Source organism: Pelophylax lessonae (genome assembly GCF_965119305.1).
Source record: "Pelophylax lessonae genome assembly, chromosome: 4".
NCBI classification, from domain to species: domain Eukaryota; kingdom Metazoa; phylum Chordata; class Amphibia; order Anura; family Ranidae; genus Pelophylax; species Pelophylax lessonae.
In genome coordinates, this window is record NC_138771.1 from 566372851 (window position 1) to 566444939 (window position 72089).

The 72089-nt window shown below is 43.9% G+C and overlaps 1 protein-coding gene across 1 annotated transcript; it reads right to left on the bottom strand.

Annotated features, from left to right (window-relative positions):
* Positions 1-2098: 2098 nt before the first annotated feature.
* On the bottom strand, positions 2099-58245 carry PHYHIP (phytanoyl-CoA 2-hydroxylase interacting protein). Its single transcript, XM_082255473.1, has 6 exons — positions 58187-58245; positions 56663-56765; positions 17491-17666; positions 12826-13000; positions 6088-6205; positions 2099-2816 (listed from the first exon to the last, which is right to left on the bottom strand). The coding sequence occupies exons 3-6, from the start codon at positions 17656-17658 to the stop codon at positions 2291-2293; spliced, it is 987 nt and encodes a 328-aa protein (XP_082111599.1). The 5' UTR covers positions 17659-17666; positions 56663-56765; positions 58187-58245; the 3' UTR covers positions 2099-2290.
* Positions 58246-72089: the final 13844 nt, after the last annotated feature.

Genomic DNA, 72089 nt, shown 5'->3' on the forward strand with positions numbered 1-72089 from the left:
GTCTAATTTACTAAAGGGACAGAGCTGGCAAAACAAAACAATAGGGAATTTAGATTTTTGCCATGTTATTTATTGAGTGAGCCTTGGGAGATAACCACTGTTCTCATACAAGTTGCAGCACTAGTGTTCCTGCCATGAAGCAAGATAAAAAAAAAAAAATTGTCTCAGCTAGCGCCCTCTGGTGGTGGCATGTCATCCACTCACCTGCTTTCTCTTGACTTGTTCAACAAGAATGAGATAAATGCCATCCAATCCTTTACAACTGGCTGACCAGCCTAGGAGGGAGGTTGAATTTTCCCAGCAAATCACTTGTTCTGACATAATTCTGACACAAGGGTCATCTGTTACCTCCATAAACATGCATATTTAGCTGAAATCATGTCTGTCACCCACTGGTTGGCTTCCTATGGCCATCTAATACTGTACATAAGGACATTTAAGAGACCTGTCTTGAGACCCATGACAAGAAGCATACTGCTGACCTCCCTTTGAAAATGCTATGTATTTGGTTGTTACGTTGACCATCTGGCTTTCTAAGTAGGGAATTCTAAGTGACTGACCTGGAACAAGTATACTTATGAGGTCTAAATGTTTGATAGTAGAGACTCTTTTTTCTTTCTTTTAGTAATTGTTTTTCCTTTACCAAGGCTAGCCACACACAATTAGATTTACCCCGTTCAGCCCAGGGAACTGAACAAGAGAAACTGATTAATTCTTCCATCTACGCTAATGAATGTGGATGGAAGAATCTGCACTGCTGGCTATTTTGTATACAGACAGCCACAACACCAGCAACTGCCTGAATACCCAAACAGTGCATGCATAGAATGCAGTGACTGTTCAGCCACCAATTTCCACTGAGCTCAGTTGACTTTTAAATTGACGTTATGCCGGATGATACCACCCACAGCTTGAATTTTTTGTAACAATCAACTGAAATTCGAGCAATGTTTGGCCAGTTTAACATTTGCCAAATGCAGAAGAGTGAAGTCTAGTGTACGGATTGTGCAAAGCCACTATGCATCTATGGGAGCGGCATCGCCACTAGCCACCCTATTGCTAAGGGAAGAAGACATGGCCAGCAGAAGAAGCTCCAGAGAAGATGGCATTGTTGGCTGTGTTGCTGGAGAAGGACAGTCAAGGTCAGTGTGCCATAATGTGCAAATAAAACCATGCATCCTTGAACATTATGGCAACAGCTCCCACTGCACCCCCAGACCTAGCTATTTTTGAGTTGTCATATGCTTGTTCCTGGTCTGTGAAGCTGCTGCATTCTCATAAGAGGGTACAGAGATGCACAAATGCTGCTTTACAAAAATGTAGGCTGTGTTTAGTATTATTTGGTACCCTTATTCCCTTTACTAAGTAATTTATTCAGTACAGTTAATTTAATGCAAGTTGTGCTCAGAAGAATTAAATACATTTCAAAAATGAAGGTAAAGATTGTTTTTTCTCGGATAGCTTTACATATGGTAGAAAGGATAAAGCCTAATACTGACAAAATTCTTGTGTTCAGGAGTTCCAGGGACCACACTCTGTACATCTCAGGGACAGAGGCTGGTACCGGATAGAAGTATGTGATAGCAGGTTGAAGGCCCAGATGCACTGTGAAGAGCATGCCGAATCTGGCTGTGAATGGATTTGAACTTATGCATAGGAAATTGGGTAGACTTTTTGGCTTCAGCTTACTTGCAATTCTTTCAAGATAGAATTAGCAGTTTATTGTTAAATTTTTGTCCTTGTAGGAGTTGCTTTAGTATGCCCAACCTATAACCTCTTTCAATCCCTTTTTATTACAATGCTCGAGACAGCCTGTGTTCCTTCACAACAGCCAATCAAATTCAAGCCTGTGCTAAAAATGATAGCGGGAGAATGAACATTTTGATCTCATTAATTGCTGTGGAGGAATACACAGTTCTTTGAAATACAATAATACAAGAACTATGGATTAGGTGACAAGTCTTGACTAGTGGTGGGCAATCATCTACCTATATATTTTACTCCTTTTGTGTCATTAGTGTTAATTTGCTATATCTGGCAAAACATTTTGGAACATGTCAAATCACAGATTTTTAAACCTGCTCTATTAATTTTTCCACCTTTAGAGCATAGGGAAGCCCATTTGTTCGCAAGGGAAGAACCACTAAGCTGCCTTTCAACCTTCTGTTTCTCTTGTCTGCCTGCATGTGGACTAGGTGTTCTGTGGGGATTGGTTTTGGAAATGCACTACTTACACTTTCAACACCATAAGCCACTCAACAAATAGTGCTGACAAACTACATGTGCCTCCCTAGCGCCCTCCAAATATGTTGCACACCTTGCAGCTAGGGTCCTTCTTGGCGTTTGCTGTTGAGAGGCTCATTAACTGATGCCCTTTGATCTCTGATAGTTGGCCTAAGCCCAGAGGCACTGGGTCAGTATAGAATATCTCAAGGATAAGATCCTGTGCATGCCAGTAACTGCCCTGTTCACCCTGAGTCAGGAAAGGGTTGTTCTTCGGGTCCAGCAGTGGTAAGCGGGCGCTACAGAAGATATCTCCTTGAGATCCTTGAGGTGCCAACACCAGAATGGCATAGTGATAGGCGCTGTACATGCAATAGAAGTCGGCAAAGTAAAGATTTGTCCCCTCATTAAAGAGGTGCCTGGCGGGTACGGTGACCCTCCATCTCCCATAGGGAGAGTCATTTGGTGGCAGGCCTGTGTTAAATTCTGTATTGCAGCTGAAGAACACACCATGAAGGGTACTGCTGATGGGTGATCCATGGCTCCCACTTTGGTCTTTTAAGGATGGAAGCATCAGGCCTCCCCACTTGTCCCTGTCAAATTTTAAAACAGAAATAATCAATACAAAAAGTGTTACTGCATACACTATGTAACATATACCTGTACATTCAATACATAAAGTGTTACTGCATACACTATGTAACATATACCTGTACATTATGAACAAAGGATCTGTAGTCATTGTAGTATCAACACTCAGGAACCTTGTAGTGTCAATCAGTATAGCCACATTAAATGAACAAACCAATTTGTCTATATGTACTTGGCCATATACAGTATATATACTATATGGGAAAATATTTGTAGACACCTTACAATCACACCTATATGAGCTTGTAGGATGCCCCATTCTAAAACAGTGAGCTTAAATATGGAGTTGCCTACCCCTTCCTTTTTAGCCATAACAGCCTCAACTCTTCTAGGAAGGATTCCCACAAGAGTTTGTAGTCTAACTGTGGGAATTTATGCCCAGTAAGCCATAAATACATTTAGTACACACAGGCTTTTTCAAGGCCTTCCTCAAATTCTTATCCAAAAGGTTGGAATCACAAAATTGTCTTAAGTGTCTTTCTATCCAAGAGCATTAGGCTCCGTTCACATATTGGCATCTCGGATCGCAGGCAAAATAAACGCGATTCTGCCCACGATCCTGAATCATTGCAAATTGCGGGATGCCCGTGCGATTCCTGTGACTTGCAATAGCACCCCAAACGTGGCGGGATTTTGTCGCGATTGTCGCCTGACGAATCATGGTAAAATCACGCAAACAGAATTGCGGGACGCCTGGCGCCCAGATGAAGTTCTCAGGTGTCCCGTGTTTCTGTTTGCACGATTTTACTGCGATTTGTCGAGCGACAATCGTGGCAAAATCTCGCTGCGTTTGGGGTGCAATTGCAAATCATGGGAATCACACGGGAGTCCTGCGATTAGCAAAGATTCGCTGTGATTCTGCCCGCCATCCGAGACGCCAGTATGTGAACGGAGCCTTAATGGTACCCTTCAACCAACACTGAGCACTCCTAACTCCAATTTACAGGGTGTCCAACCACACTTGTAGCCATTATAGTGTAAATGAGATGATACGGTATCCACAAACCTTTTGCCATATAGTGTAAATTGGGTGTAGGAGTTGAGCTATAAACCATCAGTGGTCGAATCGAAATTAGATTGTATTAGGTTTTTCCTGGATCTTTGTAGTGTAAGTAGTATTTTAAGGATTTCTATGTTGTCAAATATATAATTTTTTTGCTATATTTACTGCTATGTCATTTGGTGGAGAAGTCAGATCAAACAGATTGTAATTAGACACTCCCAGAAACGGGGAGAGACTGTTTAAAATACTATGTGCTGGAAGCATTCTGGAGAGCTGGACAACTGCTGTTAAATACAGTGCAGTGGATTGGGTCTCCAATGGCCCCCTGCACAGTGTTTCAGCTAACAGCGTGCAGCCAGTAGTGACATGATTTTCAATGGACCGGCTGTTACCTACAGAGGGGGGCAATGGTTCTGAAGTTAAAGAGGAACTTCACTCACCATCCACTCCCCCCACCCTTATACCTTTCCCCCATTTACCTTTCTTACTGAGTAGACCAAAAACACATACTCACATGCCCAGCGATCCAGGGGTGTTTTGTGCACATCCACCATGCCACTGCTGTGTCCCACTCCACCATCTTCATCTGTAAATTCATCAGGAGTATGGTTGTCTCTTCTGGGTTCTTGCAGCTGGCCTCCTAATGACACATATGCAACGCAAAGGATCATTGGGGTACCGGCCGCAGGTACCAATAAGAGACAGCAAGCTCCCAGATGATACACCCTGGTGCATGCGCAGTAGAACAATATTGACCTCATGGGATGTGTGATGTGGGAATTACATGCAGGCAATAGAAATGTCGTTCTGGCCTAGGCCAGAATCTAGGAAGTGGAAAGCGAATACCACATGGGCCAGAATCTAGGAAGCGGGGAGTGAATTCCCACACAAGCCAAATCTAGGAAGTGAGGAATGAATTCCCTGATAAAGTAATAATAAAAAAAAATAATAAAAATTGATATTGAGAGAGGAGGGGGTAGGTGGCATAGGATGGTGAAGTTCTGCTTTAAGCAAAGTATTAGGCAACTGTGGGATGGGAGTTTAGTGAGCATTGAGTTCAATGTTTCTCAACCTATATTCAGTCAAGGCACCCTTAAAAATGATGCACAATCTCGAGGCACCCCATTAAAAAAAAAAAAAAAAAAAACTATCAGTTTTACATAATGCAGCAACATTCACACACGTAGGACACTCAACATTCAAGGAGATTTATTCAAGGGGATACTGGTACAGACTAGTATTCCAATGTGTCTCTTGTCCTTTTTTTCTCCTTCACTCCGCTAATGTGACCACAGTGCTGACGTTGAGGGGCAGGGGAAGGCAAACAAGGATTCTGTGCAGGGGCCCAATGTTATCCTTATCAACCAATGATGTCATTGGTTGTTAGGACACCTGTGGCTACAAGGTTGTAATGGCGCACAATGAAAACTCTTGGCTTTATGTAACTAAAAGGTAGGCTTGATTCACCCGCTGGCTTGTATACAATTTTTGTGCATTTTTTAGGCATTTTGCTATGTCACCCCAGGGTGCCTGGGCACACTGAAAAAAAAAAGGCTGGTTTAGATAATAGTCTACCTGTACAATAAATTTTTCATTAACAAGGGTTCAAATACAGGTGAGATTTGTAGTTCATTAGTGGCATGAGGTGGCATGCTTACCCCTTGTAAGCAGTTTCTTATCTTCCAAAGATTGGTCTAATTTTTTTTACAAAGGTAGTAATGTTGGAAAAATAACTTCAATTTTTTTCACTTCATCCACTAACTCTAATGGCCTTGGTAAGGCTTACAGTGTTGTTGCTCAGGAAGCACTGCCATGTTTGTTCCTGCTTGCTTTTCCAGGTTACATTCCTGTCCCAGGCCCCCAGTTGCTGCTTACAATGTTCATTTTTAGATGCAATGACTGCAAAGACCAATCGACCCAATATTTATAAATGGGAATATATGCAACTATTTAATAAATTCACAAGAACAAACAAATGCACGTATACTCTCTACAGAGAGAACAGAGATCACATGAAGCAATCACACTAAAAAATTACATCATGGATGAGTTGTAACATAACCCAATAAAACCTTTTCTTTTACTAGAAAACTGAAATCTGATTAGGTTGCAATACATTATTGCCCATCAAAGCTGCAATTCCTTATTGAAGAATAGTTTTTGATTTAATAATACCAGAAAGAATGCTTGTAGAATAATTTATCTGGTACCTGACATGCTGGAAATATTCTGCCGTCTGATTCCGGTAGAAGACCTGAAATGACAACATTCGGCCTGCAATCCCCTCCGCCTTTTCCTTCAGCTGCTGCACCTGCTCCATGGCATAATCTGTTCAAGGATATGGAATACACAAATGTTTATGTTCTTACTTCTTTAGGTTTTCATGTTGAACATATGATTAAACTGAACTATGTGCTACACTGGTGTGAAGGATGTCTGTGTCGTTTTACCCTTGTCTAAAAAGATTTTGGCTCTATATTTGTAACATTATGATAATGATTTTTAAGAGAATATGGAAGTTGCATGTTTTATGTATTCCTCTGAAAATGCTTTTGGCAGATTGTTCAGCTGGGTCACTGACCTATAGCCAGGGGCTTAACTACAGCGGTTGCAATTGCAACCGGGTCCCATGCTCCAGGGGACCTGTCTGGCTCCCCTGTACACCTTGATAGGAGGGGCGGCGGGGGCAGCATGTAGAGAAATCACTGTCCTCCTTTTTCCTCCTGTAGCTGCAGGAGGAAAATGGAGGAGATTGGTTCCTCTGTATGCTGCCTTTGCTACTCCTCCTATCCAGTTCACTTGTGTTCTGCTGTCTCTGGGCCCCTGTGTGCTCCCCTGGTCCCCCTCCCCACTGTGCTCCCTTCCCTCTCCTGCTGGCTGCTGCAGGGAATGTGTCACAATAGAGAACCAGGAAGGGAGTCAGTAAATATGTAATTTACTAGCTCCTTCCTTTTCTGAATGGACAGAGTCAAAGTCAGTGACATTGTAAAAAAATAAAATAAAATTATAAAAAATAATACAATTAAAATACCAAAAAATAAAAACTACTGACACCAATGGGTGAACTTCCATGATCCCAAAGGTCACACTTGCGACTGGGCCCTGGTATTCCACCACCGTGGGGTGGCCCCAAGATGGCAGGAAGTTGTGCCACTGCAGAACTTGTGAAAGGGTCCGCTGCGGGCCCATAACAAAGATCCGCGCAACGAGAGTAAAGGGCCCCAGGATCAGTGGGAAGAGCCCCAGGCTTGAAGGGAAGAGCCCCGGCCAAGTGTCCGGGGGGGCCCTTCATGGTTTCTGGCACCGGGGCCCTGAAGGTTCTAGTTACGCCTCTGCCTAGAGCATATATCCAATTTTGTTGTTCTGGCTTTCTAATCTGTATGTCTGTTCCATGCCAGTAAGTCACAGTAGCCAGAGACAGTCGGGAAACTAGTACTCTTAGGGGCAGCACAGCAAGGGTAGCCTCTGTACTGTGTGGGACTCATTTGTTCTCCTATTATAGGCTGCAGGTGGCCAGTAGAAATCCTTTAAGATTTGCGAGGCCATCGTGAGAGAGATGAAAAAATTGTAGTTTTTGTATCATTTGGCATGCCACAGTGTGGGAGTATATCAGCGGTTGAGCCCCACTTGTTAGGAAGAGGTACCTCATGAGGAGTGAAAGAAAAGATTTCCCCTTACAGGGTATCTCTTCAGCCAGCTTCTTGGAACGATCACCCACCATCAGCCTGATAAACCACAAGGACTTTCGCTAACTCAGGAAAACCCAGTAATTTGGATACCTCCTCCAAGAGAAGGCATTCTGTAGTCTGTAAGCTCCCATTATATTTCTGTAGCACCCTCGTAGCGTAGGATGCTAGGTACATTTCATTTTTGGTTGTTTGGTTTGTAATCAAAGGAGTAGTGATTGACTGTTTTAGTCTGCTCGGGGTTTCACATGCTGGGAGTTTAATTGCATTCCCCTGACTCTAGAAGTTTCTAGAGTTTAGGGAGGGGAATACAAATATCCAGTCTGAATATTGATCTGGGCGTAGCCAATTCTTAGGGAGCCGTGCTCAGATGGTGGCTAGTTGGTTCACCACAAGGAATCTAGTCTGGAGAAGGATTGTCTCCCTCACTGGGTGGTATTTGGAGGAAGCTGGAAGGAGACAGCTGTCCTGGGGACTTGTGACAGGTCCCAGAAGGCTGCAGCACCATTCACAAAGCGCGGCACAGCTTCAGCTTACACTGTGGGCAGCCGGCTGTGAGACCGCAAGGAGTCACACCTGGCTGCCCACAGTTAACATGTCAGTGACAGTATACCAAAGACCAGTGAAGACAGCGCAGGATCGCTGGACAGGTGAGTGTCTGTTTATTGTCACAAAAAAGTGCAAAGCTCTCCTTCAATAAAGGGAATTCAAATTATTGTGCATAAATAAATATCTGAAAACAGTGTAGAAATCATCTAAATATAAGAAAATTCATGTGAGTCCATCTTTTCTTTTAATTATATATACAGTCCAAGAATAAACGATTCAATGTCCGTGAAAGAAAGTGCAGTCCCATACACCAGAAACTCAGCAGCTACAGTTTTTGTTGCTGATGACTTCATTTTTACAGAATTGACTGAAGCTCCTCTTTAAGTACCAATGTGTTAACTTCTCCTACTTTTTTTAGGTATGCTGGTTAAGCCCCCACCCACACAGTGTAAACAAGGCCTAAGCAATAGTTAATATTATTTTAGAACTACTGTTAAGAATCAGCTATAGAGTTTAGGATATATTACTGTATACCGTTTACTGTTGTCTATTGCAGAGGTCTTCAAAATATGGCCTTCCAGTTGTTCAAGAACTACAATTCACATCATGCCTAGTTATATCTGTGAATGTCAGGGTTTTACAATGCCTCATGGGATGTGTAGTTCTGCAACAGCTGGAGGGCCTTAGTTTGAGGATCCCTGGACCCTGGTATATGGTTTTGTAATGCTGGAGGGGAAAAGGAGCCTTCAATGTAACCGCATGTAGGTCTCTTCTGTGGGAGTACACACATATAATGCAATTGTGTGAACTTTCTGCGTATCTGAACCATAACATTGTTTCTATTATTGAATGTTCCTCAACCACTTCACACATTAACAAAAATATTTTTTTGCAGAATTTAGACCTAAAAGGGACCAGAAGACGCACAGGACTCCTGTGCAATTCGCTCCTGACCTGTCCCGGAGCTGTGTGAACCGGCTTCATTGAGAGCCGGTTACAGGCTCCTGACATGCGAATTTCGATGCGGGGAAACCTGCATTCAATTCGCATAAGTGTGAACCCAGCCTCAATCTTGAAGCCCCTTGTGTATTTCTTCCAAATCTGTGCAGGAATTAGTATTGAGTTCTGGCATGTTTAAATCCTAGTCCAATCCCATCTGAGCGAACCCCCCAAGAAACTGTACTGTACTCCGCTCCAACCAGCGAGGAGTGAACGTCCGAAGCCAGCGGTCTGCACCTGCCTAGACTCTTCAGCCTCCTACTGCTCCCTCAGGATACCAAAGTTTCATACATCTGTGGCAGAGGACAAGCATTTACAAAACAGAGATTCAGTGACCCTGCATCCTCGGTAAGAGGGTCAGTTCCTCCTACTGATCTCGGAATCTGTCAAATCCAAGGACCTCTCCTTTAAAACTTCCAGATTATATGCTTACACCTTTGGGACCAATCGGAGGACACCAGTGTCTTTTATCCCTTTCTCTAAACGGAAACCAGGAGTATTTGTGGTTACACATAGAAGCTTGGGGTTTGCTACATACCCCAGGACCCTATTCATCCCTAAGAGGCATTATTCGTATACTTGAGACCAATAGGCCCAAGGATCCAGTAACAAGCCTGGGGGGCACAGGACCTGAACCTCTCTTCCCCCCACTTCCCCATGGGCACAGATGTTCCTGAAGTCTAGAAAATGGTGATGTTTTTTCCTTGACAAAGGCAATATATGCAGAAACGCGTCGGAACCCTAGTTCTACAACCAGGAATCACCATTTAATAAGTAAAATGGTTCATAAATTGTCTATTGTGTAATACCCATTACCTATGCAACCAATGTTATTCTTTTGTTGTTTTTTTACTTTTATATGTAATCCTTTCTTAATAAAATGAATATATAATTAACCTTGCCTATAAAATCCCACTTTCTCCTTTTTGGCCTGAGGAACCAAACTTCTTTTTCGAAGAAACTGTACTGGGCCCATCATATGTGGCTGGGGCATTGCCTGTCCTGTAGCAGCGCATATGCAGTAAAATGGGCATGCATACCTGAGGCTGCGGACAGGGAATGCCTTGGCCGCCTATGATTAGCCCGGTATAGTGACAGATTGCTTGCAACTAGGATCCAAAAACACACACAAGCTAATCACTAGCAGGAATCCTCCATGGAATAACTCATGACTTTTACCTTTGTGCAGTTCTGCAGGAGATTACTGTAATACATCAAGGTCGCTGCTGCTGCTGCTCTCTCTATGTGTGCAGGGTGATCAGTCTTCTATCCGTCAGGTCCCTCCCAAAGCTCTGCTTTCTGCAAAGGCTATGTGCAGCACCATGGCAATGTCACTGCTACTTTTCCAAAGTCTGGGTTTGCAAAGGCATTTGCTACACACAGAGTGGTTTTGTAAGTTTGTGGCTATTTGAGTTTATATTTAAGTAAACATGTTTGTGCCTGGAGTTCAGCTTTAAGAAAACTGCATACGGCAACCCATGATGCCAAGCATGCTGAAAAGTGTATTTTGGGTTTATATACAATTTAAAGCTGAAGTTTGGCTAAAAAAAAAAAAAAAAAGAAATACCAACATTTTATTGTGCAGGCAGGTGGATCCTGGATCCTGTCAAAAGTTCTTTCACTGATTTCACTGCCTGTAATACAATTTGTGAAAGAGGGAGAGTCTGATCAGTCACAGGATTCTTTCCCCCATTTACAGATTGTGTTACATGCAGTGTGATCAGTGAAAGAACTTTTTTCAATGGAGGAAGCAGGAGGGGGTGTGTCTCCGTCGGACCATCAGTACTGCTGTAGGGAATTTTTATTTTAACTAAATTTCAGCTTTAATGCATATCAGGGGAATTGGTGTAAAAGGGACTGTTGTTAGACAAATACAAGGGATGCTATTGCTGGCCTATGTATGAAAACGCCAGTTGCCGTTCACTTTTGTTAAAACACTGGCTTCACTGAACCGTTTAACCCAAAGCAAAAACACAATTTGTTCTAGGTCATTGACTGAGTTTACACATGTACCCATAAAAAAAAAAAAATTCCAAGCTCAACTTACCGACCTGCCTGCGACCAACCAGATTTACCTGTCCAACAGAAAATGGGGTGCCTTGCCGAGGCTCTGTGGCTTACCCATGTATTTGCAAATGTGTGTGTGTGTAGCACACTCCAAGAGTGAGAGAGAGAGTATAGTTTTGGATCTTTTCTGCTTACCAGAAAGATTGCTGGGTAAATCTATATTGTTCTTTGACTACCAGAGTGAAGGATCTGCTAGTGAGGTCTGCTCATGGTGTTCAGGTGCAGCTTAGTTTGTCTGAAATGTTTCACACTGGTCCAATAGGGTGGCATATTGGACAGTGGGAGGAAACCTGACAAATGAGTGCACAGGCATTTAGTATAGACCTGGAGATTGGCAGAGAAAATTGCCTCAGTGCATGCTGGGATACTGTATAAATGCCAAGGGCACATGTACTCAGGGTCTTTCAGCTGGGGAGCGGAGTCCCGGGGGGGGGGGGGGGCTGCCTCCTGCTCTATAGAAGTTGCCATGTGGCCTCAGGTGGTCGACCCTGAGGGCCTAAAGAGTAGAGAGGACTGAACCCAGAGGTCCTGCACAGCTGACTGGAAGGGAGAGACTGGAAAGGATCAAATTTTGCGTACAGTGAGTACAGATCTGTGTCAAGGGGCCTATCCTGATAGGGGCCAGAAGACTTAACCTTTTCCATACACGTGGCAGTATGGTTAAAGCAGTGTGACTGCTTCTACAAGTAACCTGGTGAGGCCAAGTGAGGGTTGTCCTTATAAACTGTAAATAGTTCAGTTGGAGTACCTCACTATTCCCTTCTCCCATCCAAGTTACACAATAAATATAAAAAATAAACACCCCTGCACTGTTTATTGAGTAAAGAGCCATTGGGAGTAAGGATGGATGTGAGAACTACCCCTAAGTGACTCTCTTCAGTTAATCAGAGGAGGCCCAGGAAGTCATCACACAGCAAGCCCTACAGGGGGCAGTGCTATGTATGCAACTAAACCCCTGTTTTGAACGCATACTGTTGGACAGGTCAATTTGATTGGTCACAGGCTGGTCAGTAAGTTCAGCTTGGAAATTTCTTTTGTATTTTTCTTTGTATGTGTTCCCTTTCCAGTGCTCCTTGCTGCAGTGACCAGTAACAGGTGGGGGCAGTAACCACTTGTTTGTACCATGTAACAAATAAAGTACTTTTATTCGAGAGCATCTGAGCTGCCAGCCTTTTTTGATTCAAGATAATTTATCTGTGGGACCTGAACGCCCTGGCTAGAGCACCGGACTACAGTTCATGGATCTCTATACCAGCAGTAGAGCTAGGGTAACATCTTGTATTTTCCATTGACTGAGTTTAGTATGCCACTAAGATAAATAGCATTTTGCAGCAATAGCACTACTATATTTTTTTAGGACTTTTTTTAACGTCCAATTTTAATCCTTTGAAAAAGGAAGCCGTAGCAAGACCTTTGACATACCATATAAACAAAATTTGCAAATGACAAGTAAACTAGAATAATCTGACATTTGGGAATGTGATACTGGAAAGTTAAAATTGAAGTTCTCTTTTAATTTGCTGGAATTTTTTAAAGGAACGTAAGTCTGATGTATACCCATATACACTGTGCATATCGCTATACATATCTTATACGTACCATATACATACTATATATAGGTATCAGCAATGTGTTTATGTATCTTACCCCCAGTACAGAAGTGCAGTGTCTCGCTCCACCCAGATACAGTGTACTCTCCATCACTGCGTTTTACGGCGGTCTGCACAGCCAACGTGTACTCAGTTCGGGGACTCAGGAACCAGTGACCACGCACTGTCATAGGCAAGACCACTGCTTTTGCCACCAGTTTGGTTGGCACATCCTTTGTCGATAAACAGAAGACCACAAAGTAGACAATTACCTGTTACATTTATGTAGTTATAATACAGGTGTTTTAGCTTTGTGAATTGACTCTATTGCAGTTAAAGCCTAACTCCAGCATTTTTTGAGACTTTGAGACATTAAGACTTTTCTGTAAGATTTTAAACGCTCAGTAATAGAATGGTGCACTTTTTATTTAAAATGTTCAGAGACAATAGGACCACAACTTGTAACAAATGCTTTTTGTCCAGTAGGTTAAATTGCAGTGACCACAACCTTCTAGATGAATAGCTCAGAATGCGCTTTGCCTACAGGGGTTTCTTGAGCTTATTAATTGACCTCTCATTTCTTGGGCTAACGTCACATGACAAAGTAAGGGTGGCATTCTGGAAAACACTGTAAGGTTGGCATTCTTTCTATTGGCCACCAAAATAAGGGACATTTTTCACACTGACCCCCAATAAATTGGTTTTATCAGGGGTTTCCCAACACCTAATATTTATTGAAATGGTTTCTCCAGGTTGAAAAAGATTGGCACTCATTTGCAGGCAAAAAATATTTTGCATCAAGTATCTATTACAGGGATGGATCTATCCTTTTCTGGAGTTGCTGTGCTAGTTGGCGGGTGGTGGCTGCCTCGCGTGTGGCCTAAGCCAGCAGCCGAGTTGACCACTAACACTAGCCTCCTGGGCAATATAGGACTTTGCCCAATGACTCTCCCCGATCAGTGAGTAGCGGGAGGAGACTAGCCCCCAATCCACACTCCTGACTGTGTGCCTAGCCCCCTCACTCCCCGGGGTTCCAGACACTGGGAACCTTCTCCAGGCCAACAGCCAGGGGACATTAGCAGAACACACTCTCTTATTCTCTCCACATACAACGATACAGACCAATTCATACACTCCAATGCCAAGATATTGTTGAAATAGCTTTATTGAACATTGTACAACAGGTGCAGTCTGGTTAGGACAGGGCTCTTTATAGCATGGCTGAGCAATAGAGCCTGAAACAAGCTATCTAAATGATTACAGCCGCAATAGGAAAATGCTTGGGCCCAGGTCCTAAGACCTTTCTCTAGCATATCATTTGGGGGACCCAGCAAAGTCCTTTCCTGTCCCAGGAGTAGTCCAGGCTTAGGAGGCCTCTTGTGGCCTAGCTGCTTCTTCCTCTCCCCCCCCACCACACACACGCACACACCCCAAGGGGGGGGGGGGGAGGACACGTTGTGCTGTCTTCCTTCCTGCTTCCAGGCCCAACTAAACTCCCAGTCCTAGAACCACCTAATGGGACTCCTTCCCACTCCTCCCACCAAGGGGGACGCCACCTGCTGACATGCTTCATTTGCAAGACCAGAGCAAACCAATGCAAGTGGCTAGTAGATGTAATCATTTTAATTTGGATTGGTGGTTATAAGAAGAAATCATCCAAGCTGTAGTCAGACACTCACACCATAGTTCAGAAAATCAAATGAAGGTATATCCCATTACCATGGAAGGAGAAAAATCTCAAGATGGTGCAAGTAACATTTGCTAATCTGCTATAAATGTATTTTAGTTGGAGCATTTTTTATTTGTTTTATTAAGAGCTCAAATGTTACTTGCACCAACTTGAGCTTACATCTTCCCACGTGGTATTGGGATATACATATCTGGATTTTCTGAGCCATGGTGTGAGAGATTGCAGCTTAGATGCAAGTTCTGGTTTGTGGCTATTACATCTACTGGCCACCGGTGTTGGTTTGTTCAGGTCTCATGTATGAAGTGTGGTGACTCCAGGAAAAGAACTTATCCATACTTGTAATGGGTACGGGTGCACCAGATTCTTCGGCCTGGGAGTGTAAAGGCTAAGTGCATTTTGACCTCTTACTTTTTGTGGAGTCAGACGATCTGATGAGTGTTCTGTACATCTACAAAGTGGGTAGTTATGGCAATAGAGCTTGTAGGAAGAAAGGGCAAATGCTGCCCCAGGTGATTATGATCAAAATGGATTGGGTGCTAGCCCCAGCTCGCCTCCGCAGCAATGATGAAAAAGGAATTTTGGCTGCCCACCACCACCAATCTAAGAATGTTTATTTGATGCAATAAAAAACTGTCACCAGGACATGAAAAACAGGTACAGAGGTTGACGCATTTCAAACAAAAATCATGCTTTTTCAAAACCTCAGGCAATAGAGCCTGCTGGACAAAAAGCATTTGTTACAAGTTTAGGCCCTATTGTCTCTGAACATTTTATATAAAAAGCGCTACATTCTAAGGTGGACCATAGATAGAGCGATTTCTTTCCTGCAACCATGCCTCCACTGGAAGAATATCACTAGTGGCTACAACAACTGCTAGCAGTAATCACAGGAAAGATCCGACAGGCTGGTTCTACCCAAGTTAATTGATCGAGCAATCAACTTGGGTGCATTTTTCCTGCCCATACATGGTTCGAATCTCATCCAGTTCTTGCTGAAACGACCGAGATTCTAAACTGTCTGTGGTTGGCTTAATACAGTGTAAAATTAAGCCTGTACATCGTATTCCTAATTTAAGCAGCTATACAAATATTTCTGGAAGTACCACAATTTTCTGCTTTAGGGTTTTAAATGCTGTACATCCCCATAAAAGGGATTTCTTTTCTCTTCCTGCTTGTTGATCCCTTCTCTTCATCCTTTGTATTTCACCCTTCAAATAGACAGGAAGTAGAAAGGTTCACTTCCTCTTCTGTCTTACTTCAAACAGTCAGAGAGTCGAGAAATATCTTAAATGAGGACACAGACCGCCATTAAAAATTGATAAGTTCTAACTCTACTACACTCTATCATGGGGGGTGTCCAACCTGTGGCCCACAAGCCACATGCGGCCCACGATGGCTATGAAGGTAACCTAACACAAAATCATAAACTTACTTAAAAAAATGTTTGGTTTTTTTTTCGTAAAAATGCATTTAAACTTTGCGGACACATGTGGTAAAAAGAAAAATTTGACAATGTCTCTGTAATGGATATTTATACGTTTTATCTTTAGAAAAAAAAATATCCTACTCTTCACAATCGTACCTTATTCATGTTATCAGTTTTCGTCTGCACCTATATTTGTAAACAACTATTTTCAAGGATGCAGCACAAAGGGAAAAATTAGAACCAAAATATCTAATGAGCACCCTGAAAATTCGTTGAGAATTGCTATTACATCCATCCAACCAACCAGATATTGATGTTAGTTTATTAACCACTTTAGCCCCAGAGGATTTGGCTGCTCAATGACCAGGCGATTCGGCACTGCGTGACTTTAAAGGACAATTGCGCAGTCATGCGACTTTGTACACAAACAAAATTTACATCCTTTTTTTCCCACAAACAGAGCTTTCTTTTGGTGGTATTTGATCACCTGTGCGATTTTTATTTTTTGCGCTATAAACAAAAAAATGTGACAATTTTGAAAAAAAAAAATATTTTTCACATTTTGCTATATAACATTCCCAAAAATTAAAAAATTAAATTTTTTACACATTTTAGGCCAATTTGTTTTCTGCTACATATTTTTTGTAAAAAAAAAAAATCGCAATAAGCGTATTTTGATTGGTTTGCGCAAAAGTTATTGCGTTTACTAACTATGGGAAAGATTTATGTAATTTTTATTGTTTTTTTTTTTTTTTTACTAGTAATGGCGGCAATCTGCGATTTTTTTTGCGGGTCTGTGACATTGCGGCAGACAGATCGGACCCCTAACTGACATTTTAGACACTTTTGGGGGTACCAGTGACATTACTACAGTAATCAGTGCTAAAAACATGCACTGTTACTGTAAAAATGACACTGGCAGGGAAGAAGTTAACTGTACTGGTTATCAAGGGGTTAAATGCGTCCCTAGGGGCGTGATTCTAACTGTCAGGGGGCGTGGCTTGTGAAGTAATCGCAGAGACATGCAATCCTATATAGCAGGATCACATAGCCTCTGTGATCACTTCAGGGAGAATGACAGACGGCTGTGTTTACATCAGCCATCTGTCCTTCTCTCTCTGCTGCGTGAGATCGCGAGTGGCCGGCTGCCATTGGAGCCGCTGGTCAAACGCGCTGGCTCTCCAGCTAACGAGCTGGGGCGCTCGTCCCCTACAGTCTCCTGAGCGAGCGACGTAGGGCTAAGTTGCTTTGCCCAGCAGCGGCTGAGTGCCGCAGTAAATGTACGGTGGGCGGGGCTGAAGTGGTTAAAAACCGTGTCAAATATCACACTAGTTCTTTATTACAAAATAAATGACATTTTTTTTTTTTACTCAGAGCCATTATATATATATTAATGATCGTTAACTTTTGATCTGCCTGACTTTCTGCTCATCAGCTATCCTTATTGTTAGTCTATTTTATGTGTGGCCCAAGACAAATCCTCTTTTTCAAATGTGGCTCAGGAAAGTCAAAAGGTTGGACACCCCTGCCCTATAAATACTAAAAAGCAAGATTTTGCTGGAGTTGGGCTTTAATGTATCTGTATAGAAAGAAGGTTTGTTACTCACCCGATGTTTGAACTTGTTCTCCTTCTGCCCACCTGTCTTATTCAGGTCTATGAAATAGTGGGTTACTCTCCTGGCATCGTATGGTGGCATCTCCCAGGACACCCGGAATGAGTCACAGGTTATGTCACTAATCTGAATACCATGTGGAGCAGTAAGAGGAGGCTCCATGACTTGCGCTGGAAGATGGAGAGGTAGAGAGGATGACAATTATATGAAAAATTGGTGGCAAATATAGAATGTGTATACGGAGCGCACATTTCAATAACCTGTTCTTACAAAGGTTATGAAATCTCTTTTCGGATAAGCATATGTAATAAATAAAAATTTCTTTATAATGAGTAGCACAAAGTCAGTAAAAGTTGAAATAAGACTTGACGTGTGAGTGCCTGCTCTGTAAGCATACATCCTTCCTTATGCTTGCAGCAAACCAGAACTAGATGGATCATAGGAATGTGGGCATTACTTTGCCAAATTTTTATTTCTTTTTTTGGTGGTATTTGTGCACCGTTATCGTGGCAAAATTCTGTTATCTTCGTGTATACAGTTAGGCTCATCGCAACCATGGTCTTTAGTCTTTAGTAGTCTTTAGGCTTCCTCTACAATTCTATTTCTTTGTAAGTTTGTGGAGATGTATGACTTCGTAAAGTTCCAATGTCAATTTGTAATGTTGTTTGTACCTTCATCTTTTAAAACTTTTCAATAAAAATGATTGGAAAAAAAATATGTGCACAGTTTAGTTAGCCAGCAGCGGGCCCAGGCTGGGGAAAGGCTTTTGGTCCTAGCCGGCTCACCTAAGCTAAGGTCAGGAGCTGGCCAAAGCAGGAACAAGAATGTGGGAATCAGTGGATCCAAGTTTTGCAGTCTCTTTGTGGTGCTGCTGAAGGAACTGGAAATTGCGGAGGACATCTAAGCCATGGATAATTCCATAATGAACTCTCATCTCACCTTGTGGAGCTATGCCTGGGCCTCTACATCATCTTAGTTAGGATTAGGGACAGTATGCTGTTCATAATGAACTGTATTCCACATCATGTTCCGTAAAGTTACATTAACTGTTACAAGCCTGGTCTGAAGTTTTTCAAAGAGGTGCATATTGGTTCTGCCATATTCTAAAGAACTTGGGTCTGTAAATGCACTATGGGTTATGAAAAGGTTAACTCTGCAAGACAAGAAGAGGAGTGTAGTTGCTATGGGTAACCAACTGAAGGAACAAGCAACCAGTCGTTAGGCGTGGTACCTAGTAAGGTGACACTTCCTCAGGAACTATGGAGTCAATATCCTAGATCCCTCCCTCATGGTCGATATCCTATGGCAACCGGATCCGAACCTGCGTTACGGAGATCTATGGCCTGGTCATGATGTACGAGAAGGGAAGAATTAGTAAGAGAATGCATGAGCTCCAAGCTTGGTGCTGGGAGGGACCCTGTTCTGTTACTGGGAGTGATGTCCCTCCTAATACAAACATATACGTTACAATGTGTAGTGACATTGGACAAGTCGGTTTTCATAGGAACTCTGCACTTTATTACTGCACACAGTGAAAGCTCATCTCTAAGTAGGGGAACTGCCCTTATGTTTGAATCTTCACACGATCGCAGTCTTCATCTGGTCCTGGGCATTGGTGAGCGCACTCCACGCGAGAGGTACCTCCACGTGCACGTGCGCAGATGACCCTGCCACAAGTGTATGCTTTTCACCTGTGTAATTAAATGCAGATATAGAAATACCTTTCAATGTAATTGTATATTCAGTTTTTTTCTTTACATACAGTTAGTGTAAGTAACTGAATTTGACATGATATCAGTCTCTGTCATTCCTTGCACAGCAGCACTAAGGACTGGTAAAGTAAGGGGGCACTGGGCGTCAATCAGAATCTGTTAATACACATTTGCTGACAGGCTTTTTTTCCTTTACTTCCACTCGGTGATCCAGCCAGTATGTCTGTTACTTTAAAACTTCCTTTAACAGACTAAGCGATCCAGCAAAAGTGGCAGCTAGAGACAAACCATTTACCACTGACAGGGGTGCTTTGCTGTAACTGCTTAAAAAGTGAAGTTTGGCTTTAAGGCAGAACTAAATGTAAAAAAATAAAATAAAATATGTACAGACCAGTTTTTATTGCAGAAAAGACATGCAATGTGTCTGCCAGTGTGCCGGGATGACTGCACTCCCACACATGCAAGGATAATTCAAATGGGCAAACACCAGCACCTGAAAGAACCCAGGAAGGACCGAGGGTGCAGGTGAGGGTCCTTGCAGGTGTCCAACTGTTGGAACTAAGGTAAGTATACATGCCTTTAGTTCTGCTTTAATTTGTTAGTCAAGTTTAAACAAATCTGCTAATCCAGCTAACACTACCTTCTACACAGATTGCCAATGCTGCTGTTCAATAGAGATGGGCCAAACGACCCCCTGTTTGGTTTGAGGCAGAACTTTAGAACATTGCAAAAGTTTGGAACTGAATACTGAACCCTATTTAAGTCTATGGGACCTGAACTGGAAAAATCAAAAGTGCCCATTTTAAAGGCTTATATGCAAGTAATTGGGCACTGGGCAATTGTAAAAAAAACATAATTTTTAAATGAGCAGTAATTTACCGATGCTTAAAGTGAAACCATCAAAATGAGAAATAACAATACAAATGAAAAATTCCTTTAAATATAGTGCCTGGGGGGGGGGTCCCATTGGTCTGCCTGTAATGTGGTGTAATATGGCACATTTGTACTGTGGATAGGGCCTGCTGCAGTAATAATGACATTTTAAAAAGCCCCAAAAAAAAACGGAAAATTGATATCAAATACTTACCGTAATTTTCCTTTCCTGATGGACTCCATGGCAGCATACGTTTGGGTAGGCCCCGCCTCCTCTCCTACCTCATAGGACCCCACTCCCATAAATCTTTGCTCCCTTTCAGCATCAGTGTTCTGTAACTAGCCTACTCAGGAATTGGGAGGGGACTCCTGCTGCCATGGAGTCCATCAGGAAAGGAAAATTACGGTAAGTATTTGATATCAATTTTCCGTTTTCCTGACAGACTCCATGGCAGCATACGTTTGGGAAATAACTCGCTATACACTCCCGGGTGGGAAGATGCTGAACAAAGAAAACTTTAATTGGCACTGTCAACTGACAAGACTTGAACGCCAAAATTAACGGAAGACAAAGCAGCAGGTTCAAAACAATAATGGGAAAGAAAAGTATTAACAGATGACCAAGATGCTGCCTTGCAGATCACGTCAGGTGCGACGTGCTTGGAAGCTGCCCAAGACGTAGCGACACTTCTTGTAGAGTGAGCTGTAATCGCCTCAGGAGGAGCCAAGCCCTTTGCTCTATACGCCCATTGGATAGCCTGAACGATCCACGCAGCCACTGCTCTGGAAGATGCCCGCATTCCTTTCTTTTTGCCATGTAGCAGAACGAAAAGGAAGTCCGATTGGCGGAAGGAGGATGTGGCCTCCAAATATTGACTTAGAGTGTTGCCCACGTCTAGAGGATGGACTGAAGAATTCTCATCAGTTCTGAAGGTGGGAAGAACTATCTCAGCATTTTCGTGGAAGACAGAGGTCACTTTTGGATTTGACCCTAGCATGGGGATAAGGACCACCCTGTCTTGAAAAAAGGTCAAAAAAGGTTCTTTGTGACCCAGATTGTGTATCTCGGAGACCCTCTTAGCAGAGGAAATAGCCACCAAAAATGCTGTTTTCAACGTAAGTTCCTTGACAGACATGGAAGCAACATCCTTTGAAGAAAAAAAAGTCCAAAACTAAAGGAAGATCCCATTTTGGGAATCTTGGCCTTCTCTGAGGCCTAAGCCTGACTGCTCCCTTAAAAAATTGCTGGATCAGATGATGGCTTGCCCACTGAATTCCGGTAAAGGCTGAAATGGCGGATACTTGCACCCGGAGAGAACTAACCGAGAGGGGCAGATCCAGACCAGACTGCAAAAAAACTTAAAATCTGCTGAACAGTAGGCGTACCTACTGGACCTGACCCCTGGGCCTGATGACTCATGAACCTGGCCCATATCCTTTCATATACCCTGTTGGTGCTGGGCCTTCTTGAACTCATGAGAGTCGGAATCACCTCCTCTGGACATCCGAGAGCTTCCAACCTCCCCCTCTCAAAAACCAAGCCCTGAGGTGCAGCCGTGCAGGGCAAGGGTGTAGAGTAGGACCCTGAGACAGAAGGTCCGACCTGAGAGGTAGAGGGATTGGATCCCTGAAGCTCAGAAGGGACAGCAGGGGAAACCATGGCCTGTTGGGCCAGAAGGGAATTATTGCCACGATCTCTACTTCCTCCATCTTCAGTCTCCGCAGGAATTGGAGTACTATTGGCACTGGTGGAAAGGCATAAGCAGACTGGAAGTCCCACCTGTCCGTGAGGGCATCCACTCCGAAAGCTTGAGGATCTCTGAATCTCGTGTAGTACTTCCGAAGTTTCCTGTTGCGTGGACTCGCAAACAGATCCACTTCGGGTGAAATCCCCAGAGATAACACCCAGTTGAACACCTCTTGGTGGAGGGACCACTCGTTGTTGTCTAGTTGGAAACGAGATAGGAAGTCTGCCTCCACATTCAACACTCCCGGGACAAAGACCGCTGAGAGATTGGCCAGATGATGCTGAGCCCATGTCATGATCGGTTCTGTTTCTTGGAGGAGAGACATACTGCGTGTCCCTCCCTGCCTCTTGACATAAGCCACTGCCGTGGTGTTGTCCATCCTTAACAGCACTGAAGCCCCCTGTGTTAGATGGTGAAAAGCCTGGAGTGCTTTGAGGGCGGCTCGAAGTTCTAAAACGTTGGACACTACTCCGTGACCTGGGAAGTTCCATCTGCCTTGTGCCACTTCGGTCAGACAGTGGGCTCCCCAACCGGTATTGCTGGCATCGGAGGTTATCGTTACCCAGGAAATCGGAGCGATTGAGTGGCAGTTGGTCAGATTTGTACGGCGTAACCACCAGGGAAGGCATCCCTTCATGAATGGAGTCAAGTGAATAACCTGTGACAAATTCTCCGTCGTCCACTGTTGGAGAAACCCCTTCTGGAAGGGTCTCAGCTTCCACATAGCCCACTTCACCATAGGCGAGGCGGCTACAAGCGTCCCTACTACCTTTAAACACTGGCGAGCAGTGAGACGAGAGGCAGCGAGAGCGTGAGACACCCTGCTCTGAATTACAGGAATTTTCTCTTCTGGCAGGGAAATGGTGCACTTCACCGTGTTGAACAGTGCCCCGAGAAACACCAGTGACTGCGTAGGCACCAGATGGCTCTTCTCTAGATTCAGAATCCAACCGAATTCCTGAAGAGTCGATGTCACTTGCTCCAGATGTAAGAGTAACTGATGTCTGTCCTGGGACAGAAGGAGAAGATCGTCCAGATAATGATGCAATCTAAAGCCTCTGGTCCTGATGAGAGCCACAACTGCCAGCAAGGTCTTGGAGAACGTGCGAGGCGAAGTTGAGAGCCCGAAGGGAAGACACGTAAATTGCATGTGGGCATGACCTACAGCAAACCGGAGAAACTGATGGTACTCTTTTGCCACAGGAACGTGGAAGTATGCGTCTTTTAGATCGATCGATGCCAACCAATCTCCTGGAAGGATCGAATGTTGAATGGTGACTAGGGACTCCATCTTGAACCTCTCTTGACGGATAGACCTGTTGAGATATGTGAGGTCTATTACCGGACGCCAGGTGCCGTTCTTCTTCTGAACGAGAAACAGAGGTGAATAGATTCCCAACCCTCGTTCTGCCTCGGGAACTGGCACAACAGCTCGCTGAACCAGTAAGGAGTCCACGTAGGCGAGAAGAATTTTCTTTTTTTCTGCCGAAAGAGGAAGTGAGGTTGCGACAAACCTGGGTTTGGGAACGTTGTCGAACGCCCACGAATGTCCCTGGGACACGATGTTTAACACCCAGGGATCCTGGATCGAGGCCGCCCAGACATCCCGAAATTGGAGCAACCTGGCCCCTACCGGGAAGGCCTGGACGGGCCCAACCTCAAAAGGATTTGGTGGCCTCCCGGTCACCAGACGAAGAGCCTTTAGGGCCTTTCTGGAAGGTGGATTGCCTTGACTTCCAACCTCTTCCGTAAGACTTGCCTGGTCTGTAGCTGCGTGCTTCCCTGGCACGATTGGTAGTTTGTCTTCTCGGGAAAGAGCGCTTCTGAGCGCCTGGGCGTTTATCCTGAGGGAGGAACCCAGATTTTCCACCCGTGGCCCGAGTTATGGCTGCATCCAATTTGTTCCCAAAGAGGGAAGAACCCTCAAAGGGAATTCGGCACCACGCCTGTTTGGAAGCAGCATCAGCAACCCAAGGCCTAAGCCAAAGGGCGCGTTTAGCCGTAACCGAAGCCAGCATAACTCGAGCCAAAAGGCGAATGGTGTCTAGAGACGCCTCCCCCAGAAAACCCGCAGCCATCTTCAGCTCCTGGATTGGGGAGCCCTGGAGCACTTCTTCCGAAACTCCTCCAAGAGTGCCCTCGAGGGCATTAATCCAGACTTCCATGGCCTTTGAAATTGTAGCCAAAGCCAAGGCTGGCTTACAGGCCATGCCGGCCGAAAGATATGCTCTTTTAAGGTCAGCGTCGATCCTCCTATCCAACGGATCCCTAAAAGAGGCTGTATCCTCCATTGGAAGGGTGACATGTTTGACCAAACGCATCACGGCTGCATCCACACTTGGGGAAGATTCCAGGTACTTCACCTTTTCCTGTTTAAATGGATACAGCTTTGCCATTTTTGTGGTCAGAGAATTTTTCCTTTCCACTTTGCTCCACTCCTCTGTAATTATATCTCCCAGCTCCCCTAGAAATGGAAAGTCCAAGCGCTCTTTGCATAGCTGCTTGAAATATTTTCGTTGTTTTGGGGAGGAGACAGCTGGATCTTCCCATTCAAGGGCTTCTCTCACCGCCTTCACCAGAGGGGAGACATGGCTGAACTCAAATCCTGAACCGGAGTCATCTGAATCAGATTCGGACTCTGACGGAAGGATAGAAGGATGGCTGGGCTGAGAGGACTCAAAAGGATCCTGAACCAGAAGATCTCTTTCCGGAGAGCGGGATGGCCCTGCGGAAGTACTTGGCTTTTGTAACTCAGCCAGAGAGTCTTTGAGGACTCTGCGTACCACTTCCTCAATATGATGGTCCGACTTCTCCCTTTCACCCGTAGCTTGGGCATAACAGGGTTTACACAGAGAGGAACCATCTGTTACTATGGTACCACATCCCCAGCATTTCTTCCCGTGTGGGCGATCAGAACGGCCATGATGTGTTGAACCAGAAGTTTCGCCATCACGTCCCCTACTATGGGGGGAATTGCGCCTGGACCTGGATGAGGAGTGCCGGTGATGCGACTTTGAACGTCTATCATCTCTGCGTTCTTTAGGCTGCTGATCAGACCTAGAAGAGCTAGAGATAGAAACATGCAGAGGTATATAAGAGAAACACCGAGAGATTCCTCCCCCCCCTTAAATGCCCAGCACATACCTGGTATGAGCGGGCTGGCCACTAGGGGGCGGAGAAGCGTCCATGTCACAACAATAGAGGGCAAACACACTCTTCCTACAGCGAGATACAAAAGACACACTGTACCAAAAAAAAAATACTAAAGGAAAGAGAGAACTGCCGAAAGATCCTTTAAAAATGTGAATCTTACCTGAATCAGCACTAGTCAGAGTCTGGGGGAGGCTGTATCAACGCTGCCGACCTTCCCACCAGCTCTGACAAACACAGGCTTTTAAATATGGCGCCTTGCGGCCGCCAGACGTTACCGCGCATGCGCGAGTGACGTCACGCGTCATCCCCGCGCATGCGCACCGAATCCTGTGCCCGACGACTACCGCGCATGCGCAGAAGCGCCGCGCAACCCAGAAGCGGCTGCCGCAATTGCGGCCACGGCAAGACCGGGAGCCGCCGGGCACCGATAACAGGGGCAAAACGCTGTGAAGTGACACTCGGCTACAGAACCCACACTCAACCAAGCCACAGTAAGTACCTAAGACACTGACAAAAGTAAAAACGAAGTAAAAAGAGGTCCCATAACAGGGCTTACCACCCTGCCCAGAGCAGAGAAGAGTCCCAGAGGCACACCACCGGTCCATATCTTCGGGCAAATTAAGGCCACCCGCGGCAGCAGGGCTCTCTCGGCCAGACCCCCAGGCTCCTGCAAGGGGGTTTCTTCCATTGCCCCCTCCATACCCTGCTAATAGCCAGGGCTTAGCGGAGACTCTACGACCCCTTCTGCTCCAAAGTATAGGACTGGAATAGTAGGAACATAACACCGTATGTATGAGGAGGACGAAAAAAGAACACTGATGCTGAAAGGGAGCAAAGATTTATGGGAGTGGGGTCCTATGAGGTAGGAGAGGAGGCGGGGCCTACCCAAACGTATGCTGCCATGGAGTCTGTCAGGAAATGTAATTTTTCATTCAAGCTTTCTTTATTTTAAAAACAAAAGCATAGGAAGCCAGTCTGTATGATGAGGCCACAATTTAGTGCATTCGAAACAAGATTGGAAATTTTGTGGCTAAATTCTGCTGTCTCTTTTGCAGATTTTGGATAGAAGTAACAGGTCCTGAAAAAATTGGTCTTTGGGTGTCAGTGGTCCCTTTACACCATAAACCCTATAGAGGTACTCTTGATGAAAGCAAAAATTGGCTTTGCTGTCAAAAATTGAAATAATATCCACCTAACAGGTGAGAAAAAAATGGTCCTTGGGTGTTAATTGTGCCCATGAAACCTACACCAAAAATTTCTTCCAGATCAAATCAACACATACAAAGCTAGGCAGCCTAGACAGTCTTTAAGAGATTTGAGATCCAGAAAGCACTTAATCAGCGACATTGGCATCAGGAGCTTGATAGCTGCTGCTAATCTAGGTCTGATTCATTTTGATAATTGTCAGCCGGTCTACAGAGTCTGTGGACAGACACGCTCTCTTATCTGTCACAAAACTTCCGGCAGCACTAAATGCCCATTCGGAAAGCGCGCTGGATGCAGGGCAGCCTAGCAGCTCTATTGCATACTGAGCAAGGTCTGGCCAATGGTCTATTCTCATGACCCAGTAACCCAGTGGATCGTCAACTGGAAAGCTCTCCATATCTGTTTACACCCCTAGATTATCTCCCACCATATGATGAAGATGAAGATGCTGATGATGGGATGTGAAAGCTAACAGCCGTGGGAGCAGAGGACTAAACAATCTTTGAAAGGCATCCCTGAGGTGGCCCCCTTCTTAGACCGCTCCTCTCTTGACAATCAAAAGCCTCAAAACTAAGTTTTCCACCAGACTGTAACCTAACAGATTTGGTAAAGGCATTACATAAACTCCTCTTTAAGGTGTCCTCCAGAAATGTATAGTTCAATGTTTTTATTGAAGGTTTGAAACTCAGGGTACAATAACATCATGGAGGTAACATAAGGATATCAAGTAACATCATTAGCCAAACATTACAGGCTGTGCCCAACATTAAGGAAGAGCTGACTGATTGTGGGAGCGGTGCCACTGTAGCCAAGGTTGCCACAAGGAAAGAGACTTTTGGTAAGTCCCTCTGCTGGAGACAAACATAAATTCATACAAGCTATGTTCCAAGTCCAGAACATCCCGTAGTGGAGGTCCTCAAGAAATGTAATTTTCTGCTTCCTCTGTGGGGACGGGAGGAGTTCTGAGACTTTCCCCATGGTGACGGTGGTCAAGGAGGGTTGCCAATCAATAGTGATCCTCCTCCTTGATGCCATGTATTCTAGGGTCCTTTCACAGGCATTGAAGAATGAGGGAGTCCATGCACTGCAAGTTTATGGAGGCATGAGAAGCAGACTCCTCTGGGTCAGTGAGGATTACAGTGTCTGGATGGAAAACCATCTGTTAAGGGTTGACTTATGTCTTGTTCTGCTTCAATGCCTCCAAAGCTGCCAGAATCCACCTCCTCCTCCCTCTCCTTTTGCGTGTTCTGTGGCTTAGGAAGAATGGTGTCTGCGTAAAGCGGGCCTTAAGAGGAAAGGAAGTCCTCCTCTTCCTCCCACTGCTCTGCCTCGGGTGCCCTGTCCATAAGGCCACGCAGAGTCTGCTCCAGCAGGAACACAACAGGGTTTGGGGCCTCCTCAAATGGTGACAGTACAGTGCATGAATTCTTTATCAGCAGCCATTGGTGTAGGGAAAATAAAGCAGAGCCGGCCTGAGCCTGTCGATGTGCCATACTGACACAGGTACTCGTTGATGGCCCCCTGCTGCATGTGCAGCAACTGCAGCTTTGCCACAGTCGAGTTCCGCCTAGTGGGCATGTCAAAAATCAGGCAGTTTACGGGCAGGTGGAATGCCCACTGAGTTTCAGCCAACTGAGCACTGGCTGTGTATTACCATCTGAAATGGCTACAGACTCTTCTGGCCTGCTACAGCAGATCTTCCAACCCTGGGCACCTATTTAAAAATACTGTACCACCAAATTGAGGACATGTGCCAACTTTCCCTGTCTAAGGACGGAGAGGAGGTTTGTGCCATTATCGCACACCACCATTCCTGGCTCCAGCTGGCATAGTGTGAACCACCTCTGGGCCTGCCACTGCAGAACTGTCAGAATCTCTGCTCCGATGTGGCTCCTGTCCCCTAGACAGACCAGCTGAAGCACTGCATGGCACCTTTCAGCCTGACTCATTGAATAGCCCCCTGAACACTTGGGGAGTACTTGTGGTTCATGGGACAGTTCAGCACAGGAGAACCTGGAGGAGGAGGGGGGGGTGGAGCTGTCAAATATTGCATCATAACCACTAGCTGTATGGAGACATGGTGGCACAACAAGCTGCAGCACAGAGGTCTGTCCTGCATCCTTCTGAGTTGCAAGCAGGGTTACCCAGTGTGCTGTGAACAAAATATATCATCCCTGACCATGCTTGCTGGACCACGTGGCAGCAGTAACGTGGACCTTGCGGCTGACTGCCTTGCCCAGCGATGCCACAACATTACCTTTCACGTGATGGTAGAGAGCTGGAATAGCCTTACATGAAAAGAAATAGCGATTAGGAACCTGCCATTGTGGTACTGCACATTCTGTAAATTCACAGAAGGGGGCAGAATCCACCAGATGGAAAGGCAGGAGTTGTAAAGCCAGCAGCTTTGACAAGCTTGCATTTAAACGCTGGGCATGTGACTGTATTTTTATTTTTTCACTGCAGCAGAAGGGGCAGAGACAATTGCCTGCTGTAGTCTACAGCTTGTGGTGTGCTACTGGCAGAGGTGCTGCAAAGATCTGGGACACCCTGCGCTATACCATCATCCCTTTCAGTAGAGGCTGCTGGTAGGTCATAAGGTATAGTGGGGGGTAGACCGGAAAGGTGAGAAGGAGAGGAGCAGAATTGCGTCCCTTTTGTGTGGCTTTCAGGTGGTCTTGCCAAAGGGCTGAGTGATGGGAGGTTAAATGCCTTGTCAAGCATGTGGTACCCAAATGGCTGGTGTTTTTGTCACGCTTGATGTGCTTGAGGCAAAGTTTGCAAATTGCACCAGTGTGATCAGCTGCACATGTGCTAAAAAGGACCCAAACAGCTGAGCTGTGGGAAGTGGACCAGGAGATAACAGCTCCACAATCTGGTGGAATAGGGTGGCTGCTCTCTACTCTTCCATGATGTCTACCTCTTTGGGTTGTGCCTCACCCTCACTTTCCTCCTCTGCTCTATCTGGCACCCAAGTCACGTCAGTGACCTCTTCATCATCATCATCATCCCCTCCATCCTCATCACTGGAGACAACTTGGCAATACACTGTGGCTGGGAGAACATGACTGCCAATTTCCTGTTTACCAGTGTTCTCCCCTCCCTGTTGGCTCATGTTCCTACATTCCTCAACCTCAGATCCAAGATCTGAATCAAGTAATTGCTGTACATTGTCAAGGAGCAAGTGGCTGACGCTATGTTCAAATAACTCAGCTAACTTCTCCATGCCTGATGCTGGGGCTATGGCAGGAGTAGCTGTGGACAAGGGGGCAGAATAAGCCACTCTGGCAGCTGCAGTGAACTGCACACTAGTCTCTGCTTGGGTGACAGGGTTTGGATGGCGCGGGCAACATCACTAAACCAAAGAAATGATGCCCTGCCTGAGGACAGACCATGTCCTCCTTTGCCTGTGGACCCATACGCTGCTGGCTCCCTCACAATGCCATGGGAACGTCTGCCCCACCTTGCCTCCCAGACATGATGGGGGGGGGGCGCTTATTAACAAAATATAATAAAGATGCGGAAATGTGTATGTGGATGCACTTTAATCAATGGAAAGTGGTGTTTGGGGCACTTTAACATGAGTACTCTCTACACAGACACACTCCACTGACACACTACAATATACTGCAGTAAAACTGCACTGACGCACTGATGCAATATACTGTGCTAAACGTGCACTAGCGCACGGAAATATACTGCATTGAGCGTGCAGTAATACACTCAAAAATACTGCATCAAACATGCAGTAACGCACTGATATATAGTGCATAAAACGTGCAGTAACGCACTGATATATACTGTGTTAAACATACAGTAAAATACTGATATTTACTGCGATAAATGTGCATTAATGCACTGATATATACTGTGTTGAACATGCAGTAACGCCAGGGGCGGACTGGGCCGGGGACCAGGGTGGCGATTTCCCCCCCCTGGCTGATCCGATCCACCCCAGATAAGGCAGCCGCAGCATCAGCTCAGTTTCTTCAGTAAGTTTGACTTACATGGTGGCTGGCCGGCGCCCGAGACCCATTTGTTCCTCCGTTTGGCCTGCTATAGTCTGTGCTAGACTGGTTGCTAGAATTGCCAGCCGCCTGGCATCTAGCAACCAGTGACTTCACGGTCCCGAGGAGGAAAGCGAGGCCGAGGAGAGGACCCAGCATGCAGAGCGGAGGAGGATCTTCCTCGTCCTCCTCTGTGCCTTCAACTCGCTTCACCCACCTCCTCCCTCCATCTTCTACTGTGCAGTTGCTGCGGAAGAGGCGGGGAACTGGCAAACTGTCTGCCTGCATCACTGCCTGCAGGAATCCAGGACTGAAGACAGCAGATCCAACATCCAAAGCACCTCTCCAGAGTCAACCTGCTGCCTGAGGTGAGGTAGTTGGGAGCAGAATAGTGAGTGACAACAAATGTGTCATGTGGAGCATTGCATTATTTCCCTGTACTTAGTTACCCCCTGGCACTATATACTTGTCCCATACCTGTATATTGATGTCTAGCTGCTCCTGGCACTATATACCTGTCCCATACATCAATATACAGGATGTATACAGTTCAGTTAAATGTATTGGGTCCCTGAGGTCCCATAGGGCTCCCCCTTGTGTGATAGGAGCATAAGCTGGCAGCAGAGGAGGAGGTCATATGATTAGATCTCAGCCAGGGTTCATGCTGGGACTTGCAGTCCTTTTCTTTTGGGGATGTAACCCCCATAAAGTGAAGGACTACAGGTCCTAGCATGAGCCCCTCAGAGCACAGCATGTGTCACACATGCCCAACTAGTGAAGGTCTACAGGTCCCATTCTCCCAGCTTAACCACTTCCGGACTGCTCACTGCATATATACGTGATTTTGTGCACGGGTACTCGGGGGCTCAGGTGTGCCGCGCGGGCGAAGCTCCTGCTGTGATTAGACACAGCGGGAGCCAATCAGCGGGTCCAGTGGCCGTGATGGGCACCGGCCACCTGCCATCACGCAGGAGAATAACAGAATCGCGATCTGCCTTTGTAAACAAGGCAGATGGCTGTTCTGTCACAGAGGAAGATGGAAATCTGAAACACAGACCTCTCTTTTCCTCTAGTTAGTACATCCACTCCCCCACCGTTAGAAAGGACTCCCTAGGAGCACACTTAACCCCTTGATCACCCATAGTGTTAACCCCTTCCCTGCCATTGTCATTTATTTATACAGTAACAGTGCAGTTGTTTTAGCACTGATCCCCGTATGGGTGTCATTGGTCCCCAAAAAGTGCCACTTAGTGTCAGATTTGTCTGCCGCAATGTTGCAGTCCCGCTAAAAATCACTGATCAATGCCATTACTAATAAAAAACACATTTTGTTTCCTGTAACCCATGGTTGCAGGAAAGAAATGTGCACCATGCATAGCCAGCCTAATGGGTTCCCAGAAAGTCACTGAAAGCATAATGCAAACAGGAGCGCTAGGTCAAGTTTGTAAAAATTTTCACATTGCTTTAATGATTCACAAAAAAGTCTAATGCATTTCAGAGGCCAAAAAAAACCCTTCATCAGGGCTATAAGAAAGTTTAATAACAATGGACAATACAATATTACAACTCCACATGAGTAATTCAAAAAAACAAAGAGTCACATACTGTATAAGTAAACCTGAAATGACTTAAAAATGTACATTCATAAATCTAAATGCAACACAATCATAATAATGATTATTTAGTCATTATTGAACTGATTCGGATAATGAGGATCATAGTTTTTGAGACTTGGAGATTCTATTTGCATAATTTTACTTCCAACGAATTGCAATTTTGCCGCCCGACAAATCGTGGCAAAATTGCAATGATTGTGATTCTGCCCGCGACCCGGGACGCCAATATGTGAACGGAGCCTAAGGCCCTGTTCACACCTGAGCGTTTTTTGGCTTGGAAAATGCTCATCTCTGAAGTTCCAAAACGCCCGACAAGCAAAATCCCATTCATTTCAAAGGCCCCTGTTTACATATGAGCGTTTTGTCACCTGAAACAAAACGCCTGAAGCTCAAAAAAGTACATGAGCTTCTTCTTTGGCAGATTACAGACGTTTTTGTTCAGATGTCAATGCCTGCCTCCAAAGGCCTGCAAAAACCGCCTAAAAAACACCCAGTAGAAACGGCTGAAAACAATATGCTCAGGTGTGAATGGAGCCTCATCCTCAACCAATGCAGAGGATATGCCACCGACCCCTGCTCTAAAACAATATTGCAATTCTGCCAACACCAAATCTGCTCAATATTGACAACATAATTATTTTTATTATTGTGGTGTATTTAGTTTCATGTATAAAATTTGTCATATTTTGTAGCGATTTTATGATAACTTGACTCTAAGGCTTCTTTCACACGGCCGCTCCAGGTTTCTTCTCCGCTCTGGTGCTTTTTTTTTTTTTTCACGGAGCGGATGACATTTGTGTCATCTGCTCCGTGTGTCCTCATATCATCCCATCCGTTTGCGGATGATATGAGGACCTAATGTAAGTCTATGGCATTGCGGATGTCAGCGGATGACACCGCTGGAAGTACTGGAAGTACAACATGGCACCTTAGGGCAAAGAACTCTCTGAGGATCTGAAAAAAAGAATTCCAAAAAAGTTGGGACACTGTACAAATTGTGACTATAAACAGAATGCAATGATGTGGAAGTTTCAAATTTTAATATTTGATTCAGAATACAACATAGATGACGTATCAAATGTTTAAACTGAGAAAATCTATAATTTTAAGGGAAAAATATGTTGATTTTAAATTTCATGGCATCAACACATCTCAAAAAAGTTGAGACAAGGTCATGTTTACCACTGTGTGACATCCCCTCTTCTTTTTATAACAGTCTGCAAACGTCTGGGGACTGAGGAGACAAGTTGCCCAAGTTTAGGAATAGGAATGTTGTCCCATTCTTGTCTAATACAGGTTTTTAGTTGCTCAACTGTCTTCGGTCTTCTTTGTCGCATCTTCCTCTTTATGATGCGCCAAATGTTTTCTATGGGTGAAAGATCTGGACTGCAGGCTAGCCATTTAAGTACCCGGATCCTTCTTCTACGCAGCCATGATGTTGTAATTGATGCAGTATGTGGTCTGGCATTGTCATGTTGGAAAATGCAAGGTCTTCCCTGAAAGAGACGACGTCTGGATGGGCTCATATGTTGTTCTAGAACTTGTATATACTTTTCAGCATTGATGGTGCCTTTCCAGATGTGTAAGCTGCCCATGCCACACGCACTCATGCAACCCCATACCATCAGAGATGCAGGCTTCTGAATTGAGCGCTGATAACAACTTCGGTTGTCCTTGTCCTCTTTAGTCCGGATGACATGGCGTCCCAGTTTTCCACAAAGAACTTCAAATTTTGAATCGTCTGACCACAGAACAGTTTTCCACTTTGCCACAGTCCATTTTAAATGAGCCTTGGCCCAGAAAAAACACCTGCGCTTCTGGATCATGTTTAGATATGGCTTATTTTTTTTGGCCTATAGAGTTTTAGCAGGCAACGGCGAATGGCACGGTGGATTGTGTTCACCGACAATGTTTTCTGGAAGTATTCCTGAGCCCATGTTGTGATTTCCATTACAGTAGCATTCCTGTATGTGATGCAGTACCGTCTAAGGGCCCGAAGATCACGGGCATCCAGTATGGTTTTCCGGCCTTGACCCTTACGCACAGAGATTGTTCCAGATTCTCTGAATCTTTGGATGATATTATGCACTGTACATGATGATAACTCCAAACTCTTTGCAATTTTTCTCTGAGAAACTCCTTTCTGATAATGCTCCACTATTTTTCGCCGCAACATTGGGGGAATTGGTGATCCTCTGCACATCTTGACTTCTGAGAGACACTGCCACTCTGAGAGGCTCTTTTTATACCCAATCATGTTGCCAATTGACCTAATAAGTTGCAAATTAGTCCTCCAGCTGTTCCTTATATGTACATTTAACTTTTCCGGCCTCTTATTGCTACCTGTCCCAACTTTTTTGGTATGTGTAGCTCTCATGAAATCCAAAATGAGCCAATATTTGGCATGACATTTCAAAATGTCTCACTTTCAACATTTGATATGTTATCTATATTATATAGTGAATAAAATATAAGATTATGAGATTTGTAAATTAGTCCATTCCTTTTTTACTCACAATTTGTACAGTGTCCCAACTTTTTTGGATTTGGGTTTGTATATATATTATTATACAGGGTTTTTTATGGCACCAACAGTTTACACAGCACTTATCAATATATAGTGAGACAGTACAGTTACAATAAAATCAATACAAGAGGGTTAGGAGGGCCCTACTTCTGAGAGCTTACAGTCTATTTTTGTTATGTATACTATTTGGTGGTCTTTCTTCTTCGTTTGTGAAGAGGTAAAAAAATGTACTAACAATAAACATAAACATAAAATAACTAAGAAAAATGTACTAACAATAACATTTTATTTTTTTGTAGCAACCAATCAACTTCCAACTCTCACTTCTGCAGTCCAGAGTTGTAAATGAAACAATAATTCTAACTGGTTGCTATGGGCATAGGGAAATTGGTAATGTGCATCATACATAAGCCTTTCAGATAACTACAGCTGAATGCATTTTGCAACATAAATAAAACTAGAACACAATAAAATTAGATTCCATTTGAGTTTCTAGTGCAGGTTGGGAAATGAAGACAATCATTGCACACCTCCACTTTAATTCTCTCCAATTTATATGAGTCACAGTGTCATTTCTTTACAAAAAAAGAAAAACTTTGGAAACCTGCAAACAAGAATCCTGCTTCATCCCCTGTAATAATTTCTTGCAAGGAAAAGAAGAACAGAGCTATGGTGCAGAGCAATGCCTTATATCATGCTTCTCAATTTTCTAAGATTGGAAAGGTGTGATGTTTAAAGCACAGGTGTACCTTTCTATCACATTTCAATATATAAAAAAGCCATTGCTCCAGCTAAACTGAGCTCATCCCCAGCTGCTTACTAACCTTAGTTACTGTGCTATGGCCTACTTCATTGTTTAAAGCCTATTGAAATATCTTAATTGCTGGTCACACAAGAGTACCCATTAACGTGTATCAAGCCATATATAGAGGACCTCCAGAGTCAGTATATAAACCCATCCAAATAAATGAGGACTGCAAGGTTTAGTAGGTATAGCTGTCCCTTTAAGGACAAAAGTTGTAGGTGGTCTGGGTCCTAGTCTCCCTGCACATGGGGGTACCTTGTGCAGTGTGTAAGAGCTCTCCATGCTCCAGCCTCCCTTTCCCCCCAGCAGTCGCAGCACCGCCTCACACAGCTCACCAACCCTTTCCTCATGGCTCAGCCTCCTGTCAAGCTCAATGTAAGGAAACCCGGATGGAGCGGTGTAGGGGCTGCAGGTGTGGTTGGATCGGGCGCTGAGAGAAGAGGGGGGCAGGATGGGGCCGCACACCTCATACCGGCCAGGCGGAACTCTGTGTGCCAATGCCGACACATAACACTGGATAACAGCTGGGTCCCACACCAGTGTAGGGTGGGGGCCAGGCTAGTAGGGAAACCAGCAGCAGTGGCTGCGCCTCCTAAGCAGCAGAGCACCCTAGACGGCTGCCTAGTTCACCTAGCGGGAGCGCCAGCCCTGCTTGTACTGCTGTTAAGCGGTATGGTGGAGATGCGGTCCGCTGTGATGGTTCTGTAAAAAAGCTCACCAACAGGAGCCAGAGTAGTGCTCATTTAGTGTAATATTTATTAGGTAAATAAAAGTACAAGTACATATACAACAAAATGGCCAAAAAAACTCACAGAGAAAACCGCCCCTCCTACCAGGAAGACGCAGTGGCAATTACATCAACGCATAGGCCCCTCCAATGCGTTTCATGCTCAAACACATTATCAAGGGATCCACCTATCACTGACGTCTTGTTAGTGCCTTGTTTAAATAACCACAGACCCGACATGCTCCTGTATCTGCAGGATCCGGGCCCTTCCTTGATCTATGCCTTTGAGGTGATTCAGGAGTTTGGGGACTATTTCAGGTTCTGTATTAATTGGTCCAAGTCTTCCTTATTCCCCTTAGATGACGGGGTTGTGGCCCCGGAGGGGTGCCCCATTCCTCTAACTAGTTCCTTTAAATATTTGGGGATTGTGTTCCAACTTCCAATCTCTACGTTTTTGGAGAATAATCTTATCCCAATAGTTCAGGCTTTTAAAGACAGGGTGGTACGGTGGCAAGCGCTTCCCCTCTCTTTGATGGGCAGGGTGAACATATTTAAAATGATCTTTTTGCCTAAATTTTTATACGCTCTGTCCAACTCTCCTGTTTATATCCCCAGGGGGGTATTCCGGAGTATTGATGCCATCCTTACCACTCTTTTGTGGGGTAATAAACCCTCTAGAGTGGCTTTGTCTGTTCTCAAGTGCCCTACTTCGGGTGGGGGACTGGCTGTACCGGATTTGAGGTCCTACTATTTTGCATCTCAGTTGGTTTTCCTACACTGGAGGTTTTTCCCACAGGTGCCCAATGTGACGGTTGAGTTGGAGGCGGCGCTTGCCTCCCCCTTCGAAACGTTGCTCAATGTCCTTTACCGGAGGGGGGCTCCTGGACAGGACCTGGGTTCCGTGATGGCCCTGCTAGGGAGGATCTTTCATATCTGCGCCCGACGGGTTGGGGACGACCCTCTAACAAATTCACCAAATAATCCGTTATGGTTTAATCCATCGCTTGGGGAGTTCGCTAGGTTGCAGGACGGGGGCCGCTGGGCCCATTATGGCCTTAAATACCTACACCAGCTATTCTATCAGGGCCGGTTAGTGTCTTTTGAGCAACTTAGGGAGCGTTTTGGGATCCCCGGATGTGGCGCTTCCGGTATTTGCAGCTTCGCCACGCGGTGCGGGTGCAGTTCGGGTGGGGGGGAGGGTCTGTTGGCTAACCCCTCTCTTGAAACTATGCTTTTGGACCCGGATCCGCTTAAGAGAATTTCTAGGTATTATGGAGCGCTATGTCCTGGGGGTCCTGGTCCGGTGGCTAGGGCCAGGTGGTTAACATTTATACCTGACTTGCCTGACGAACACTGGGAGGAGGTACTGGAGACATATCTTGGCACAGTTGTGTCATCGACTGATAGGATGATTCAGCTGCGGTATCTGCATCAGACAGTTCGTTTATTTACTATGCATAAAAGGGATTCGGACCTCTGCCATAAATGCTCGGGGGGAAGGGGATCGTTTCTTCATATGGTCTGGGACTGCCCCACGGTGAAGCCCTTGTGGTCTCAGGTCACTAAATTCATAGAGGAGAACTTCGGGCTCCCTAATATCTGTTCCCCTCTGGTGTGTCTCTTGGGGGTTCTGGACGTGGACGGACTGAATGCAGCTACTAAACTTTTTTTGCGTATTCTTTTCTTCTGTGTGAGAAAGTAAATTGGTAGAAGATGGATATATACTGAGGTATTAACGCTCCCGATGTGGCTGAGGGTGGTGAATGCTGACATTGTAGTGTACAGGGTGACATATGAGGCTAGGGGGTCTCCCAAGAAGTTTAGGAAAATATGGTATCGCTGGATTGACTCTACTGCTACGTTGGGAACTGCTGATGATGAAACTGGAGGGAATGCACCTGCCTGGTTGGTGGGCTGGGGTTCTGGGTACTGCAACTTTGAGGGCCTGCAGCGCTCTCCACGTGTCCTGCTAATGATTAATGGATACTACATGGTCACAAAAAGGGAATGGGAACTGGGCTATGTTTTGCCCGGGTGGCCTCCTCTCCTTTGCTTTCCTTTGGGGTGAAGGTGGGGAGGCCAGGTTGTTCTTTTGGTTGTGTTGTAGGCTTCAAGGTTAAATTAAAAATGGAGTCCTTCTGTTCACATGGTTTTATTTTTGTAATGTACAATGACTGAGTGGTGGAAATTTTGATCCTTACCATACCTGGAGAGATGCTTTGGATGTTTTTTTTTTCTATGCCTCTTGGTATGTGCTAAATGATACATTTATTGTGATGTGATGTGTAATTCTATGTGTTTATGTTGGATTTCAATAAAAAACTTAAAAAAAATAAAATAAAAATAACCACAGACCCGGAAATCGCAGAATTTCATACCAAAAGTAGAACCACCATTTTGTGAGAGATCACACATGGCGAGACTGCCATGTGCTTGTGGACAGGAAGTGCATCAGTCCGTATGTCTAAGAGATCTCATATCACTAGTAATCCAGAATACTAGTTGAATATATTAACTTCCGCCATTTTATTGGAGACTAAGAAGAAACATGAGCATCTTCTATACAGAGCAGCCATAAATAGTGCTTCCTGCTGATGAATGTAGCAGGCCGCCAAAAAACTATTTTAAACAATATGTGGGACAGTGTTTATTAATTCACAAAAAACGAACCCTTTATTTGTTAAAAAACAACGATATATATATATATACTGTATATGGATAGGAAAACCGCCCAGTACTCTCAGGCCACCTATAAAAATATAAAAACATTGAAAATCTGACCCTAAAAGGGATGAATAATGCACTACTGGTGGATATTGAGCTGGTAATGCCTGGATAAAAAGAAAAAAGAAAAGAATAATAAATAATGTAAAAAATAGCATAAGGCGCATGAATAAAAAAAAAAAATCAGCTAATCTAAAAAAATCCCTGTATGTGGTTATGTAAAGTCTCATTTTTTTGTCCTATGAAAATAACAAATATGTCATACTTACCTGCCCTGTTGCAGTGGATTTGAACAGAGCAGCCTGGATCCTCCTCTTCTCGGGTCCCTCTTCTGCTCTCCCTCCTGGCCCCTCCCTCCTGTTCAGGGCCCCCACAGCAAGCAGCTTGCTATGGGGGCACCCGAGCTGAGTAAAAGTTTCCTGTGTCCATTCAGACATGGAGCCCGAACCGGCCCTACCCTCTCTCTCCTGATTGGCTAGCTGACTTTGATTGACAGCCAATGGCACTGCTGCTGTGTCTCAGCCAATCAGGAGTGAGAATCTCAGACGGCTGAGATACTCGTGGACATAGCTGGACAGAGAGAGACATCAGGTAAGTGTTAGGAGGGCCGAAGGTGGCTGCTGCACACAGACATTTTTTTTATCTTAATGCATAGAATGCATTAAGATAACAAAACCTTCTGACTTTAGAACTCCTTTCAGGTAAAAAAAAAAGCAACTATAAATAGCATTTGTAGGCATAGTTTCCCTGAAAGTTTACATAGGGACATTATAATGCAAAATACAACATAAGTATATTAACAAAAAGTTTTAAACCCCCTATCTCTCCATAGGGGGTAATTAACTATTGTCTAGGAAACAGTTAATATCCAGATCCACAATGAAACCCTTGGGGACAAGGCAATAAATTTCCAATACCGATTGGGTCTCCTTCCTCGACACTTCCCTGTTGCTCCCTCTCCAATGTGGATTAACTACATCAATCCCTAACAATTTTAACTGGCTGGCATCTCTCCTATAGAACCTTATAAAATGTGCTGATAAATGATGTTCTTTAACCACTAAAACCCCTAAGATTTTACCAGGCCCTATTTTGCGATTCGGCACTGCGTGACTTTAACGGACAATTGCGCGGGCGTGCGACGCTGTACCCAAATTAAATTGATGTCCTTTTTTTTCCACAAATAGAGCTTTCTTTTGGTGGTATTTGATCACCTGTGCGATTTTTACTTTTTGCGCTATAAACAAAAAAATAGCGACAATTTTGAAAAAAATAACAATATTTTTCAAATTTTTTTATATGAAATTCCCCCCAAAAAATGTAAAAATAAATTTTTTTTAACATTTTAACATTTTAGACCAATTTGTTTTCTGCTACATATGTTTGGTAAAAAAAATTGCAATAAGCGTATTTTGATTGGTTTGCGCAAAAGTTATTGCGTTTACTAACTAAGGGAAAGATTTCTATCATTTTTGGTGTTTTTTTTTTTAAGCGAGTAATGGCGGCGATCTGCGATTTTTTTGGGGGGACTGCGACATTGCGGCGGACAGATCGGACCCTTGACTGACATTTTTTACACTTTTGGGGTTACCAGTGACATTACTACAGTAATCAGTGCTATACAAATGCACTGTTACTGTAAAAATGACACTGGCAGGGAAGGGGTTAACTTTATTGGTGATGCAGGGGTTAAGTGTGTCCCTAGGGGCGTGCTTCTAACTGTAAAGGGGTGTGGCTAGTGATGTAAGCACAAAGACATACGATCATACATAGCAGGATCGTATGATCTCTGTTCTTACATCAGGGAGAATGACAGGCTGCTTTGTTTACATCAGCCGCCTACCTTTCTCCCGCTCCACGGGGAGATCGCGAGTGGCCGGCGGACATCGGGTCCGCCGGCCACACGCGCGGACTTCTTAGGGAACGAGCGGGGGCAGGAGCGCTCCTCCGGCGGTGCGCGCTCGCCCCCTAGAGGCTCACAGGCTAGCGACGTAGTCCTACGTCACTAGTCCTACGTCACTTTGCCTGTACGGGGCTGACCGCCGCAGTAAATAAAGTCGTGCGGCGGTCGGCAAGTGGTTTAAATCTCTTTTGATGTTGTATACATGCTCCTTGAGCCAGTCACGGAGTCGTCCAATGGTCCTCCCGATATATTGCTTCCGGCAAGGGCAAGGTTATAGGTTTTCTCTGTGGTATTAGAGCAAAATTGAGTACATTTACGGATAGAGGTTTTCGTCTCCCTGCATATAACTCATTTTCTACATGGGAAGAAACCTTTAATATCTGCAAATAGTGTTGTTTTCATAGGGGGATCCATTACATTTGGTGCTAGTCTATCCCTGAGGTTCAGAGCCCTCTTAAATACGACTTGAGGTTGTGTTGGCAGAATAGAATTCAGGACCAGATCTCTCATTAGTATCCCCCAATGTTTTTTATAATTCTTCACACCTGGAAATGTCGGGATGAAAAGTTAGTAATAAACCTGTTGGCTGTTCTTTAGGTTTCTCTACTTGTACGGTCTCTCTCTTCATAATAGCTGCTTTCTGTATGATATTACCTAATTTACCGGCATCATAATCTTTTTCCACGTCAGTGATAGGCGGATCCCTTGATACCATGTTTGAGTACGTAAGGCATCGGGAGGAGCCTATGCGCCGGCGTCATTGCTGCTGCATCTTCCTAGTAGGAGCGGCAATTTTCTCTGTGAGTTTTTATGGTCATTTTTAGGTATATGTACATGTACTTTTATTTACTATATGAGCACTACTCTGGCTCCCGTTGGTGAGCTTTTTTACACAGTGCATATCCCATTGGAAGTGATCGCAGAACCATCACAGCTGACCACATCTCCACCATACCGCTTAACAGCAGTACAAGGCTCATCTTATTTCATCTTCTGGTGACTAGGGATGATCGAACTTTTGAAAAGTTTGGTTCGACCAGAACACCTGAACTTCCCGAAAGTTCGGGTCCGGATTCCAGAACCCCAATGGGAAATCAATGGGACCCGAATTTCGGTAATCAAAAAACACAATTTTGAAGCCCTAAAACTCAATAAATGCCCCTAAAAAGTGCCTAGGGTTCTGGGTCATGCCCCAGGGACTATTAATCACACAAAAAAAGTTCTTAAAAATTGTCGTTTTTGATAGAGAGCCAATTATTAAAAAAATTATTGAAAAAAAAAAAGAGATTTCTTTGGATTTAATGTCGGGGGGGGGGGGGTCTAGAAAGTGTACCTGTGAAGTTTCAGCTCTGTAGCATGTCTAGAACCAGAAAAAAAAAAGATAGTTTGTCTTAGAATTGCAGTAGAGCAGGGATGTGGCTCCGCTCCTTTCACACCTGGGCGACATGACATCTGAACTTCTGTGTAGGGGTATATATACACACACACACTTATATGTATATATACACATACACACATATAGGTGTGAAAGTAGCGGAACCCTATGCCTGCGCTAATGAAATTATTTGCAGGGATGTGGCTCCGCTCCTATCACACCTATATGTGTGTATGTGTATATATACATATACAGTATGTGTGTGTGTATATATACCCCTATACAGAAGTTCAGATGTTATGCCTGCCTCCAAAGACGCCCAAAAAATGCCCAATAAACGCCTGCAACAACACACCTGGGCGTTTTTGTTGCAGGCGTATATTGTGCATTTTTGGGAGTCTTTGGGGGCAGGCATAACATCTGAACTTCTGTATAGGGGTATATATACACACACATATATATGTATATATACACATACACACATATAGGTGTAAAAGTAGCAGATCCCTATGCCTGCGCTAATGAATTTTTTTGCAGGGATGTGGCTCCGCTCCTATCACACCTATATGTGTGTATGTGTATATATAAATAAATGTGTGTGTATATATATATATATATATATATATATATATATATATATATATATATACCCCTATACAGAAGTTCAGATGTTATGCCTGCCTCCAAAGACGCCCAAAAAATGCCCAATAAACACCTGCAACAACACACCTGGGCGTTTTTGTTCCAGGCGTTTATTGTGCATTTTTTGGGCGTCTTTGGAGGCAGGCATAACATCTGAACTTATGTATAGGGGTAAATATACACACACACATATTTGTATATATATACACATACACACATACAGGTGTGATAGGAGCGGAACCCTATCCCTGCAAATAATTTCATTAGCGTAGGCATAGGGTTCCGCTACTTTCACACCTATATGTGTGTATGTGTATATATACATATAAGTGTGTGTGTGTATATATACCCCTATACAGAAGTTCAGATGTTATGCCTGCCTCCAAAGACGCCCAAAAAATGCACAATAAACGCCTGCAACAAAAACGCCCAGGTGTGTTGTTGCAGGCATTTATTGGGCATTTTTTGGGCGTCTTTGGAGGCAGGCATAACATCTGAACTTCTGTATAGGGGTATATATACACACAAACATATATGTATATATATACACATACACACATATAGGTGTGATAGGAGCGGAGCCACATCCCTGCAAATAATTTAATTAGCGCAGGCATAGGGTTCCACTACTTTCACACCTATATGTGTGTATGTGTATATATACATATATGTGTGTGTGTATATATACCCCTACACAGAAGTTCAGATGTCATGCCTGCCTCCAAAGACATCCACAAAAAAGCCCAACAAACGCCTGCAACAAAAACGGCCAGGTGGGAAAGTAGCGGAGCCCTATCCCTGCTCTACTGCAATTCTAAGACAAACAATCTTTTTTTTTCTATGGCGGTTACCCTGACGTGGAAGAGTTTGGTCACCCTGCCATAGCAGTCAGAGTCAGTTCACCCTACACTACACTACGGTCACCCTGACACTTAACACTTTCCCTACAGAAACTAGATTATTGAATCTAACTATAGTGGTATATAGTACCCTAACTACAGTAGATATCCCTTTCCTCACACTAATAATTGCTAAATCACACTTTTGAAGCAGGAGTAACAGAACTGCTTCCACTCTCTTCCACAGCCCCTGTATTACAGTGCTAGAGATTTGGCGGGGTTATGTTATATACTGGGGGGTGTATTCACTACTGATTGGCCTCTGGACCCCCTAGTCACTTCAATCACATTCCTAGCATCCTCCTGCCCCCTTAATTGGCTTTTACTAATGTTTCTGGTCCAATTGCGGGCTTTTAAAGCCAAGTTCCTGTCCCATTGCATTTTGGTCGGTTCTGGTTGCCGAATTCCGAACTTTTTCCGCAAAAAGTTCGGAATTCGGCCGAATTTCGAACAGTCAATGTTCTACTGGTGAGTGCATAGATTGGTGGAGGGGGATCACTGTGAAGACACATCTGACAACACTTTGGGTGTATTGTCCCTTGTTTTCAATGCCGTTATTTGGTTGATGTCTGGTGAGTGTTTTGATACTCCACGCTTACCACTGGAGGAGTCTTTTAGATATACTGACTAACCCAGCTGTTATTTAACTGTCAATTTTCGTTTGTGTTCACCCTTTAGACTTTATGTTAACAGCGATTCATGCTGTACTTTTGACCACAACCTGGTGGCTTATTTTCACTGTTTGGACACTTTATTTGTTTAAGCACTAAGCATATCACTTATCAGCACTGCACATATTTTATTTCATATTGTTTTCTGAGGGTTGGATATTCACCCTTTTTTTTTTGTGTCAGCTGCCAAATACATCAAATTATCTGGTGCTCATTTTATTTTGGACTTTATACAATATTTTGTAAATTGTTCTCTTAAATCCTACAGGTAGAGACTGAATTCAACTTTTTTTCTTGGAATCTTTCAAACTGGACTTGCAGTCCTTTTTCAAAGATAACAACAATGGTCAGTGTCTCTTCCTGTCCTATGGGATGCAAACAAAGTTAACATAAAAGGGAAATGCAAACTCAGGGCCCAGAAAGATGCCTTACTTAATGCATTTCTAGGCTGAAGACCCTACACAAGGAGAGCCTGGCCAAAAGTCACTTGCCCTTACTGACCTCAGACTCCCTCTAAAAAAATAGATACTGACACCAAAAGAGCCCACCATATGATAGATCAAAATACAGGTGGTACACAAAAAACGTATGACATACACTGATCAGCCATAACTTTATGACCACTGACAGGTTAAGTGAATAACATTGATTATATGGATACAAGAGCATCTGAAAATCGGTGGAATATATTAGGCAGCAGATAAACATGTTGTGGCTGAAGTTAATGTGTTGAAAGCAGAAAAAATGGACATCACAGTTTGTTGCGTATGGGGACATGTAGCTGCAGTCCATTCAGGTTGCCCATGCTGACCCATGTCCACAGCCAAAGTGCCTTCAATGGGCTCATGAGCATCAGAACTGGACCAGGGAGCAATGGCAGAAGATGGCCTGGTCTGATGAATCGCATTTTCTTTTACATCATGTGGATGGCTGGGTGTGTGCATACCTTACCTAAGGAAGAGATGGCACTGGAATGCAGTATGGGAAGAAGGCAAGCCGGCGCCGGCAGTGTGATGCTTTAGGAAATGTTCTGTTGGGAAATCTTGGGTCCTGCCATTCATGTGGATGTTACTTGACACGTACCATCTACTTATACATTGTTGCTGACCAAGTAAACCCCTTCATAGAAATTATATTCCCCGATGGCAGTGGCCTCTTTCAGAGTAATGTGCCTTGCCACACTGCAAAAATGGTTCAAAAATGGTTTGAGAAACACAACAACAAGTTCAAGGTGTTAAATTGGCCCCCACATTCTCCAGATCTCAATCCAATCAAGCATTTCTGGGATGTGGTGGAAAAAAACAAGTCTGATCCATAAAGGCCCCACCTCGCAACATACAGGACTTAACCTCCCTGGCGGTATGATTCTTTTGGATTTTAGGTCCTGAAAGCGGTACCATTATTTTGCATGTAATTCTTGTGAATGAGCAGCCCAAACCAACTGTATACATTTATTATATACATTATATATATATATATATATACATATATTATGTATACATATATTATATATATATATATACGTATATATACGTATATATATATGTATATATATATACGTATATATATATATATATATGTATATATATATGTATATATATTGTAACAGGAAGTCAGCTAAATCTGGGAATGTAGTCACAGGAAGGAGATACATTTCTACCTGATTTAGAAAGTCCATTAATTAATTTAGGGTGTTGGCTACAGAGCTAGCCAGCAGGAAGTTGAAAGGCCTTCACCTGTTCAGAATGAGGGAGTTAAGGCTCTATAATTTGTTCAGAGAAATTCCTATTGTTTGCTGCCTCCTGTCGCTGTGTGAGCTGGGAAGAGGAGGACAGACATACGTGTACCTCCCGACGCCGTGTGGGCATGGGAGAAGGACTGCTGCCGCCTGTCGCCGTGTGGGCTGGGAGAGGGGGACAGTCGGATGTGTGCCTCCCGACAAGCTGGTGAGCATGGGAGAAGACCTCCTACAGTGATGTGAAGCTAAGGAGGGTAACCACGAGTGAAGACGTCTCAAAGGTGAGAAGACAAAGTGTTCCATGTGAAGAATCTGAAGAGTAAAGGATCCTGTTATAAATGAACATGTGCTGTGTGAAAGAAAACAAAGGGACATGTTCAATGGACAATGTTTGTGCTGTGTGAAAAGCAAACAAATGGACATTTGAGTGTCTGCTGTAAGATCAGCAGTGTCGGCCCAACAGTAGGTTGGAAAGACTTCTTAGGTAGGTTCCAGCGTGAGAAGGTAGCCGCCCACAGAGGCAAGGATTTATTTTGTCTTTTATTTTATTTTGGCTGTTTTGATGCTTGCAATTGTGTTAAGTAAATTGCATGAATAAATCAGTCTTGTTTTCAACCTCTAATCGGCTATCTCTCTGTGAAAACGCACCCCCAAAGGGGTCATCCACGCCTACCACCGAGCTAATCCCTCACAATATATATACGTATATATATATACACGTATATATATATACATATATATATATATATATATATATATATATATATATATATATATACATATACATATATATACATATATACATATACTGTTTATATATATTTACATAAAAAGTACAGTAAAACTGCAGGAAAGGGCACTGGGGGGGCAATGTAATGTGATTTTTTTTTTATTTTGAATGGTATCAGTGTGTTTGGTGTGTTTTACATTTGAATTTGCCGCCGGTTCCACCCCCTGCGAACGTCACATCGCCGGAGACGGAAGCCGGGGCTCGCAGACGATCGGGAGGAAGCTCCGCCGCCGCCGCATACCGCCCGCATTCTTCGCTGGATCCCAGAGAAAAGGTAAGTAAAACCTCTACCAGGATCCAGCGATCTTCCTAGCGGTACCCCGAGTGTGGCTTGGGGTTACCGCTTTTGGCTCTAAAATCTAACCCCGAGTCACGCTCGGGAATACCGCTAGGAAGGTTAAAGGATCTGCTACTGACACCTTGGTGCCAGATATAACAGCATACTTTCTGAGGTCTAATGGTGTCCATGACTCAACGGGTCAGGGCTCTTTTGGTGGCAAAAGAGGGCCATACTCAATATTAGGTGGGTGGTCATAATGTTATGGCACATTGGTGTATATTTCCTGAATTAAAAATTACAGAGATGAAATACACTTTTCCTCAGAAGACATAGCAAGAACCTTTGTACACTATTATAAATGGCTATACAATATTTGCCCAGATGCATCCTTTACTGTACACACAGGTGGGCAGACATCACAACAGGTGGGCAGACATCTCAAAGTACATTTAGTACTCTGACATTGCAGTTTCCCTCTGATGCAATAAAAGCAACGAAGACAGGCATATCTGAGTAAGAGCTCCAGGTACCAATATAAAATATGTTTAATGGAAAGAGCCTGTGTCCGGATTGCTAAAGTCAAAAACAGTCATTACAGACTGTTCAAAAACCAAAAGTCAGGTACTTGTTTTGGGACTACGTCATGTGTCAAGAGGTTACCAAGATACCTGACCTGTCAGAAACAAGAAACAGATGAAGGTACACCCCTCTAGACTCTTGGAAATGAGTGATTACCTGCAGTTAGGGACAGATGATCACCCCTGGATACAAGCTGTTTGCATTCAGGGATTATCATCTGCCCCTAACAGCAGGTAATCACTCTATTTGCAATTACATCTGAACATGATGGACACCTGCAGCTGATGTAAGTGTGTCAGCTCTGTACAAGCAGGGTGGCTGTAACTATCTACAGCCACCTGTGAATCCAGCTGCAGAAATCTGCTAAATTATTGCCACGCCTTGTGTTAAATGCCCTGTAATTAAGACCTAGGAAAAGACCTCATACTACAATAGGCTATGAGTCTATTGTAGTATGGGGTCTTCTAACCTGTAAGTAACATCTGAAATTTCCTGTTAGTAATAATAATATTGTAACTGGGATAATGAGTACTAGCAAGGTTGAAGGTTTTGTGCAGAGCACAGTTTGCCGTATGTATACAACAATGGAGCAACAGCTCCAGGATGGATGCCACTGTGATAGATGTGAGTGGGTTGTCATTTTAGAAGCTCACATTAGAGATTTGGAGGAGCTAGTTGCAACACTGGGCAGAACTGACAACGTTGAAAGGGGTTTTCTGCTCACTGAGCAGGTAGTTAATGGGGTTGATGTTGAGGGTGGAGGGGTCAGTCAGGATTATCAGGTAGGAAGATGGGTTACTGTAGTCAGAGGGAGTGGTAGGGGCTCACAGAAAATGAAGACCAGCCCTGGGTTTGAGCACCCAAACAGATTTGCCAAGTTGGGTGAAGATTTGGGGGTGGCAAACTCAGGGGTGGCAGCCCTAGATGTCACGTCTACCCTTAACAACCCAGGGAGCAGCCCATCTAGTATGAGTGAAGAGGGTAGTGCAGGAAGGCCTAGATAGTTGGTGGTAATAGTTGATTCTATAATCAGAAGGACTAATAGAATACTTTGCCGCCAGGATCACCTCATTTGAATGTTTTGCTGTCTCCCTGGTGCCCGGGTTCAGCATGTGGTGGACCGATTTGATAAATTACTGGGAGGGGCTGGGCATGACCCAGCTGCCTTGGTCTGTGTTGGAACCAAAATACATGAAGGTGGAGGCTCCTTAAGAATCAATTTAAAAAACTAGGCTGCAAGTTCTTTAAACTTGCAGCCAACTTATCACCTTGAAGAGAAGGATTTTCAAGGTGATATTCTGTGAAATATTGTCTGTGCCATGCACAGCACAGCACAGGATAGACAGGGGGAGAATAAACAGCTGAATGCATGGCTAAAGACCTGGTGTAAAAGGGAAGGATTTGGATTTCTAGAGAACTGGGCTGAATTTTCATTGGGTACAACCTATATGCTAAAGATGGTCAGTACCTATTGGTGGGTGGAATGGGGAAAGATGAGGGGAGGGCTATGGCAGGTGATAAGAGGGTTCCCAACAACCATTGGAAATAGTACTATTTGCACTAAAATAAAAAATATGCGAAGTACGTATGCAAAATGTGACAATGACTTAAAGTGTTCACCAATGCCAGAAGTCTGCCAAGCAAAATAGGTTAGATTTGGTGCACAAAAAGAACTATGATGTAATTGGTATTGCTGAATCTTGGCTTCGCTCTTCATATGAAATTGACTGGTGTAATAGGAATACAGGAACAGTTAAAGTGCAAATTTTATAAACCTATTACAAGACAATTTTATGGTACCGTTTATAGAGGCCCTGCTCAGGAATGATGCTCTGCTGAACCTGGTAATCTCAAACCATGCAGAGCTTATTGCTAATGTTCATATTAAAGAACATCTGGGTAGCAGTGACCATAACATGATTTCATTTAAAGCTCTAGTAAACTTATCCTGTCCTATTTTTGCTATCTCAAGCATTCTAAAGTAGTGAATTTGTAGCTCTGTTTAGACTGATTCCTACCTTCTTTGTTTCTGTGTAATCCATCCTGTTCTTTGCAATGACGTCATCGCACTTAGTCCTGTGTTTACCTGCTGGGTCTACATAATTTCCCTTGTTTAGCGGCAGCTCCGAAATCCCATGAGACTCATTTCCGATACATTAGTACCCTGAATATGGGGTAATACAGAAGCAGGTCGGCTCTGATTCATGTGATATGGTTGTCATAGTAACCCCACAATAAAAACAAGTCTTTGCTTCTTAAGTACTGCGCATGCACTGGATTACGGACAGGAAGAGGGAGAAAGGGCAGAAGTTATGATCGCATCGGACGTGGAAGACAACAGTCAGTATGGCTGTGGCTGCACCCGGAAAGGAGCTTAGGGTAAAGAAGGAAATGACATGTAAGAAACATGCAATATGATTTCAATCTGTGGCGCAATGGTTTAAAATGAAATAATACACTTTCTTTGAAATTTATCTGGGGAGGGTCTGAATTTACTACCGCTTTATTTGTTAGCTGTAAACAACAAGCACATAGTGGAAAGATAAAAACAATTACAATTTAAGAGAGCAAATTTTCCAAGGATGAGGGCTGCTCTCCAAGACTTAGACTGGGAGGAAATATTGGCATTGATGAATACAGAGCAGAAATAGGAATTCTTCAAAAAGACAGTATGTGAACACTGTATACTGTATACAAAGTATACTCCCATGGGTAATACGTTTAAAAGGCTACAACTTAAACCTATGTGGCTCACGGGCAAAGTTGAAAAAAGCTATACATAACAAGAAAACAGGCTTTATAAAATATATAAATGAAGAAACATGATCATAGTTTAACTTTTACAAAGAATATACCAGATTTTGTAAAAGGAAATCAAGGCTGTCAAAATGCTAAATGAATGACAGATTGCAAAACATAGTAGGACAACCCCAAAAGATTCTTCAAATACATTAATAGTAAAAAGGTCATATCTGAGCATGTAGGCCCTTTACAAAATAATCTAGAGTGGATGACTGGGGACAATCAAAAAGCACATTTATTAAATACCTTCTTCAGCCTTGTGTATAGAATGTCCATAATGGGGATGGTATTGGCACAGCCCCAAATGATCCACAATGGCTCAAAGTTATATGATCCAGAAATATTTAGTCAGCAAAAGGAGAATAAAGCACCTGGACCAGATGGCATACAGCCACAGATTCTCAAAGAATTGAGCTCTGTCATTTCAAAGCCATTGTTTCTAATTTTTAGCGATTCTTAAATGGCTGGGATATTTTCACTGGATTGACGAAAGGCTAATGTGGTGCCTATATTTAAAAAGGGATCAAAGTCTTTACCAAGTAACTATAGACCCAGGGGCCGACTGAGAACTCACGGATTCCCTGGGGATAGAGGATCATGGGGCCCACTGTGTCCCTGACAACACTCAAGTCACACCCACACAAAGCCCCACCTACATATTGCAACTCAGCTGCATAGAGGGGGCATTTAAATATCTACTGCAGCATAGCCTGAATGGTAGTTTCCAGTTTCTTTTTGTAGAAGAGTGAGGAGAGATAGGAATAGGAGGGAGAGAGCATGGTGGTGGGAGGGGGGGGGAGAGGGAGTGGGGGGGGGTAGGGTGAGAGAGGGAGGGTGAGAGAGAGAAGGAGGGAGAGAGAGAGAAGGAGGGAGAGGGAGGGAGGGAGGGAGGGAGAGAGAGGGGGGTGAAAGAGAGAGAGCGTGAGAGAGAGTAGGGTGAGGAAAAGAGATGGAAGTGGGAGGGAGGATGAGATAAAGTGGGGGTGAGAAAGAGGAGGGGTGAGAGAGAGGGGGGTGAAAGGAGGGAGAGGAGGGGTGAAAGAGGGGGGGGTGAGAGAGAGAGGAGGCCTGAGGGGGAAAGGGCTTTGGGCACTTACAGTGACAGGGCACTTACTGTAGAGTGCAGCGCTCAGTCAGTGAGCCATTGTCGGTAGTGAGTGGTGCGTTGTGGCCCCAGGGGCTGTCCGCCAGCTCAGGCATAGCAAAGGCTTTTCCCTGCCACATAGTGCAGAGTCAGGAGTAGAAACAAAATGACAGGCAGGGGAAGCAAAGCCCAGACTGGACTGACAGTGTGACCGGATCGAGCCCGGAGAGGAAGAGACATGAGTGGAGTTGTCCCTAGACACAGCAAAGGACAATGGGCGGGTTCTCTCCTCATCACTGGACCCCTCACCTGTGGAGGAGCCATGCACCGTGAGAGTGTATACTGTCCTCAGTGGTACAGACTGTGCCCTCCATGTACACATTACCCCCAATCCATGTCACCCGCTCCTCTTCACATTGACCCTTTCCATATGAAGGAGGATTGGAGTGAAGTCTAGGAAAAGAGCCTCTGAGACTGGACTGACAGTGTGATTAGATCCAGCCCAGAGAGGAAGAGACCTGAGTGGAGTTGTCCCCAGACAAAGCAAAGGACAATGGGAGGGTTCTCTCCTCATCACGGGACCCCTCACCTGTGGAGAAGCCATGCACCGCGAGAGTGTAAACTGTCCTCAGTCGTACAGACTGTGCCCTCCATGTACACACTACCCCCAACCCATGTAAACCCGCTCCTCTTCACCTTGACCCTTTCCATATGAAGAAGGAGGATTGGTGTGAAGTCTAAGACAGCAGCCTCTCATGGGGCCCCCTACTGGCCCCAGGAACTGCCTTGGGGCCTGTATGGTCAGTCCATTCCTGGATATAAGTACAGTGAGTGCTATTTCCTATATATAACACTGATATCTGTACACTAAGTGGCACTCCGTGTACAGATGTCAGTGTTATATTTAGGGAATAGTACTCAGTGTACAGATATCAGTGTTATACTGTAAATAGGAAATATCACTCACTAAGTGCTATTCTCTATTTATAACAATTATCTCTCTGTACAGAGTGCTAATACTTATGACATTGATATCTGTACTAATCTGAGTGCCATTCCCTATATATAACACTCATATCTGTACACCGAGTGGCACTCAGTATACAGATATCAGTGTGCATATGGAAATCAGTGTTATTAGATATAGGGTAAGGATGGGGAAAAGCACCTGGTGGAAAGACACTGGGCAGGAACACTCAGTCTGGATGGTATAGAATAAAGCAGAGTGATATACTAAACTACTGCGCTGGCCATCACACACTAACCTGCTGCTGTACTGCACACAGGTTTCTACCAGCTCTGCAAACAATTCACTCTACAGTGCACTCTCAAGCACACCTCCAGCTCAGCACGGGCTGTCCCACATGGTGGGGATGTGGATTGTGGCCCTGCCCCTCAGCTGAGTTTCCCAGGGGGAGCAGTGGCTGAAGCGGCTGCCGCTACAATCACCTCCGTTGCTTCACCATTGCTCTCTCATCCCCGCCAGCACCTGAGTCCTCTCCCAGCGCTGCATCAACCACCGGCAGGGATGGGCAGGAGGGGTGGACTAAGCCTTTCATGGGGCCCCCTACTGACCCCAGGCCCTTGGGGAGTGCCCAAGTGCCCGCAATGGTCAGTCTGCCCCTGTATAGACCTGTTAAGTTTAACTTCTATAGTTGGGAAGATACTGGAGAGTTTACTAAAAGACCACAGGTCTGAGTTGTTGGAAAACATTTTTTTAAGCAACAGACAGCATGGATTCATGAAAGTTGTCAGACAAATCTGATTTCTTTTTTATGAGGTACTGTAAGTAAAACCTTGGACAGAGGGGTTGCTGTGGACGCGGTATACTTAGGTTTTGCCAAAGTGTTTTACATAGGTCCCCACACATGGCTAATGTGTAAGGTAAAGTCTACTGGCTTGGAAAAATCAGTTTGTAAATGGATTGAAAACTGGCTACAAGACCGTAATTAGAGAGTAGTGGTTAATGATTCTTACTCTAAAAGGTCTAATGTTATCAGTGGTGTACCGCAAGGTTCAGTGTTGGGCCCCCTACTTTTTAATTTATTTATAAATTATAAAGGGTCTAGGAAAAATACAATTTCAGTCACTGCAGTTAACACCAAGCTATGCAGTGGACTAATGTCCTTACATGATATCTCCAACCAACAAGCCAACCTCAATGCACTGTTTAATTGGGCAACTATGTGGCAAATTAGGTTTCGTGTTGATAAATTTGAAGTTATGCACTTGGCTAAGAATATGCATGCATCATACATACTAGAAGGAGAACAGTTGGGGAGTAAATGGTGGAGAAGGATCTGGGTCTGATAGGTCATAAGTTTATTAATAGCATGCAATGCCAAGCTGCAGTTTCCAAAGCGAGCAAAATCCTTTCTTGTATTAAGAGAGGTATGGACTCCAGAGAGAGAGAGAGATACATTTTGCCCTGGTACAAATCATTAGTAAGACCTCAACTGTAATATGCAGTTCAGTTTTGGAAACCAGTTTTTAAAAAGGATATGGGGGAACAGGAGAAAGTTCAGAGAAGGGCAACCAAACTGATAAGAGGAACTGAAGAGCTCAGCAATGAGGAAACATTAGAGGATCTGAATTTATTCTCTCTTGAAAAGAGGAAATTAAGGGGGGATATGATCAACATGTATGAATATATAAGTGGTCCATTATAGTGCACTTGGTGTTGAGTTATTCACTTTAAGGTAATCGCAGAGAACAAGGGGGCACTCTTTATGTCTGGAGGGAAAGAGTTTACTCTCCAAATACAGAAAGGTTTATTCACAGTAAGAGCTGTGAAAATGGAGAATAGACTTCCTCAAGACCTGGTTCTGATCAGCACAGTAGATTGTTTTAAAGAGACGTGGATTATTTCCTAAATGTATATAATACTGTATAACTGGATACTAACATTTATAGGTAAAGTTGATCCAGAGAATATCCGATTGCCTCTTGGGGGATCTGGAAGGAATTTTTCCCCCTGCTGGTGCAAATTGGATCATGCTTTGCTGGGGTTTTTTTTTTTTTTTTTTGCCTTCCTCTGGATCAACTGTGGGTATAGGATTGTGTATATAGGATTGTATTATTATTTTTTTTCCCTTTTTACTAGTTCAATTGGGTGTGTCTTTTTTCAACCAGACTATCTATGTAACTATTTTTTTTTTTAACAGAAACGTTTTTATTGATTTTCAGCAGCATGAACAAAACAAAACATCAACATAAAAACAGTAACAATATGTAACTATATGTATTACGCGACAAAAGTGAAGTACCAGAGAAATTTGAACAGTATTTGGCTGAAGTAAGCAACATGTTTGGCAAAATGGTGAGTGCATTGCACACAAACATTGGAACTGAATATACAGGTGATAACACAGGCAATTTTCAGAAAGCATGGCATAAAATTTAAAACGACTGTACCGTACATCTCAGACCAAAACTGGGTTGCAGAGGGAATGAACAGTACTTAATGTTAGAGTGGAAGAAGCATGCTCTTTGATGCAGATATGCGAACCACATACTGGGAGGAAGCACTTATGACCGCATGCTATCTCCAAAATCGACTACTAGGAAAAGTACCTGAGAACTGTGGAATAGAAGGGCCCCGAATTTTAACCATCTAAAAAATTTGGAAAGCAAAGCCCATGTGCACATTTCAGAAGAAAAATGAAAAAAAGAAAAGAAAAAAGCGTTAATCAGGAAATCCACCAGAAGCAATAAAGGCATCCCAGCCAAACGTCTGTGCCATGTTGCTCACGTAGCATTTAAAGCAGAGCCAGATTCATGGGATGAGAGGCAAAAACGTCCAACTCATGAGAAACAAAGGTTGATCAGATGCTTTGACAAAATTGCTTGCAAAAAACAGATTTATAGAACTGAGATCCAAAATAGGACTAATATAAGGAGTATTAGAATACAGTGTTCATGTATTTTGTGCAACAACTACTTCAGCCAGTAGATGGCAGTGTTTATAAGTTTGTAGCTGCCTTATGGTAAACTCTATGTCTTTTCTTTATACAGTATAATAAAAGTTTCTGTTTCCTGTCTGCATTTAAGCAGAAAACCCATGTGGACTGTGGACTGTCTGTTCTGCAGAGCTATATAGAGCTATATACAGAATTTTTAACAATTTCACTGAGCTGGTAAGGACATTGTTCCCGATCATACTTTAGAACTGAAAGAGATAGATAGAGATAGAGAGGTAGATTTACTAAAGGCAAATAAACTGTGTATTTTGAAAGTGCAGTTGTACTCATTTTCCCCAGAGCTTAGTGAATGTGGTGAAGCTGCACTTTTTAAAGAATACCCAATCAAATGCAAGAAAAAAACAGTATTTTTGCTTGCACATAATTGATTGATGGAAGTAAGCACCACATTCACCAAGCTCTGGGAAAAATGAGTGCAACTGCACTTGCAAAGTGCCTAGCCCAGTGTTTCTCAACTCCGGTCCTCAGGGCACATTAACAGGCCAGATTGTAAGTATTACCTTGGGGAGATGCAGATTAGAATACTGCAATCACTGAGCAGCAAAATATATCACCTGTGATGTATTTCAGTTTTCTTGCAAACCTGGCCTGTTAGTGTGCCCTGAGGACCGGAGTTGGGAAACACTGGCCTAGCCTATTTGCCTTTAGTAAATCCACCCCAGAGAGGTCTGGGTTTGGGTTCACAGTGGAAAGAATGTGACCCATGAAACAGAAAAATATTGCAGAACTAAATACCAAAAAAGTTAAGCTTTTTTGTAAATGCAATGTATCTTAAATTACAATGATTAATATATATCACTCTTTCCTTTTACATTTCTGTAGTATCAGTTGTTCCTTTAGATTGGCTTTTGCATAAAAATTGAAGGAAAGAAAAATCTGTTTTCCATGGCAACCAACAGCACTGAGTTCTCATTTTTGAGCCTGTAATAAACTGGAAGAAAGACCGCTGTAAATGGGTTGCTAATGGCAACACGGCTAACTTACTTCCACGTGTTATAAACGAACCCCCTTGGGTTCTTTAATAAGAACAGTCTGTGTTGCTGAACAGCAGCAAATCAGATTCCGACTTTCATCCTCTGACTGGTATTTTCCATTGCGAGTTTGATCACAGTTGGTAGATGAGAACCATCACAAACAGTTCAGACACTTCAATAAATGCAGTGAAAACAGTAATACAGGTATGTAGAAAAACAGAAGTAGATTCACAAAAGAAACACAGATGTTGCAGTATGGATGAGACCACCAGGCCATGCTGGAGATAGTGGCTATGACATGGGATGTCCAAAGGAAAAACAGACATTGCCATCAGGATAATAAAGCATTACCTGTCTCCCAGGTACTGCAGGGCACTCAGTATCTGTGCTGGCTCTGACAAATGACTGCTGGTATTCGCTTTTTCTCTCTCCAGCTCTCCGATAGCTGTACAGTCTGTGGGAGGATACCATACATTAATCTCTATCTATCTGCTTACAAGCCACCCACACGTGTAAAATAGCCACAGCTGGCTTAGATCCTGTTTCACAGTCCTTACTTTTCTGGTGCCGCCCCACCTTCCTCTCCAAAAACATCTGTCCACCTGTGCTGCCTCTTCAGAGGCAACCACAAATTGCTTTAGTGCATAATCCCTAAAGTTCAAATGCCAGAGAGATGGATAAAATCAAAGCAAAGCAGCACCTCTATGGACATGTACTAGAAGATGTAACATAATTGATCAGCTACAGCTGATGAGAAACTGCAAGTTTCAGCATGTTGTCTGACAGGGCATGCTGTGACCTGTTCTTCCTTGCTGACAGGTTAACTACGCAATGAAAATCATGCTGCTGAATCCATCAGAGTTCAAGTGTTTCCAGAAACCTCACTTAGCATTGCGTCATAAGGCATGCAGAGCATCGTATGCTTTACAGAGCATTGCCAAATCAGTTATCTTGCATAACAGTTCTATGGCATCCAAGAGGACAGACTTATGCCACCCCTGCAGAGCACTGCTTACACTGCCAAATATAGATTTCTCCAAGCTCACATACGAAAAGTACACGCAATACATTATGTTATACTGGCTTCAACTCTCTGCAACAGAAAAAAAAAACCACAGAACCAATGGTTTGAGCATGCATCCACATATTAGAGAGGGGGAGTGTGAAGAATAAGGAAGAGGAAAAAATGTGTTGTCCATAGCAACCAATCAGGTTTCATATTTCATTTTCCAATCTGCTCTGACCAAGAAAAAGTTGGCATTTGATTGGCTACCACGCCATTACTACAATCAACTAGGCTATAGTTTTCAAACATCAGCCATATTTAAAAACGTACAAACCTATTCAGTAAGGCAGTGTAATGATAATGAGCAAAGTGAAGTAACCCATAGCAACCAATAACAATTCAGTCTACTGTGGTCAGAGATGACTTATAGGTTAGTGCCCTTTGTGATTCTATATCAAATAAGCAGAAGACAAATTGATGTATTGCCCTGAGCAACTAATTGGATTCCATTGGTCATTTTCTGTGCCCCTTGGAATTCCTTAAAGTTAGCATCTCCCTCATTGCTTTGGGAAGACACCTTCTAGTCCCCTTCAATCATTTTTAAAAAATTAGCCCTATTCCAGTTCTATATATTTGCAAAAGGTTAATTCAAATACCTCTCTATGGTTGTGCAGAAAGCCTTACTACACACAGATATTTGCACAAACCTTTCAGAACAATGGAGAAAAGTTCAGATGTAGCCATCCCAAAAAATGTCACAAAATCACAGGTAACGTCACCATGCAGAGATCCCAATTCCATATCCTATACAGACAGATGACAGGAGACACCAGGGCACCATCAAATTGGCAGGTGGATATATAACATACCTTGGAGGGAGGCTGTGGTACCTTACTGAGGAATGAGAGAGTGAAGGAATGCAAGGAGAGAAGGAAAGAAAGGAGAGAGAGAAAGAGAGAGAGAGAGAGAGAGAGGAAAAATAGTGAGTAGGAGGGTAACAGCAAAGCAGGGAGGGAGAGAGAGAGACAGAGGAGAGAAGGAGGTGAGAGAGAGGGAGATCACAGAATGAGATACAGAAAATAAATATAGTGATGTGCACAGTTTAGTAACCCATAGCAACTAATTTGATTTTACTTGTCATGTGCTTCAAGCAGTCGTGAACCTTAAAAGATAATCGGTAACTGGTTGCTATGGGTTACTGCACTTTGCACCTTGTTCTTTACCTGGTTGATGAAGACAGGGAAAGCTTTATAGAAGTAAAAACAGGCAGCAAACGGTCGACGAACGATGGTTAACAATAAGATCCAGCAACAAAGAGGTTACATTCCATTCTGACGCAAGTCGCACATTGCACAAGCCTGTTATTAAGAAGGGGGGAAATGGGATTGGCAGCTTCAGGGTTAACGTAAATAGCAGATACACCATCAGATGCTAACACGCGGCACTGGAATTTCTCCAGTTTCAAAGGGAATAATTAATCTCGGTAATGTTGCCAATAATAGGATGCCAGCTGTAATCTACACTGGGGCCATTGTCAGTTACCAGAAATGTGCCCAAAAAATAAATGAAATGGTGATCCTACTGTCATGACCCGACACTTAACTTTCATCATCCCCACCAAGGCAGCAAATGATAAGAGATTTTACTATATTATAGTAGATAAGTGATGATTTAATTGTCCCTCATTAAGCCCTGTAACAAGTCTGAGCCTTTTTCATTAGCACCTCAGCTGCAGTCCAGTGACAAAGCTTGCTACTGAGCAGGAATAACAGCTAAAGATAAAGTGGAATTCTGGCCACCTCTGTAATTTTAAAGACGACCTCTAGCAAGTGCAGGCTAGGACACTGAAGTGTTCTATAAAACCTACAATTACCTTTATGTTAAAGAGGGTTACAGAGTTAGTTCATTATAGGCCAGAAGTCAAAACTTAGAGCTTTTTAGTTGTGTGGTATGGTGTAGTAGGTACAGGGTAGGCGAGTAAGATAATGTGTAGCTACACATCAGATTACTGGCTTTCCCAATATCTACTATACCACCAACCATTACCCCAAAAACTCTGTTTAAAATCCCTAGCCATGCATACGGTCAACACAGCTCATGTGATGGAGCAAAATTGGAGGACTTCATCCGTATGGCCCAAGACAGATTAATCAAACATACACTATATTGTCAAAAGTATTGGGACGCCTGCCTTTGCACGCACATGAACTTTAATGACATCCCAGTCTAAGTCTGTAGGGTTCAATATTGAGTTGGCCCACCCTTTGCAGCTATAACAGCTTCAACTCTTCTAGGAAGGCTGTCCCCAAGGTTTAGGAGTGTGTCTATGAGAATGTTTGACCATTCTTCCAGAAGCGCATTTGTGAGGTCAGGCAGTCTCCGCTCAAATTCATCCCAAAGGTGTTCCATCAGGTTGAGGTCAGGACTCTGTGCAGGCCAGTCAAGTTCCTCCACCCCAAACTAATCCATGTCTTTAAGGACCTTGCAGCCGCAGCCAATGGGTCGATCAGGAACACAGCCCTGCACACAGTCCTTCCCCCAGCCTCTGCCACTCTCCTCTTCACTGCAAAGCAGAAAGCAGGAAGTATGACAGTACTGGATAGAGGGCAGGGGCGGGAGCTACTGGAATTAACTTTTTACATTAACTAGCAAGTGATTGGTTGCTGGGCGGTCCTAGCAACCAATCAGAAGCTTATTCATGTAAAGCTTGTACCTCCTGCTCCCTGCTCGGCTATACATCAGTGTAAGGTAGGAGAGTGCTACCTACACACTAGCGTGAAGAGGACAGAGGACACTACAGTGTAGGGGACAGGGGGCATCACATTGACGGGGGGGGGGGGGAGACAGGGACACCAAAATGAGGATAGGGTGATTTAAAGGGACAGAAGACATTTCAATTTGGGGGAGGGAGGGGTGAAGGGGACAAAGGACATTGCATTGGAAGGGAGGGGGGTAAGAGGAAAATACAGTGTGGGGGAGGGGTGTGTGTAGGGGTCAGAGGACATCACATGGGGGGCAGGGGACAGTAAAGTGGGGGGGGGGTTGAAGGAGATAGAGGACACTGCATTGGGGGGTGCACAGGACACTGCTAAGGGGGTGATGTGAAGGGAACAGGGAACACTGCTTTAGGGGGGCAGAGAGCACTACAGTTGGGGGGTGATGTGAAAGAGGACAGAAAACACTGCTTTAGGGCAAAGGACACTGCAATAGTCGGAGCGGAGGACCCTACTGTTGTGGGGTGGAGGGGGGCGGAGGACACTATAGCTGGGAGGGGTGATGTGAAGGGGGGCAGGACACTGCTATGGGGAGGCAGAGTACACTACTGTATGGGGGCAGAGGTCCCTACTGTGGGAAAGGCGGAGGAGGAAAAGTACTGTGGGGGGGGGCACTAGTAGGGGTAGGGGAGAGCACAGGACACCCAACTGTGTTTTTATTTAGCGTTTGATTTCCTTTGGGTTGTCCAGGTAAATCTCAACCTCTGGAAGGTTGCCTATCTCTGGTCTAGGGGATGTATTTTTATGTATTATTGCTGAAGAAATTTAACAGGAGAATTGTGAGGAGGGTATGGGATACTACCAAATGTTTAGGAGCTTTAGTCTCCCCCCCCCCCCCATAAAATTTAAAGTCAGAAGCTACAAATACTGTAGTCCCTCCCTCCCGCAGTCTTCTGGGACACATCACAGGTCCCACAAGACTGTGTAACCATTCACAAAGTGAAACACGGCTCGCAAATGTTCAGTGGACAGCCAGCTTTGAAGCTGTCATAGCCTGGTGCCCGCAGTTCAGATGCCGAGGTCGAGGACCGAAGACCACTAGAAAGAATGGCTCATATGAGCACATCATTGGATCCTGGAACAGGTGAATCTGTTTATTAAAAGTCAACAGCTACAGTCTTTGCATCTGCTGACTTTTAAATTTTACAAATATGACTGGAGCTCCTCTTCAAAGTTTCATAGCTAGGGAATCAGCTAAATTCTCCACAATTCCTATAACAGTTGGCTTCTCAAACTCGATCCCTTGATTAAGAGGTCTAGTATTCAGCTCCGAGATGCTTCAGGGGCAACCAGCCCCCTGAAGCTCACAGATCCATCCCCCACATTAAAAAAGCCAATCTCCTAAAGGCTTCAGGCTATGTACCACCTATTTGAGGGTAGTATTGCCCTTATTCCAATATGAAGCCCCTCAAATACGGTTATATTAATTCTAACTGCTATAACTAATTTTTTTATGCTTTTACTTGTGCTAGCACTGATTTCTGTACTCTGTGCGTTTAGTTGTTGATATATGGATGTCCTTGAAAAACTTTATTAAAATCCTTATGAGAAAAAAACTTGAAGCTGGGGACTCTCTCCCTGACCCTGAAAGATATTGGTGTCTGAGTAGCCTTCTGCAAAAAAAAAACCGGTACAACTCTTAAATTCAACCACATTTCTGAAGTTTTATTTTTTTTTAACAATCTGTGTCAACGAGCTGTTGATACACCTGGACTCTGGATCCAACATGCAGCAGTGGTGGTGCATACTGGACAGCAATGTGCACTCTCCAGTCTTGTACAGCCTACGAAAATGCAGCTCCCCCCAGCAATCTCTCTCTGAGAAATGCAGTTCAGAAGCTCTTGATTACAGTAGTCTCTCTCTGGACTACAGTTCCCACAGTGCAATGCCGCCTGACTCAGTCTACTAAACTCTTTTTGCTTAGCAGCTCCTTCCTCTTGCTAATATACAACCCAACCCCTGGCAGAAAGATGTAATCAACGCTGCTAAATGAACATTACCAATAATAAATGAATAAATAAAAATAAAACAAATAAATATTTAAAGTGCCAAGTGCAAATGGTGATAAGTAAGACACGTCAATGTCCTTCCACTGTATAATAACAAACGTCCTCCAGTTGCTGTGCAAATATAGCAAAGGTGACAAAAGTGCTTCTGTGCTCCACACTTGCAAAGAGTGCTCGTGCTCCCCCTTATGCTTCCCTACTCACCGGAATATATATATGATTTACACTCCCCAGCCACTTTCACAAGTACACCTTGCTAGTGCTGGGTTGGACCTCCTTTTGCCTTCAGAAATGCCTTAATTCTTCATGGCATAGATTCAACAAGGTGTTGGAAACATTCCTCAGAGATTTTGATCCATATTGACATAATAGCATCACGCAATTGCTGAAAATTTGACGGTTGCCCATCCATGATGTGAATCTCCTGTTCCACTACATCCCAAAGGTGCTCTATTGGATTGAGATCTGGTGACTGTGGAGGCCTTTGGAGTACAGTGAACTCGCCATGTTCAATAAACCATTTTGAGATGATTTGAGCTTTGTGACATGGTGCATTATCCTGCTGGAAGTAGCCATCAGAAGATGGGTACACTGTAGTGATAAAGAGATGGACATGGTCAGCAACAATATTTAGGTAAACTTATGCTCAATTGGTACTAAGGGGCCCAAAAGTGTGCCAAGAAAATATCCCCCACACCATTACACCACCAGCTTGAACCGTTGATACAAGGCAGGATGGATCCATGCTTTCATGTTGTTTATGCCAAATTCTGACCCTACCATCTGAATGTTGCAGCTGAAATTGAGACTCATCAGATCAGGAAACGTTTTTCTAGTCTTCTATTGTTCAATCACGGTGAGCCTGTGCAAATTGTAGCCTCAGTTTTCTGTTCTTAGCTGACAGGAGTGGCACCCGGTGTGGTCTTCTGCTGCTGTAGCCTATCTGCTTTAAAGTGATTGTAAAGTTTTTTTTTTTTTTCTATTAAAATAAAAAACATGTTATACTTACCCACTCTGTGCAGTTGGTTTTGCACAGGGCAGCCTATAGTGTTTTTTTGTTTTTTCAAAATGTATGCATTTTTTTTGTTTATAGCGCAAAAATGAAAAACAACAGAGGTGATCAAATATCCCAAAAAAGAAAACTCTATTTGTGGGGAAAAAAAGTACATTAATTGTATTTGTGTACGGCGTCGCACGACTGCGCAATTGTCAGTTAAATCAACGCAGTGCCGAATCACAAAAAAATGGACTAGTCATTAAGGGGGTAAAACCTTCCGGGGCTGAAGTGGTTAAGGTTAAAAGTGTTGTGTGTTCAGAGATGGTATTCTGCAGACCTTGGTTGTAATGAGTGGTTAGTTGAGTTACTGTTGCCTTTCTATCATCTCAATCCGGTCTGCCCATTCTCCTCTGACCTCTGATATCAACAAGGCTTTTTCGTCCTCACAACTGCAATTTATTGGATATTTTCTCTTTTTCAGGACCAGTCTCTGTAAACCCTGGAGATGGTTGTGCATGAAAATCCCACTAAATCAGCAGTTTTTGAAATACTCAGACCAGCCTGTCTGACACCAACAACCATGCCACATTCAAAGTCACTTAAATCCCATTTCTTCCCCACTCTGATGCTCGGTTTGAACTTCAGCAAGTCGTCTTCACCACGTCCATATGCCTAAAGGCATTGTGTTTCTGCCTTGTGATTGGCTGTTTAGCAATTTGTGTTACAAAGCAATTGAGTAAGTACACTCCTAAGTGAAAATGTCCAAATTGGACCCAAAGTGTCAATATTTTGAGTGGCCACCATTATTTTCCAGTGCTGCCTTAACCCTCTTTGGCATGGAGTTCACTAGAGCTTCACAGGTTGCCACTGGAGTCCTCTTCCACTCCTCCATGACGACATCATGGAGCTGGTGGATGATAGAGGCCTTGCGCTCCTCCACCTTCCGTTTGAGGATGACCCACAGAGTCCTAATAGGGTTTCGGTCTGGAGACATGCTTGGCCAGTCCATCACCTTTACCAAGGCAGTGATCATCTTGAAGGTGTGTCTGGGGTCATTATGTTGGTATTCTGCCATGCGGCCCAGTCTCTGAAGGGAGGGAATCATGCTTTGCTTCAGTATGTCACAGTACATGTTGGCATTCATGGTTCTCTCAATGAACTGTAGCTCCCCAGTGCCGGCAGTACTCATGCAGCCCCAGACAATGACACTTCCAACAAGATGTTTGACAGTAGGCAAGACACACTTGTCTTTGTACTCCTCACCTGGTTGCCACCACACATGCTTGACACCATCTGAACCAAATAAGTTTATCTTGGTCTCATCAGACCACAGGACATGGTTCCAGCAATCCAAGTCCTTAGTTTGCTTGTCTTTAACAAACTGTTTGCGGGCTTTCTTGTGCATCATCTTTAGAAGAGGCTTCCTTCTGGAATGACAGCTATGTAGACCAATTTGATGCAGTGTGCAGCATATGGTCTGAGCATTGACAGGCTGACCCCCACCCTTTTAAACCTTTGCAACAATGCTGGCAGCACTTATACGTCTATTTCCAAAAGACAACCTCTGGATATGATGCTGAGCATGTGCACTCAACTTCTTTGGTTGACCATGGTGAGGCCTGTTCTGAGTGGAACCTGTCCTGTTCAACCGCTGTATGGTCTTAGCCACCGTGTTGCAGCTCAGTTTCAGGGTCTTGGCAATCTTTTTATAGCCTAGGCCATCTTTATGAAGACCAACAATTCTTTTTTTCAGATCCTCAGAGAGCTCTTTGCCATGAAGTGCCATGTTAAACTTCCAGTGCTCAGTATGAGAGAGTGAGGGCGAAATTTAATACACCTTCTCCCCTTTCACACCTGAGTCACGTGACAATGGGGAGGGAAAATGGCTAATGGGGCCCAATTTGGACATTTTCACTTAGGGGTGTACTCACTTTTGTTGCCAGTGGTTTAGACTTTAATGGCTGTGTGTTGAGTTATTTTGCGGGGACATCTAATTTACACTGTTATACAAGCTGTATACTCACTACTTTACATTGTAGCAAAGTGTAATTTCTTCAGTGGTGTCTCATGAAAAGATATAATAAAATATTTACAAACATGTGAGGGGTGTACTCACTTTTGTGAGATACTGTATATAAAAAAGTAATAGAGTGGATGCTAGGATTTTACAAACACTAAACTAGGGCTTATTTTCGGGGTAGGGCTTATATTGCAGTCCTTCCCTGAAAATAACAATAGGTCTTATTATTAGGGTAGGTCTTATATAGAATATTTATAAAAATGTGAGGGGTGTACTCACTTTTGTGAGAGATATATACATATATATATATATATTTTTTTTTTTTTTGTGTGCTTTTGACAAAAAGACCTGGGGATTGCACTTTGATATCTTGGAATTATTTCACTATATTATGTAACACTTACCGATGAAGGAGTTGCTTGGTATGATGGGTCCCCTGCCCTCTGCCATGACTCAGTACACCGCTTCATCTCCTCAGACACACCTGTGCGCTGCAAGGACCAAATATAGAGCTGACTAGTAGACTGTAGATAAAGTAAGTATTTTGTCAAAAAGGCAACATAAATGGCAACACCCCACCCATAATGAACAGGTTTGGAATCTGTTAAATTGCAGTAAAGTAACTGACATAAATACTAGACTAGGATATGACAGTTATCCTAGACCACAGTAATACTGAATCAAGTTAACCTGATTTACTGTACACAGCATTGACAAGGAACAGCATACACAGTGAAAAGTATACATAACAATGAACCATCGCACAGTTAATCTTTACATCAGCTGGTCAAGAAAGTGTCCCCATGTGCACTCTGTATTTATACACCTGGACATAAATATATGTAGGCTCTCCTGGTTGGAGTACCCTCGGGTGGTGTTTGTACAGTACTTGGCACCCAAATTGCAAACTTTAGGCTGGCTAACATCGGGGCCAGTCTGTACGGTGGTGCACTTATTACTGTCTCTTTAAGACTGCATGCTGTGAACTACCTATGGGCTGTTAGACAAAAAGGAAGTTTCCAGTTGTATTAGGTTCAGTAGACAGTGGAAACAAAAGCAAAGTTCACCAGTCCTGGTACATCACCAACCTTGGCCTAAATGCTTGTCAGTCTGCTGTTCTCTCTGTCCTCACGATCAGGGCCTCTAGACTAACCTCAAGCTCTCTTGTCCCTGGCAGCCCCACCTGGAGTGGGCACAGACATATGCAGGCAACAGATCTCCATCTCTCTGGTTCTCAGCAGCCAGAAATTGTTATGGCTCTCCAGCCAAGGCAGCACTCCAGCCTTAACAAGCCTCTCTCCCAGTGTAGCCAAGCACAGCAACAGGTCTGTGCACTCTAGTTCCCTGTACAATCTTTCCAGACCTCCAGTTTAAAGCCTGATAAAAAAAATGATGCTCTCCTCCTCTCGTTAAAGAGAATTTTTGGTGTTGAAGTCCGTAGTCCCATTCTCTTTATAGTGCAGCACTTCTCCAAAACTACAAGTCCCATAGTCCATTGCGGACGCATAATCCAGAAGAAAGGGGGAAGCAGTGTCTGCGTTCTCTGTTCTCCTCCCCTGTATATCGTCACTGCTACCAGAAGGGGGGAGAGGGACAGACACACACAGCCCACTTATGTCCTCTGTCCTCTATGCAGCGGCAGGAGTGGGAGAGAGAGCAGGCACAAGAGCACAGCCCGCTCTCTAGCAGCACAGCAGCGGGAGGTGGGGGAGAGGAGAAGTCTGAGTGCTTCTCTGGCCAGCAGGCACCTGGCTACAATTATTTTACTATAGATTTATAATACCGTGTTTCCCCAAAAATAAGCTTGGGTCTTATATTAATTTTGGCACCAAAAGATACAGTAGGGCTTATTTTCGGGGTGGGTCTTATCTGTAATGTGCTGTCTTCTCCCTCCCTGCCTGTCAGGAATTAATGTGTGTGATAACGACAGCGGCCAGCAGAGGGAGGAGAGAGCTGAGATACAGAAATGTGCGCGATACCCACAGAGGCCAGAAGAGGGAGGAGAGAGCTGAGATCCAGGAATGTGTGCTTCTGTGACCCGCTCTGAACACTGCAGAGGGGAGGGGCTGAGATCCCCCTCTGATAGCTATGAGAAGAGAAGGAGAGCAGAGCGGGAGATCAGCTGAGCGCAGAGCGGTGCTGTACCGAAGGTATTTCACACTATTAGATTACAGAAATACACTGAACATTACAGAATCTCACAAAAGTGAGTACACCCCTCACATTTTTGTATATATTTTATTATATCTTTTTATGTGACAACACTGCAGAAATGACACTTTGCTGCAATGTAAAGTAGTGAGTGTACAGCTTATATAACAGTGTAAATTGGCTGTCCCCTCAAAATAACTCAACACACAGCCATTAATGTCTAAACCGCCAGCAACAAAAGTGAGTACACCCCTAAGTAAAAATGACAAAATTGGGCCCAATGTGTCAATATTTTGTGTGGCCGCCATTTTTTTCCAGCACTGCCTTAACCCTCTTGGGCATGGAGTTCACCAGAGCTTCACAGATTGCCACTGGAGTCCTCTTCCACTACTCCATGATGACATTACGGAGCTGGTGGATGTTAGAGACCTTGCGCTCCTCCACCTTGTGTTTGAGGATGCCCTACAGATGCTCAATAAGGTTTTGGTCTGGAGACATGCTTGGCTAGTCCATTACCTTTACCCTCAGCTTCGTTAGCAAGGCAGTGGTCGTCTTGGAGGTATGTTTGGGGTCATTATCATGTTGGAATACTGCCCTGCGGCCCAGTCTCAGAAGCAAGGGGATCATGCTCAACTTTAGCATGTCACAGTACATGTTGGTATTCATGGTTCACTCAATGAACTGTAGCTCCCCAGTGCCGGCAGCACTCATACAGCACCAGACCATGACACTCCCACCACCATGCTTGAATGTAGGCAAGACACACTTGTCTGTACTCCTCACCTGGTTGCCACCACACACGCTTGACACCATCTAAACCAAATAAGTTTATCTTGGTCTCATCAGACCACAGCACATAGCTCCAGTATTCCATCTCCTTATTCTGCTTGTCTTTAGCAAACTGTTTGCTGCCTTTCTTGTGCATCATTTTAAGAAGAGGCTTCCTTCTGGGATGACAGCCATGCAGACCAATTTGATGCAGTGTGCGGTGTATGGTCTGAGCACTGACAGGTGGACCCCCCCCACCCCTTCAACCTCTGCAACAATGCTGGCAGCACTCATACGTCTATTTCCCAAAGACAACCTCTTGATATGACGCTGAGCACGTACACTCAAGTTCTTTGGTTGACCATGGCAAAGCCTGTTCTGAGTGGAACTTGGCCTGTTAAACCACTGTATGGTCTCGGCCACCATGCTGCAGCTCAATTTCACAGTCTTGGCAACCTTATTATGCCTAGAGCATCTTTATGTAGAGAAACAATTCTTTTTTCAGATCCTCAGAGAGGTCTTTGCCATGAGGTGCCATGTTGAACTTCCAGTGACCAGTATAAGAGAGTGAGAGTGAACACCAAGTTTAACACACCTGCTCCCCATTGATACCTGTGATCTTGTAACACTAACGAGTCACATGACACCGGGGAAGGAAAATGGCTAATTGGGCCCAATTTGGACATTTTCACTTAGGGGTGTACTCACTTTTGTTGCCAGCAGTTTAGACATTCATGGCTGTGTGTTGAGTTATTTTGAGGGGACAGCAAATTTACACTGTTATACAAGCTGTACACTCACTACTTGACATTGTAGCAAAGTGTTATTTCTTCAGTGGTGTCACATGAAAAGATATATAAAATATATACAAACATGTGAGGGGTGTACTCACTTTTGTGAGATACTGTATATAAAAAAGTAATAGAGTGGATGCTAGGATTTTACAAACACAGTAATAGAGTGGATGATTTGGATTTTTCAGATCCTCAGAGAGTTCTTTGCCATGAGGTGCTATGTTGAACTTCCAGTGACCAGTATGAGAGAGTAAGAGCGATAACAACCAAATTTAACACACCTGCTCCCCATTGACACCTGTGACCTTGTAACACTAACGAGTCACATGGCACCGGGGAGGGAAAATGGCTAATTGGGCCCAATTTAGACATTTTTACTTAGGGGTGTACTCACTTTTGTTGCCAGCAGTTTAGACATTATTGGCTGTGTGTTGGGTTATTTTGAGGGGACAGCAATTTTATGTACACTGCTACTTGTAAACGACCGTTTTGGAGCAGTTGGGCATTTTTTTTCAGAACCCCCTGATCCCTCCTCTATGTTATCTTATCTGTCCATGTACACTGGGTCGTTTACAGTCATTTAGAGGCAGCTGAGTTCAGTGTCGTTTTTTGGAAAGCAATTATTTACGTTTCAGGATGTTCAGAACGTGTGTTTATCGGCGTTTAAAACGCAAAACATGACCGAACGCGATCACCCGCGTTTAGCGCTTGCGTTTTTCCATTTTAAAGGGGAATGATTTTTTGACCTCTAAAAACGGATCTGAGCGCAAACGCCCGCTAAACGCGGCTGCAAACGCGACTGCAAACGCGACACAACGGACATTTTAAACGTCCTTTAAATTCCAGCGTTCAAAGGACTTTTTACAATGTCCCGTGTACATGTAGCCTTATACCAGCTGTACACTCACTACTTTACATTGAAGCAAATTGTCATTTCTTCAGTGGTGTCAAATGAAAAGATATAAAAATATATTTACATGTGAGGGGTGTACTCATTTTTGTGAGATACTTTATATAAAAAAGTAATAGAGTGGATGCAAGGATTTTACAAACACTAAACTAGGGCTTATTTTCGGGGTAGGGCTTATATTGCAGTCCTCCCCGAAAATAACAGTAGGTCTTATTTTCAGGGTAGGTCTTATTTTCAGGGAAAGACAGTATATATAATTTTTCACAGTTTTATTATATGTTATATATAAGTTGGGAAAGATGTCTTTTCATCACATATATTATCTTTTTTGAAGCGCTTATACATTATTTGTTTATAAGAGATTTTTATATATGATAGCTGCACAATTTTCATTATTTGATTATTTGTTAGTTTTGTGCGTGAATGCCAGAGTGTGCTCGTCTGCTCTTTAATCAATAAATGATTACTGCATGGTGACAATTTTATATACATACAGTATTCCAAGAAATGTGGAAAGAATCAGCTGCAGGTAGACCACAGGCAATATTGGTGATTATCCTTTAGCCTCTACCTGACTTTTTTAGGAAACACAACTTCTGGAGTTCAGTTCCCCTTTAAAGTGATTATGCTACTTTAGGAAAAGTCAGCCTTTATAAGTACATTAACCACCTCAATACAGGGCACTTAAACCCCCTTCCTTCCCAGACCAATTTTCAGCTTTTAGCGCTGTTGCAATTTGAATGACAATTGCGCGGTCATGCAACGCTGTACCTAAACCAAATTTGTGTCATTTTTTCCCCACAAATAGAGCTTTCTTTTGGTGGTATTTGATCACCGTCAGGTTTTTTATTTTTTGGTGCACAAATAAAAAAAGACCGCAAAGTTTGAAAAAAAAAAAAAAAGTTTTTTTGTTTAGGTTATAAAATTTTGTAAATAGATATGTTTTTTCCTGCACTGATGAGCACTGATGATGCCGCACTGACAGGCACTGATGAGGAGACACTGATGGGGTGGCACTGATGGGGTGGCACTGATGGGGTGGCACTGATATGCAGCACTGATGGGCACTGATAGGTAGCACTGATATGCAGCACTGATGGGCACTGATATGTGGCACTGATAGATAGCACTGATATGCAGCATTGGTGGGCACTGATAGGCAGCGCTGATGAGCACCGATAGGCAGCACTGATGGGCACTGATTGGCGGCACTGATGGGCACTGATGGGCACTGATAGTGGCACTGTTGGGCAGCAATGATCGGCACTGATGGGTGGCACTGATCGGCACTGATGGGGGGCACTGATGGGCACTGATAGGCAGCACTGGTGGGCAATAATGGGCACTGGTGGGCGGCACTGATAGATGGCAATAATGGCACTGGTGGGCAGCACTGATAGATTCCATTGGTGGGCAACACTGATAGGGAGGGCACTGGGGGCTCTCTGAGCCCTGCTTGCCATCCCCGGGTGGCCATAGTGGGCATCCCTGGTGGTCATGGGTGGGCATCCCTGGTGGCTTAGTGGCACCCCTCCCCCCCAGGGCTGCACTGGTAATCAATGTTCTGATTACCAGCACAGACCCCCCCTGTGATCAGTGAGTAATTAGAAATACTCACTGATCACCCCCGCAGCAGCACCGATCCTCTGATCTTCTCCTCACTGACAGGATCTGTCAGTGAGGAGAAGAGATCGAAGCCGTTACAACGGCTCTATTTACATTACATGACGGCTGTGATTGGACACAGCCGTCATGTGATCAGGAGGGCCAATCACAGGGCCCTCCTGCCGAATGATGTCACTCTGTGTCCGAGGGACACAGGCACATCGAGATTGCGCCGCTGCGCGTGCCCGCGGCGGCGCAATCTCTCTCCTTCTGAAGGACGTTCCGGAACGTCCATTCAGAAGGACGAGACTCCCGCCCGGCCGTATATATACTATGGCCGGGTGGGAGGTAGTTAATAATACCAATCACACCGTCAGTGAATGGAATAATAGTTCTTCTGCAGCGCTACACCTGCTAGAAGAATATTCAGTATTCTTTGGTGTGTGCAATGCCCATGTCCCTGGCTGCTCATTGCAGGAACACAATAGTGAATACCTGAAAGGACACAGTATTGATTGTAGCCCACAGAACACAGCAGGGAGATGCATATAATTACAAACATTTTATATTGTTTTTTTCAAAAGCTGTTATTGACAATTACATTAAGTTTAAGCAAAGAGTCAATATTTGACCCTTCACAGTGTTGACCCTTCTTTTTCAAGACCTCTGCAATTTGCCCTGGCATGCTGTCAATCAACTTCTGGGCCACATCCTGACTGATGGCAGCCCTTTCTTGCATAATCAATG

Bases quoted from the DNA above. Each gene is read 5' to 3' on its own strand.
- PHYHIP (XM_082255473.1), bottom strand. From the start codon at position 17,658: ATGGAGCCTCCTCTTACTGCTCCACATGGTATTCAGATTAGTGACATA. The intron at 13,001-17,490 runs GTGAGTAACAAA...TTATCGACAAAG, and splicing joins AGAACAAGTTCAAACATCGG to GATGTGCCAACCAAACTGGT. The intron at 2,817-6,087 runs GTACCAGATAAA...AAAATTTGACAG, and splicing joins GAATATTTCCAGCATGTCAG to GGACAAGTGGGGAGGCCTGA.